Source organism: Musca vetustissima, unplaced genomic scaffold, assembly GCF_032173495.1.
Source record: "Musca vetustissima isolate MV318-11 ecotype Yass unplaced genomic scaffold, APGP_CSIRO_Mvet_v1 utg51661, whole genome shotgun sequence".
NCBI classification, from domain to species: Eukaryota; Metazoa; Arthropoda; class Insecta; order Diptera; family Muscidae; genus Musca; species Musca vetustissima.
The window spans coordinates 52,466-124,554 of NW_026872654.1; the positions used below are offsets into that span (position 1 = coordinate 52,466).

The following is a 72,089-nucleotide window of genomic DNA, read 5'->3' on the forward strand; positions in this document are numbered from 1 at the left end:
AGTATGATTGTGTGATAATGTATTTTTAATAAATATTGTAATAATTTGTATGAATGTGAAGAAAATAATTCCGAGTGAATGGAGAAATGGACAAATAGACATTGTGGCTTAGAGGAATTTGTGGAAACAATTTCGTTAAGAACTTTAAAAATCAATAAGACACAGATCTCTGGAATTTATTGCAGTCATAGAAGAAAGAAGAAGAAAAAATTGGGAAATTTGAATTAGCAATTTTGTTATGAATTGTGAATAGTCTCAATTTCAATTTATTTCATATACGAGAATCTAGCCCAAGAGCGATTCAAAAAACAACAATTTAAATTCCGGGTATAATTTCTAAGCCTTGTTGTCTATCCATAAGTGTGAATGTTGAATTTGAAATCTTTTCTCCCCCGGGTATGTATGTATGAATGGACTAATAAAATATAATTTGGTTCTAAAAAAATTATAAAGAAATTTGAATTAAAAAAAAAAAACAACTTTTTTTAACACCAACCCCCTATTTTTGATAATTTTTTTTATAATTCATGATTATTATTTTGTTGTCCCACTGTCTATCCGCCTTAATCTAACTACATACTTGTTTGAATCACTAATAAAATATAATTTGGTTCTAAAAATTTTATGAAAAGAATTTGAATTAAGAAAAAAAAACTTTTTTGAACACTCCCCTATTTTTGATAATTTTTTATAATTCATGATTTTTTTTTTTTGTCCCACTGTCTATCCGCTTTAATCTAACTACATACATGTCCGAATGACTAATAAAATATAATTTGGTTTTATAAAGAAATTTGAATTAAGAAAAAAACTTTTTTGAACACTCCCTACTTTTGTTAATTTTTATCATTCATGATTATTATTTTTTGTCCCACTGTGTCTATCCGTCTTAATCTAACTACATAGATGTCTGTTTATTCCTCCCCAATAATATTGAATAATATAACTTTTATCCGTTTATTTTATATATTTTTTTCAAGTGTGAATGTGTGTGCAAGCTAATTATTATTTTGTTATAAATAATAATTAATTTAATTTTTGGTTTGTTTGTGTCAAACAAATTGATTTCAAATACTTTATGATTGAAGACTTATTATTGCGCGCGTGCGTGCTTGTGTGATATTAATTGTAAGTTAAGTTTAAATGAGAATAAAAAAAAACACTTTAGATTTTAAGAATTTGCAACCAACAAGAAACATTAAACTAGCTCAAAGAACAAAATAAAACAAAAAACCCAAGAACAACAAATACAATAAAGGATTTTAAACGGATTTGAAATTCGCCAAACTAAAAAAAATGTAATGAATTTGAAACAAAAAACTTAAAAAAAAATAATTTTTCTATAAAAAAACAAATGTTGTAATGCAACTTAAAAACAAAACAAACATTTAACAAAACATACAATGAAACACAACATTTATGTATAAAAACAACATACAACTGTTTTGTTTTTTTAATTTTACACACATATACAAATATATTTTTTTATTATTTAAACAAAACAAAAAAAAAGGATGTAAAACCAAAAAACAAACATATTACTACGTACGACGTACTATTAGACTTTATACAAAAATACTTTTATACCACAGAACTAACGAAACAACGTTAAAAAATGGACTTAAAACAACAAACAAAAAACTGACGACTTAATGCCTCGTACAAATTTAGAATTTTAGATTAATTGTTAAAAAAGAAAAATGAAAACGAAGAAAGAATACACAACAAGGAGACTATAATAAACACATACATACAAAGAGAAATTAAACTATTTTTATAAATTGTAATTTTTTCCGATAAAACATCTATGTACCAAAACCTGCACGATTCGTTTCTATTTATCGAAAGAGTTTTCACTTTTTCATTTATAAATTTAATAAGCTTTACCGCAGAGAGTGAGAGAGAGAAAACATTCAAATGTTGACCCTGCTTTTCTTCACAGCAATTTAAATGTGGACCTTTTTCGTTGAATTTTCCGTCATATTTGACTTCCTGCTGCCTGGGCCTTTTGTCTTTTGGGATGATAATCCGATATAGAAGATATATAAAAGTTTTCTACTTTCAGAATAATTGTAAAAGTTTTCTATAAATGGTATATGCCTTAGAGGTCTTCAAAAAATATAATAATATGTGAGGGGAAAACACCACCTCACCCGCCTCCCTTTCTTGATGTCAAAAAATTTAATTTAGTTTTTTTTTTTTATTTTATTCGAATCTGCCCTAACTCAAGAATGCCCCTGCAAAATTTAAAGTAAACATTTCAAGAACTATTGAAGAAATTGCCGATTTATTGTGTCTGCAGGGCACGATAACTCAAATAACCTAATAATACAATCGGTTTCAAATTTTGACACGTATCTCTGGGAGTGTCATTGGGTGAAGAATTTTCATATTTTTTAACTGAGTTTGTGGCCAAAAATAGGCAAATTTTTGAGGGAATAATCCTAGTTCATACGAGAGCCAGACATGTACACTTTCTAACACCCTTGGATTTCCAGATTTCGATGTTCTAGTGTGGAGTTATCATGCCCACCATAAAAAAAGGACTTTTCTTTAATATTTTTCTTCTCTTTTAAATCTTCAATTATATATGTGTAAAGTTACAAACCTTAATATGCATTGGTATTCATTTACCAGCCCAATGAAAATCTTGAAAATTTAAAATCGAAAATGGGTGAGGTCCCCTTAAAAGTCTTCAGCATACAGGAGACCTTTGAAAGGTCTACTGTAAATGGGATATCGCATGAATACCTCCTTAAGGAAAAAAATTGAAATTTAAAATCGAAAATGGGTGAGGTCCCCTTAAAAGTCTTCAATATACAGGAGACCTTTGAAAGGTCTACTGTAAATGGGTAAATGGCATGAATACCTCTTTAAGGACGTCTATAGATACAAGACCTCTCCCATCTAGATATTTGAGACATCTTTAATTTCTCCTATAAATGTTATACCTCTTAGAGGTTTACTATATATATATAGACGATCTCTAAAATGCCTTCTATGGTCTATTTATACCCTCGTCGTACTCGAAATTCTTTGAATCATCAGGGGTACAAAATCTACATACCAAAAATTATCAACATTGGCCCATGCTTCGTTGCAGTCCCCGTATATCGTAGGGGTTTTTAAACCATTTGGCTAAGTTACAATTACTGTATTTTGGATCCTCACTGCATAGAAAATCTCCATACCAAAAATGATCAATATAGGCCTCAAAAGTGATCAATTAATTCGCTGTAGCCTCGTATAACGGTACCGCATTTTTAGTTTTCTTTTTTTCTTTAGAATTTTGTCATGTCTTTCACAACCATATTTACTCTAATATGAAATTTTTGGCTCTTGATGTCAAATCTTATCAAAAATTATCAATATTGGTTCACTTTTAGGGTAGCTCGGAATTTTGAAGGCGAGATTTTCAAGCAAATTGGCTGTAATATAATATTTTGAATTATAATTGGGTAGAAAATCTCCATACCAAAAATTATCAACATTGGTCCATGTTTCGTTGTAGTCCCCAGTAATTTCGGTATTTTGTGCACTATTTTCAGCCTATTTAAGTTCTAGTTGATAATTTGGGTTCTCAAATATAACATATAACAGTACCTATCAAATTTCGGTATTTTGGAGACGTTTTTAAAGAATTTTTGAATGTAATTTAATATTTAAGATTCTCATCGGGTGAAAAATTATCAACATTGACCCATGTTTCGTTGTTGCCTCCAGTATTTGGGGCCATTTTTCAAACAAATTGGATTTAGTTTTATAATTTTCTATTCTTATTGCATAGAAAATCTCCCTACCAAGAATTAGCAATATTGGCCTAAATTTCGGTACATGGTTCCGCACTTTTTTAGATTTTGTGTAAGTATTTTTTTAACAGTCCTCTGTTGATTTTCTTTTGATTTCGAATCTTCCAAGGAAGAATTATAAAATCTCCCTACCAAAAATTAGCAATATTGGCCCAAATTTCGGTACACGGTTCCTCCTCACTTTTTTAGATTTTTGGTACGTTTTTTAACATCCTCTGTTAATTTTCTTTGTATTTCAAATCTTTCAAGTAAAAATTATCAATAAGGGTCCATTGGTATCGCTCCAATTGGTGGCAATTTGAATTCTTGATTTCTTATTAGGTAGCAAATCATTCTATCAATAATTTGTCGTATTTTGATGGTTCTAGGTGTCACGATCGAGTGTAGTTGTGTTAAATGTAGGGTATAACAAATTAGGCAAGGCCGAACATAACGTAATTTTCGAAAATTCTGTCAATATTGCTCTCACCTTCCCTCTCTCTCTCTCTCTCTAGATTATTTTGGTTTAGGCCCTTTTTAATAAAGTTCATATTTTCATTTCCTAATTTCCAAAAGTGTTGCATATCTTGCAGAGATTTGAATACAGGTTTCAATATAACACTAATCCCATAACGTTTATGCAAACGAAAAAAAATCTAAATTGTCGGCCACAAATCACTCAATAATTATGATAAATTCTTATATAAAATTAACGTACATAATTTTGAATTGGCTAACATCTAAAAAAAAATATTTAATTTTTTCTCGTAAAAAAAACAAAAATTATTTAACATTCTATTAAATTGTACGAAGAGGAGAAGACACCTCTTACACACACACTACAGTAAACAACAACAACATGTACGAACTCACGCGACTTTAAACGACGACGAACTTACAAAAAATATATTGGAAGACATTTTGTGAATGAAAACGAAAGACATACATTATCCAAAAAACACTATTATAAAATAATAAAATAATAGAAATTATAAATTGAAAATTGTGCAAAAAAATTAAAATTAAATCAAATTATTAAAAAAAAAGAAAATTGCTAAATAAAAAAATGACCGTTTAAGATCTTTTACACATATAAAAAACATTTAAAAAAAGAGAATACAACATAACAACAACAACAAAAGAAAAATGCATACAACAATGTATTTTTGTTTTTACACCAACATCACTTTTTTAATCCAAAAAAAATAAATAAATAAAAAAATGAACTAAATTTTAAAATGAAAATTTAAATGATTTTTTGGAATTTAAATTATTTTCAAAATGTAACTTTTTATTTTCAATGCATATTCATAATAAAAAAAATTGAAATTTAATTTTGATGTCCCATATAATCTGAATTCAAATCGGTTAGTTTTTTATTAAAATAAATTTAAAAAAGAACTAAAATTCTAAATGAAGATTTAAATGAATTTTTTGGAATTTAAATAATTTCCAAAATTTATTCTTTTTATTTTCGATACATTTTTATAATAAAAAAATCTGAAATTCAATTTGATGTCCAAGTAATGATTTCTTTTAATATTTCAAAAATTCCCTAAACGGATTTAAAAAGTGATGAGAGCTCATTGTATCTTAAAGTAGTGAGTGAGAGTGTGTTTGTGTCTGTGTGTATGTATGTATGCTGCGTGTGTGTGCATGTGTGAAAGAACTCTTAATTTTGTTGCTTACATTTAATTTTGTGTGAGATTTGTTTTTGACTCTACTGATGATGATGTGTGACAATGATGATGATGCTACTGATATTTGATAATCGTGTACACTTGTGGTATGGTTGACTCAAAATTAAAATTTCTATTTACAGTTCTATTAGATAAGCTATGTAACTTTATAATATACACTCCTCTCTTAAGCATAAATCGTCGAAAGAAAAAAAACATTATTTGCTGCTGCTTTAATCCTCCTGATGATTTGTAGATTGACTGTGACCCGACATCTACTTTTTTGTGAGAGCAGTAAAAAGCGTGAATGTAAGTTTGTACAAAATATTTCATAAATTGTATATCCGACAGTTTGATTTTTACAAAATTCGAAATACTATGAAGTGTTTGTTTCGAATTTCGTAAAAAAAACTTGCTGCTAATTAATTGCTTAATACTAATAATTTATTTAATAACTCTTGTTTTCAATGGAAACTTTTGGGTTCATCTGAATGTACAGTTGCGAAAAATAAAATAGCACTAGCAAAATGAACCTATTCGTTTTGTTGAAAAAAAAACCTTTAAATATTGCAATTGACTCGCAAATTTATATCAGAAGCAAATCTTATACAGAAGTGGGTCGTTTATTTGAGTGTTTAAACCAATTGATAAGAAATGCCATAACATTTAATGAAAAACCTGAAACACGCGGTAATTCAAATTTCTGACCAAGCGTTTAGTCCGCCAAGCCAAGAAAGAACCTTTTAAGCCAGCAACGGATCTGAAAATGGAGTTAAATATACCTACAACAGTGCATTCGAATAAATGGTTTAAAAGCCTGCTTTTGCCCAAGAACACTCAAATTGGCCATTGGAAAAATGCAGGAACATTTTATGGACACACGAAAGTAAAATAATGCTGTGTGGGGTTCTCAAGCATATGTCAGACGACCATCGAATGCAGAATTGAACATGGCGGCTCAAGTGTAATGATATTATGGGGTAGGGCCTATACATAATCGCCCCTATTCCATATGTCGTCGTCGACACAAAACTACGACGTATTTTGCAAACTGCTATTCCCTATGTCGTTGTCGATATTTTTTATATAATTTTTGTCGACGACTGAAGTGTTTGAACATTTTTTTAAGAAATTAAAAAACCATTACCTTACAAGAACAGGATACATAATTAGGTATAAATAAACAAAGAAAATATATGGAATCTATATAAATCTGAACCGATTTTGGCCAATATGATTGATGATTTCATCCCGTTCGGATCATAAAGGGGACATGTAACTTCTTTAAAATAATACATGGATGGAGGGACATGCATAAATCGACACAAAAAGTAATTATATGTATATACTAAAAAGTAGCTAAGGGTCTATCTCGTCTCTTTTGGATGTTGCCCTTCCCTTTGGATGTTACAGTGCGGTGATAGATACAAACACATTTTTGCACAAGAATATCCCAGAAAATAAACAGCTGCAAGCAACGTGTCATTTTGGAATATTGTCAAAGAGGCCTGGACAAAAATTCCGCTGGAGAGATGCCAGGATTTGGTTAACTCGATGCCGAGACGTTGCGCATCCGTTATTGCCAATAAAGGACATGCTACTAAAAATTAATGTACTTTAAATACTTCAAATCATTGTGAGAAACACAAAACAATTGGTCTCATATCGTTTTCTTATTTTTAACTAGATATTTACGTTTTGGTGCTATTATTTCTTTTGCTTGAAATTTGAATTTTCTTTTATTTTCGTTTCACAAAAAAAGAGTGAATTAAAACGAGTATATATTTTTTATTTATATTGATTATATACATTTTTCCTTTTAAATATACATTCCAAAGTTCTTCAAACTTAGAAAAAAGTTTCTACACCTTTCTAAGTAATGTATGTAATAGTGTTTCTATTTTATTTTTCGCAGCTGTATATAGTTCAGCAAGAGTCAATGAACAGCTAGCCCAGAATTCCATGAGAAGAGTTATTAAATAAATTATTTTCATTTATCAAAATATATTTTTGAATATCCAGATTTTTAATAACAACCTTATTTGCCTTTTTCCAGGTGTGTGTTTCAATATGAAAACCAATTAAAACAATTTTCTAATATGTGTGACTGGTGATGATGATGATAAAAATTATATTGGTGAGATATATATGGCCTTTGATGATGATATTGTGTAAAATATTCCCAAAAAGCGTGAATGGTTGACGAACCCCCCTAAAAAGCTTTTTAATGATGAATGATGTTTATGATGGTGATTGGTTTCATTTACATTGATAACAAAAAAAGACAAAAACAAAAAATTTGATATACACTGAAGACCACAACACAAGACTATGGAAGGAAATATAAAATCACAAGCAAAACTTATGTCGTGCGGAAGTGTGTAATGGTGGAAGTCAATGAAGTCAATTTCAAATTATTTTTATACTTTACAGAATATTATCCTCCATTATCCTTTCCCCATACCCTCTACGTAGAGTGTAATTTAAATATATAGAATACCAAGAAACATAATAATACGTATGTATGTGTAAACGGATGCGTGCTCATCATTCCATTTTCTTTGTGTGGGTGTGTGTATTGTTCCATTTAAAAGCAATGTAAATGATAGTATTTAGTACATATATATATGATGATGATGAAGATGATTATAGTATAATGGTATTGTGTGTAATGAATAATTTATTATAATTAGTCGTATAATGTGAGTGTACGTCGTGTGTATCCAAAATCCTCTAGTTATAATATTTTGTATGCTATGAATCCTTAGATAATAATAATACTAATGTATGAATGAGTGATGTATGAATAATAATAATATTTAAGATGAAAAAACAATAACAGCAACAACAACAACTTAATAACATTCGAAACAATTAACTTATGACTTGTAACAATTGAACATTGAAAAAATACTTTTTACCCAAGCCGCTCGAAACCATTTGCTGCGTACGGACCAAGAAATAACTAAAACCAAAACAAATACAACAAAAAGTGCTTAATTACCAATAGGATAAAACAAAAAACAACAACTAACGTGACTTTTATACTCAGCAACAACACGACAATGGACTGAAACTTTTCAATACAGAACAAACCATAGCAACGAAAAAAAAACAAAAACAAGAAAAATAACAACAACAACAAAATCAATCATTTTAAGGACAGTTTTTTGAAATTAAAAAGTAATAAAAAAACAAAACAAAAAGCAATAGTAGAAAGCAAAAAAAAAAACAAACAAAATACCAAACACGATGCTATAATTTAATTAGAATTCATCTTTTATAATAGAATGTAAAAATTAAATTACATTTGAGAAAGTTTTCCATCAGACAGCCCTTTTGAGATGCCTTCTTTAGATAGAAGACTTTTAAAACTCTTTGAAACTTTTAAAGGTAACCTTTGAAAGGCCTTGCCATAATTAAGAGGTCTTCGAAAGGTAAAAAAAACTTTGTCATACCGATTGCAAACACCTGGAAATTGAAATCAATATCTACATTTAGAAGACCTTTGGGAATCCTTCTGTATATAACCTTTGAGATTTTCTACAGATTGATGAAGGCCTTAGATAGAAGAGCTTTGAGAGGCCTTCTATAAAAAGACGACGTTTGAGATGCCTTTCAAACGTAGAAGTCCTTTGAGGCATCCTGCATAAATATAAAAATCCTAAGAAGTCTTTTTAGCCAGAAAAAAACGTATATAATTAGAATAACTTTGGGAGGCCTTCTATACATAAAAGACCTTTGGGAGGCCTTTTATACATAGAAGACCTTTGGGAGGCCTTCTATACATAGAAGACCTTTGGGAGGCCTTCTATACATAGAAGACCTTTGGGAGGCCTTCTATACATAGAATACCTTTGGGAGGCCTTCTATACATAGAAGACCTTTGGGAGGCCTTTTATACACAGAAGACCTTTGGGAGGCCTTCAATACATAGATAGAAGGCCTTTGGGAGGCCTTCTATACATAGATAGAAGACCTATGGGAGTACTTCTATACATAGAATACCTTTGGCAGGCCTTCTATACACGGAAAACCTTTCGAAGGCCGTCTATACCCAGATAACCTCTCGGAGGCCTACTATACATACTATCTGTATAAGACCTTTATGAGACCTTCTGTAGATAGAAAACCTTTTATATACAGAAGATGCTTAACCCTTTCAGTGTTTTTGTCGAATATATTCGACATTTAAAAGTACTCTCTTTATTTGCGATTCTTCGGTTATCGTTACTATTGATGTTTTTGTTTTTGCTGAAAGACAAACGAAACTGACCGAGGGTTAAAATGATAATTGCTATTTTTTCTAAACTATGTGTTTTTATATGATCTTAAATATAAAATTTTAGATTTTTATTCCGGAAAGCTTTAAACGTTCTGTGAAAGGTCATAAAAAGATAGAGAACATTTCTGGTACCTTCTACAGATAATCTTAAAAAGTTAGGTCATAATATAAATAAACCTAAATATACGTTTTCCATTAATACTGCGAGTGTATGATATATATTTCTCACAAAGGTCTATAGAAGTTCATGGAAAAGTATTTTATATTATGAAGTTATAGGAAGCCATTGAAAAATCTATTAATTTTTATAGCATCGTGTTTCAGTATAATTTTTATTTTAAAACATATACAAAATTTTCAAAGAACCATTTTTTCGATACGATTATTATAGCGAAATAAGGATTAGACAACAAAAACCAATGATTCGAATGTTAAAAATAAAATAAAAAAATTTTTAAATTTGGTTCGTTTTCTTTTGTGATATCTCTATGTATGTAATGTAGAGTGTGTGTCTGTATGAGTGAGTGAGAGTGTGATGGATGCGTGTAAGTGCGTGTGTGTTTATTATCCTCCTTATTATCATAGATTACGTACAAAACTAAGTAAAATTGTTTGTATGTATGTTGACTGTGTGTGTGCGTTTATTGTGATTGTGTGCCTCTGTATCGTATCACTTTAAATTAATTGTTTTATTTAATAAAAAAATAGTATTGTTTTTTTCACAAGTAAAAAATTAATATTTTCATTTAAACAATTATACGTTTTCCTGCTTTATTGGTACTCCTTCTTAAATATATTAATAAATGCAACATAACAAAATCTTAAAATATTTGTTCCTATATTTTTTTTTCAAATCCACATACAAAGTAACACTTTTTTTTATCAGAGGAACTTAATTTAGTCTTTCTTTTCTTGTAATAATTTGAAATAAAATATAAGATTTATTCAAATGAAATAATAAAACATATTGTAATTTGTATGACTGATAGTATGTACGTTCAAAACAATTTTATGTGTGTGAAAACAAAAAAAAATAAAGAATCATTTTTTTCTTTCGACGCAAACAATGAAAAGTGTTTTATTTTTTTCCAATGTCTACATCTTAATGGTCTTTCATATAGATGAATCACTCTTGGACCTTGGGCCTGATACTCGTATATGAAATAAATTGAAATAAATAAAATAAGTATATAATTATAAAAGACTTGTCTATATACAATTTTGAAAATCATATGCGATAATCTGCTTTCATTCTTCGTCTTACAACAACTTACAAAATTGAGAAAGTATTTGAGATCAAAATTCTAAGGAACGCATTTTGGAATGCATCGGAGCTTCTTAGGGATTATGTTCTATCTATAATAGATTTACGTTGAAAACAGCTTGTGGCGTACCGGGCCCCTAGAAATATACCCCAAAACAATTCTAAATCTACAGTCACAGGATATTTAATAACTACATATCTCCTTTCCTTGTCTTCAAAGATTTCATCTTATTAATACTGGACAATTGGCCTGTTTGTTGTTGTAACAGCTTGTACTGCTGTGCATTTCTTCTTATTCTCCTTAATCTGGTTCTGCTTCTAACTCCAAGGTCAGGAAGGCTGCGACCTGTATCGGTTGAGTCCAAAGAGAAGATGGGGTTAGGTGAATTTGTTTGGCTGGGCAGTTGAATATGTGTGTATGTGTCATGTGGCCCATTATCACATTCCGGGCAGATATTATCGGCCTCTCCGTCAATTCATGCCCAATATGAACTGAGGCGGATCTGTCGAGTTGGCTGCTGTTCTTCTGCAGCTATCGAAGGCTGGCGATCTCCGAGGATTGTTTCCACACGATATTCTCGAATTGCTTACTCAACTGCATACGTCTGAATAGGATTCAATTCTACTTGATAAGCCTGTTGATCTAGAGGCTCCCTTTCGTGCCTTTGGACCTCTCTCTCTCCAGATAATGAAGATCCTTCCTGACATTCCCAGGTGGTGGGTGCTATCCATTAGGTAATGCATTGCTACTTCTATAACACCCAAGCAGGTATTGCATCGACAACATCTTGTTGTGTTGACGCACAGGAAGTATATTCGTCTCCTCAGTTTAGTGGTCTATTGGAGTCATGAGGAGACACCCTATTGCAGTCCTCAGTGCGGCATTCTGGCAGGATTGAAGACTTTTCCACTGCGTTGCGTTGACGTTAGCGGGCCACACTTGCGCCGCATAGTTTACCTTAGACCGGCCTGTTGCTGCGTATGTCGCTAACAAGGTTTCTCAAACAGCTCCCCAAGTGCTGCCGGCTAGCGACTTGAAAACCATGTTTCTGCTCCTGATCCTATCGCAAATAGCTGTGTCATGCGCGGACGAACCTTGAGGTAATTGGTGGTCGGAATTGTGGACCCATCGACTTGCACATTCAAATATAGCTGCATCTCCGCTGTCCATGTGGTGAACAGTGTGGGCGTTGACTTAGTGAACAATTGCAATATCCACCAGATGGTGGTTCAACCTCTCGCAAATATCATCAATTTTAGGTCCTGACGCCATAAATCACGCCAATCATCTGCATATGTTACGATCTTTATGACGTCCGGTGGGCGTGGAATTCCAGAGAGGTAGAGGTTAAACAGTTCCGGAGATATCACCCCTCCTAGGGGAAACTCCCTGTTTAACTCTATGGGCCTTCGACTTCCAGTCTCTGATTTCCACGTACGACTGGCGTCCACACATATAGTTCACGATCCAACGTTTCAAACTTGGCTGAAGGGTTGTTCTCTTGACGTGCTCAAACAGCTTGGCGTGACTGATGGTATCAAATGCCTTTGATAGGTCCAGCGCCACCATGACTGTCGGCCCGTTTTGGTTCAGTCCTTCCGCTATGTGCGTGAAAACGGCGTGCAATGCTGTTGTTGTACTAAGCTGCTTCCGGAACCAATGTTGATGATCAGCAACTGAGTAGCATTCACGAATGCTAGGGAGTAGTAAAGCCTCAAGTGTCTTAGCTACTGGCGACAGGCCTCTAACATGCATCCGATATCGGCGTAAACCCTAAATTTATACATCAATCTATACCATGGATTTTTAATATAAATTGGGTACATCTCTTTTTCGACTGAAGTTTTTAAATTACTGTTTTCGCAAAAGTTTAAAATCCGTATAAGGTCATTTATTTAAATGGTAAAATAGTAAAGCCTCAAGTGCAATTAAATCCGCGATTTCCGTTCTATTAGATTTTCACGAAGAAGATTGTATTGTATGCGAACATAAAAAATCTTATCAAATGACAGACATACAAATTTCGCCGAAAAATAAGTTTTTTAGAAAAAAAGTTCACTTTTGGATGGACCCAAAAAATACATCGAAAAAAAGTTCTACTTCGAGAAAGCTATATTGAGGAACCTGGATGCAGAACATCACCAGCTGAACGGTGAGCTATACACGCAAATGTAAATCATAAATTTCCCATGCGATGATGAAGAAGAAACGGATGCGATTGTATGTTTGCTATATACGATATTGAGACTCTTAATATATTTCTCCCATGGTCGATTTAACAAATCTAAGCTCAAACCCCTTCGGTTTTTCCTTTTTATTACTCTTCCGACTGTGCGATAAAAATTAAAAAATCTTGAAATTTTTGTGTAATGTAAACATGTTACAATTTCACACATGTTAGAACGTACATGTTTTTACATACGTTACGTTGCCAATAACTCCAAAAACAATATGGCAAAAAAAAACATTTAAATATTGACAATAATTCCAACCATGTGGCAACATGCTTTACACAATTGTTTACCGTTATATTTTTTGTTTTTGTAATAGTTCAGCTCGTTCGCTTCGTCCCGCACAGTCGTGTTTATCGTTTGTCCACCTGTCCATCCATTTTAATTTTTTGGGTTTCAATATGTCTACCCCGGCGCCAAAATATTCTATTGGATTTGAAGAATTACAATCGAAAGAACATCTCCTGTGGAAATCAATCCTAGCCGAATTCTTGGGAAATTTCATTTTGAATTTCTTTGCCATTGGTGCCTGTACCCAGCCGGAGGATGGAACATTCAAGGCATTCTCATTTGGCTTTAGTATTTACATGGGCATAACCATAGTGGGTTATCTCAGTGGTGGACATATAAATCCAGCTGTATCCGTTGCCATGGCCCTGGCTGGTCGTATAAGTCTTATTCGCATGCTTTTGTATATTGTGGCTCAATGTATGGGTTCGGCAGCTGGTACATGTGTACTTAAAAATCTGCTAGACGAGGCGTATCATAATGGTTTGGGTCACACAACATTGGCGGAAAATATTTCAGAGCTTCAGGGTCTAGGTATTGAATTTATACTTGGTCTGCTGCTGGTTCTAACCGTGTTTGGAGCATGCGATGCAGCTAAACCGGATAATAAATTTATTGCACCCTTTAGTATTGGTATGGCGGTAACACTTGGTCATCTGGGTACGATACGTTATACCGGAACTGGTATGAATCCTGCACGGGCATTTGGTACAGCTTTTGCCACAGATAATTGGCAGTCACATTGGGTATATTGGGCCGGACCCATATTGGGTGGCATTGTTGCATGCATGATTTATTCACAGATTTTGGAGAAGCCCACCGTCCCACCAAAACCCATTGAAGCTTCGGATAAGTATCGTATTCATGCCTATGAACGTGAAATGAAGAAATTGGAAATTTCTAGAGATTTTGCATAAATCGCCTAATTGTTTTTCTGTATATATTTTGTTGCATTCATTTATAATGAAAGATCGTTTGTTTATATTTATTTTGTTATTTTTTGATGCATGTATTAATATTTTTTTTTAAATTTTGTAAATAAAAAATGATATTGTTTATTAATATTTTATTATACTTGTAATTATTTGCTATTTATATATTAGCAGTGTTGAAATTATTAAGGAAATTAACAGATATATTCCATTAAGCCTATTTTTTAGAGCATGGGCCCGATTGAGGAGCATTTGAATATTTTTGCATGTAGCAAATGAAGAAACAATACAGGTCCATATTCTGGCTTCTTATATCATCTAAAAAATTGTATAGATTGTATGAAAATCCATACTGAATGAGCCATCGGGGTACAGACACTACCATCCTTATTCTGGATATTCTCCATACTGAATGAGCCATCGGGGTACAGACACTAACATCCTTATTCTGGATATTCTCTAGGGAGAGATCTCGCTTGTGTAAAATTTTTCGCTTTCACATCTCGCCTTACTCTGAATGAATAGGAAGAAGAAAATATGCGAGATGCGGATTCGAATTTTCGAAAATTGTGGTTGAAAAAAATATTCGTGTTGTCATATACAGCCTTATTCTGGATGTCAATTCCACGTGAATTTACTCACTCTTCCCCTTGAACTTATTCTGAACAACATTTTCCTGTGAATTTTATCGCATTATCGCTTTCGCCTTATTCTAAATGAAGTTCGAAAGCGAAAAAATCTGTTTTGGGGACAAATTAGGTATTCTGGATTACAGGAAGTAGGAGAATGAGATGAAATTTTGTGCGAAATTTTTCGCTAATAAATTCAAAGGGAGCTGACTACAAAAACATAAGTAATAAATATTTTTATGAAAAATATTTACACATTACTTATTTTATGACGATTTAGAATATTATAAATGATGGTAAGCTAATTTTTATCTGGAAAACAACAAATAAAATGTCATTGGAAATGACATTTTGAAAACGATGCATGCTGAATCAAATATTGCCAAGGAATGTATAAAGGTAATATGGAATATTTAAGTCGAGTTTGATGCATTTTGGAGGCGAAATACAGACATTTTGGGTGAGGACCTGTCTCTCTGTGTCTCAAGAAAAAAAACTTTAATAAAAACTATGAAAGAACAAAAATAAAGCTACAAAAAATATTTTTTTATTTTTCAAAATTATCGTGTGCATGATTTGAAGGAAGAAATAAAGGAGTAGGAGCAAATCATAACATAACTGTCCACTTTAAGAATTTGAGGAGATAAAATATCGAAATTAAATAAAAAGGCACACAATTATGTAGTGAACTAATAAACTGTTGTGTGTTTTTGTCATCATAAAAAATGTTCTTTTATTTGTAATTTATTGTAGTTGTTGCACCAAATTGCATCAAAACAATAAACAGCTTTTTCACACGCCATATTGTAGGTCGCCATATTTTCAAACTTTAATTTAGTTTCTTTTAATTAAAAGGATTTATACAACTGATTCTTGATATTTCACAGTTGTATTGTTATAAAGTTTAAACAGCAATAAAAAAGTAACAATTTTTTTTTTTTTTTGGGGAGGGGGCAAAACACATTACAACTTAAATTACAACATGGCAACACGAATCTATTTTAACTACCATTACGAAAACTCGAATCCGCATCTCGCATTTTTTTCGTCTCCCTATTCATTCAGAACAAGGCCAGAATGTGAAAGCGATTTGTTTACATGCGAAATATCTCCCTAGCGAATATCCAAAATAAGGCTGATTGAGTAAAAGAGAAATGATTGTCTCTATTATCACGTAATACCTAGTATTTATGCAAAATTCATACTTCCGGACTTAAAAATCGAATTAATGTAACAAGGAAGCTTGAGTTTATGAGCGTGAGACACCAGGGGTACGGGACACCAGATGAGATAATTCTGCTTAAACCACATGTAATAAACTCCGCCTGATTAGTCAAACATGTAGCAGTCCTACTGGTTTCACACAATGATGAAACTTCGTGTACCCCACGTAGTAAACAATTTTAGATTCTTGCATTACGGGAACAAACCATGTATGTATGCTCATTTGCTAGTCGGTTGAAACTCGTGAAAATTCAAAATTAATACAGTCATATGTTTCCAATTTTTTCATAATTTTGCCTTTGGTAACATTCAGTTTTCAAAATTTAAATGAAAATATCTTTCTTCGAAATGTACGCATGTCAAGTGTACAGTGGCAAAAATTGCCACATAATTTATATTTATAAATATTTGGATGTTCCCTGCCTCTAAAACTTATAAATATAAGATATAATAACTCTAGTTAAATCTTGAGAGCAATTTTCAGCTTTAGAAATTATATTTTGTTTAATTTATTGAAACTTATTTAAAGAGAATTCAATATTAGCTGTGTTCCCAAACCTGCAATATAGTACCTTACGCCGAAAAGTAGGAAAAATTGAAGTTAAATTTTGCAAGACCAATTTGGCCTAGCACGAAATAGTAAAGGTAGTAAATTATGAATTTGACATTTGATTGCCAGAGATATAGAGTCCGAAATAAAGCATATGAAAGTTAGGGCTTCAACAAAAGGGATACACGCACAGACGCACACACATAAAAAAAAAAAAAAAACAAATAAGAAATTTAAAAATGGACAGTTCAATATATACACTGCAACATTACACGGTGTCGAGGATAGCAGAACGCAGATTTTTCAATATGCTGATGATTTCCTAATCATGGTATTTGACAAGGACTTTGACGTCGCGCTTGCACATCTACAAAGGAAAGCGAGTGAATTTTATAGGAAATGCGGAGATATTAATCTATCTTTTAACCCAGATAAGTCTAATTCTATTTACTTTGCAAAAAACAGCACTAAACAAATTATGCTGAATATAAATGGTTGTGGAATTCAGTAAGTTAAGAAACTAAAATTTCTGGGAAGAATTATTTCAAATTCGATGGCTGTCAAAGATCACTATTTACATATAAATGAAGCGGCAAAAAGTAGAACCAGATTGTTAAAATGCTTAACAGCGATCAAAGGTGGGTTGCATCCAAAGGTATCGCTGAATGTGTACAAAGCGCTCGTTAGGTCAAAAATTGAATATGGAAGAACGACAATGGCGAACGCGCCGGCATATATAAACAAAGGCTTTGAGCGGCTACAGAATGAAATGATAAGAAGATCCCTGGGTGTGGCAAAATCGTCTCCCACTCATGTGATTTATGCTCTGGCTGGTGAACTGCCTCCTAAATATAGGGCTAAGCTCCTCACTGCCAAAGAAATTGTCAAAATCATTTGGAGCAACAGTAAGCTATATGATATTGTAGCGAACAACCCTCTAGTAAAATCTAGCTACAGCGCTGTTTATCACGAATTTTCGGACATTTTTCAAAAAATTAAAAGATGCTCATTCTCCCGTCAGCAGTCTTTGACGGTAAGATATAATCTCCTGCCATCTAACAAAAACAACATCTCTGATGAAATTATATGGTCTATTTTCAATCGTGAACTCTCTTACTACAAGAGTAATAAGTTTTTTATTTTTGCAACAGATGCCTCGGTAAATGAATCAACCACAGGCTGTGGTGTGTTCAATGTTTCGCTGGATCATAAATACCTATTTAAACTGGATTTCAAGTCCTCTTCCACGTTTGGTGAGCTTTTCGCGGTTAAAAAAGCTCTTGAAATTGCGGCTGAGGATGGATGTGAGAAATGTGTGATCTTCACAGATAGTCTAGCTACGTGTAAGTCACTAGAATCGGAAGATACGTATAATTATCTGGTGGCTGAGTGCCACAACATTTTAAAGGCATCATTTATTGAGAAATGTCATGTGGTATGGATTCCAGGTCACAGAGGCATAAAAATAAACGAAGAGGTTGATTGGCTGGCGAAGCAGGCGGCGGATGTAGGTGCTCCCCTAGAATGGAGCCTAACGCCTAAGGAAGCTCTTGCGAGAATTGAAAACAGAATCAAGGCTGACTGGAATGATGAATTTAACTCCTGTTCGCAGTCAAAAGGCCGTTATTTTTATCAGTTTACCAACTCTATCTTTGAACAACCATGGTATAAAAATATGAACTTTGGCCCGGGTGACACAAAACTTTTAAACAGGTTACTCGTGGGTCATGCTTATGATAAAGTATATTTGCACCGGATAGGAGCTGTTGAATCAAGCCTTTGTCTGGTATGTCATGCACCTGAAAGTGCTCAGCACTGTATATTCGAATGTATGAAATTTGATAATGTGAGATTGAAATATCCCCTCCTCTTCTCCCAACATCATGGACTGATTCCTATCCTACAATCTAAGGATCCTGTCCTCTATAACCTCCTCCTAAAATTTATTAAAGAAACAAAAATTCAACTGTGATTCCATAAATCCTTCACAATGTGATATATACTGTGATATTAATATTAAGTCTGTTTTTTTATTTCTTTTTCTATTCCTTTTTTCTTTCTTTTTCCATTTTATAAATAAACACTGCTCTTGAATCCCACTCCACTTTTTTGTCCCATCATCCCCTCGCACCTAACACTCCTTTTAGGCACTACTGGATCTCAACATAGAACATTCGGATTGATACTCATAGCCAATTTTGGGTTAGTGCCCTATCGATTTGAACACCACTTTTATGTAATCAGCGATAAACTTTGCTCCTACAAAGAAGCTACCGCTCAACCAGGTTATCGTGAGTTAATGTTTATTTTGTATATCAACTACTTTATTTTTCGTACTAAAGTACCAAAAGTACTATCGTTTTATCTATTTTTTATTTTCCTTACGGGCGATCAAGCAGTAATTTTGGAGTCCTATTTTGGAAAGATCGAAGCAAATTGAAGTGATTGAGGAACAGCTGTGAATACAACCTGGCGCCGCTTACATTTTGAATCCAGAGGATCGCCAACCACTCCCTCTCTCTCGATGAGGGAAGCTTAGCGGAAAAGTTCAAAAAAAAAAAAAAAATGGACAAACAGTTTTTTTATTCTCTTTTCAATGAAGATGAATGTCTGGCAGAAGATTCAGATGAAGATACTATAGAATGAAGACTTCGGTTGGTCAATCGTACCAAAATATCTTGGGCTTAAGACAAGTTTAGGGGCTCCACTTGGATCGCTTTGACATTTTTACAGTAAGTAGTCCTCGGTGAACTATTTACAGTGATACTTCCCGAGATATGGGCCTTGAAAGTTCGGAGAGTATGTTGTTTTAATTAGCCGTATCATTTTAAAGGTTATAGTTTGTGTTATATAACTAGAAGAAGAATATATTGCGTAGCCATGTATAAGCCTGTCCATATGTGAATGTCTTATTCTTAAGTTCTCTAAAAAATACGCGGTATAACCTTTTAATGATACCCATATTGCCTTGGTGGCAATAGAAAAAGGGTTCTTTAAACAAAATATGTTCCGAAATATCAAGACCAATATCTCGGGAAGTATACATTTTCCCATATGAAATGTATATCACTGTAATCCGTGCAAGGAGGGCTACTTACGGTAATCATTTCAAAATGATCCGAATCGAGCCCCTAAACTTGACTTGTTCCATATCTTGTTGTTCTAGTTCGCATAATATATACCAATTTCAATAGCATTAACATTATGGGAGCGTCCAGCCATGTAAGCCTTTCCGGGCTCGGAAACTCCACTTCCAAATATTCGATAAGGCTTTCCTCTAAATTATACAAATAAAATACATAAACAATATTTATATTATCAAAATCACGCAATGGACGCCGTTTAACTTTTTGTGTGCATTAGGTTTCTGTAGTCTTTTTTTCGTCCTTAACAAATGAAATTTTTGATTTTGACATTTCTTCATGTTTTAACTATTTTTCGTTCCTTTACTTTTTGCGCAAATCTTGTATGTGAGAGTAATTTTTGATAGTTCGCTCTTTTACTAGCTTTACTATCAAAAGGTACGGGAACGAACCTATTTTATTTGGTGTAAATAATAATAATAATTAAAATAACGAACATATTTTTATTTACATAAAACACTTTCAATGTAAACATAGCATAAACCCATCTCGGCATTCGATTTATTCATCGTGCATGTCTGATAAAAGTCATGCAGTTGTCGGCCATCCCTCTACACGACACGAACAATCTGGCAACATTATGCCACGGTGACGTTTCTGAAATATAGAAAAAATAAGAAGTTAGGAAAAAAGGTAATTTTTTTTAACGACGACGAATAAAGAAACGGATATTTCGCTAAATTGCTATATATTTTAATAAAATTTCCTTTGCAAGTAATGACAAAAATCGTTGAATTTTGCAATTAATATTTTATGCTGCTTTGTGTGTGTGTGTGGTGGTTGGTGTTTTTTTTGTTGAAGATTGTCGTAGAATATAATTATTGCTTTACAAAACAGAAATATTTCATTCCCTTAACATTACACACATGTTTTGTCTACGTAGGCCCCAAATTGTAGCTGAAAAGGAATACAAAAACAGAACAACATAAAAAGCGTATTTGTTTAAATACAACAAATTGACTGATTCTCGTTTGTCGGTGTCCACTCATCACCGTCACTCAAGAAGACGAACAACAACAACATCGTCTTCATAATTATCTACTTTGGAATACAGAGAAGAAAACACTTGAGTTAAGGTGCGGAAGGCATAAACGTAAACGTCATTTCCTCGGTGGTGTTTGGGGTGGAAAGGAGATATTCGTTAGTAGTGGCAAAATTTATATCTAAATAACTTCGACTAGATCTAAGAACAGACAAAATGTTGACCAGCCAGCAAAATAGCTGGCAAAAACATCGCCATCATCGCACAGCCAAATATACCCTGTGCTTGGTATTGTTGTTGCAGTTTGTCACAGTCAGTCATCAATTTTATTTGCCGGGTCTAGCACCCGTAAACTATTGCATGAAGTCTGATGCATCCAGTAATTGCAAGGTAAGTTAATAGAAATGACTCAGTGATGTGGATTTTGTGTTTGCCGATTTGATTTCAAAAACAAAAAGCGTCTACTACCACTTCTAATGATAAGAAATTTCCGCATTTTTTTCGTTCTCTTTAATTTATGAATTCTTCTTATCTTGACACCAACAAACTACTCAATTAGTTTGCGACATAGTTTTTTAATTTAATTTTTTTTCAGTATTTTATCATAGATAAGTTTCATTTGTTGTTATGGGATTTTGTTCTTGGTTTATAAAGAGAACAAAAAGAAAAAACAAAAAAAAAAAAGAGATAAAATTTTAGGTTCTTTGGAATAACGTTAAGAAACAATATTTATTGAATTGTTTTTTTTAATCCTTTCTAATCTTATAGTGTGATAACTCATTTGTAATTGGTCATATATTGGAAAAAGTTTAGTTTATAGCCCGATTGCAGATTGTTTTGAAATATTTCAAACATTTATTCCTGTGTGCAGAAATCCTTATTTTCTGAGATATGGGTCTCCAAAGTTTCGTTGATACCCCTGACTTTCCCACGGCTTTTTAATATCAAATCATTAAATATCAATTTAATGCTTTCTTAGATATCGGCTTCCAAAATTCTTAAGGCTGTTATATAGATTTTTTCCTGTGGACAAAATCTCCCACACCTGCCCGATCTATACGATAATATATGTACACTATTAACTGAATGGAACATATAATTAGATGAAACTTAAATTTTAGAAAAAAAAACGACAGAAGCGGAGTACAAAAACTGTATTTTTTTTTTCTTTACTGTTTTTGAAACTCCATATCACTACTCTTTACAATAGTTAATAGTAGAGGGGTTTGTTTATTCAGCCTTTCAATAATAGTCAAATTATTAAGAACACTGGGGAATAACAAAAATAATCATATTTTATAACTCTATTCGAAGACCTATGACCCATTGTGATAACCCTAAAGACGTTGTAAGGAGAGAAAATAAAAGAAGATAGTTCGGCAAGTCGACAGCTCATCCGCCGTGGAGTTATACTACAGTGAATGGGTATGGAAAGTGTGACTTAAATCAAAAAACTGGCGGGATCTTTTTTTAGGGGACACTAGCTTACACCCACTACTTTGTTAGCGAACGTGTTAATTATTTAAACATATTATTTTCTTTTCACAGATAGCAGCATAGTCAGAAGAGCTAGTCAAACTACACTCCAATATTGACCATAATTACCTAATTTTAATACAAATTAGTTTCTTTGTTCCTAATTACGTACATACTTAGCTGGGTTGTGATAGATCTTTCGTTCCATAAGCCGAATTAGAAAATATTTCCTGGCGCGTTGGTCTTTTGCGCAGTTTTTCCAATTTGAAAGACCATTTTCGGCAATGTTGTCTTCGACTTGATCTTTCCGTCGCATTCTTGGCCTTCCCCTTCTGCGTGAATCATCAGCTTTTATATGCCCTCTGGGCTGGGACATCTTCATCCATTCTCACAACATGACCTAGCCAACGTAATCGCTGCAGTTCAATACGTCTAACAATGTCGATGTCCGAGAATAGCTGTTACAACTCATGGTTCATTCGACGGCGATATTCACCGTCAACGCAGATCGCAGATCTTTCGGAGAATTTTTCTCTCAAACACTCCAAGAGCTGCCTCACCTGCTTGCGCAAGTACCCATGCTTCAGATCCATATATCAGCAAGGCCACCTCTGCCGGGATGTGGCCTTGCTTTTGAGTTGTTTGCTCAAACCATAGTAGCATCTGTTGGCCATCACTATCCTTCTCCGAATTTCAAAACTGAGGTTATTAGTTTTATTTATGGCGCTATCGAGGTATATAAAATTTGACTACCTCGAAGATGTAGTTCTCAAGTTCCACAGTTGGTTCGAGTCAACTGAACGTCTCGCGCATCTTGAGCGTGGTCTTCTCGCCATTTACTGCCAGACCCACTTTGGCAGACTCCTTCTCAATTTGTTCAAAGGTGGCTGTTACCGCTTGCAATGTTCGACCCAATATGTCGATGTCATCGGCGTAGGCGAGTAGCATGTGTTGTTTGGTGTACAGAATGCCATTTCTGTTCACCTTTGCGTGTCGTATCACATTTTTCCAGCAGTATGTTAAAAATATCACATGACAAACTGTCACCATGTCTGAATCCTCGTTCGTTTTTTAAAGGGCTCAGATAGGTTATTTCCGACTTTGACTGCTGATCTTGTGCTATTTATAGTTATCCTGTATAGCCGTATTAATTTTACAGGAATGCCAAACGCAGACATGGCTTTAAAAGCCTCTGAGCGGATTGGGCTGTCGAATGCACCATTTACATTAAATTGGACGAAAATATATATGCGAGCTATATTTAAATTTGATCCGATTTTCTCGAAACTTAACACAAGCCATTCTAGACATAATTCAGTACACTATGCAAAATTTCGTAAAAATCGAACGATATATAATGACGTTGGTGTACCATTTACAAAAAATCGAAGGAAAATATATACATATTTAAGCTATATCGAAATCTGAATAGCTTTTCACCAATTTCAATAGGGTTCGTTCTTGGGCCAAATAAGTGACCTATACCAAATTTCATCCAAATCGGATTTTAAATGCGACCTGTACTTTGTTTACAATTTAACATCAACAGACTGACGGATATAAACCGACTATGTATATACTCATATGCATACGCATCTCTATCTCGATTCCTTTTGCCTGTTACAAACATATGCACAAAGACATAATACCCTGTACCACAGTGTGGTGAAGGGTATAAAAACAGACAACAATTACGATTTTGGTTCATTTCAAAATTTTCTGAGATATGCCCGTAAAGAAAAATGTTTTCCAAACAAAATAAAAAATGGGTATTTTTATGTATGAAAGGATGGTAGGGGAGAGAGGGGGGCACCTTTGAACACCTTTTTCATTCAAGGCTTATAACATTTTTTATTTTGTAATTTTTGGTTTCTTATAAATTTTAACTAATAGGTACATATGTAACCTTTAAAATAATATACATATGACATACTTTAAGCTTGATAAATATATTTTATTACTGTTTTAATGGACGAAGTCAAAGCATGAAGTCAGGCATTTTGGAACGACATGGTTTTTTACAGTGTTTATGTTCAAATATGTATGTATTTTATCCATACATATCAGAAATGCATTTATTTATTAAAAAATATATACAAAAAGTTTCGAAAATTAAAAAATTCAAATCAAAATCTTTTAAAATATAAAATGACTTAAAAACAAAAATTAATATGGTGAAAAATACAGTCAATTTCGTAATCTTATTAGCCCATTTGAAATTTTGAGAAATCGAAACCAAAAGTTAAAAACTCCGTTTTTTACTGGAGTTTATCGCGCATATTCAAAGGTGTCCCACCTGTGGCATTTTACGGAAATTTATAATAATTGTTTTGTAGAAAATATATATGAAAGAAAATACATTAGTTATGTTTGAAATGATTGCTGGAATGCAAAACAAATTGTTTATCGAAAGAAAACGATCAACGAATTCTTCCTGCGCCCTTACAACCAAGAGATTAAAAGTTTACAATTGCACTGCGAAAACATGGTCACCCATGCACAATTTGTCGACAACTGAAAAAGCTAGCAGATAGAGAACAAGATTGCCATATACAAAAATGTGGTTGCGGGTCGGAAAAATTTTAAACCGAGATTTTAAGAGCGCTGTTCAAAGGTGCCCCCCTCCCCCTATATAAAATCATTTAACTAATTATTCTAGCTAATAATTACTAACTAATCACGTAATCTCCCTTTAATTACATCTGTCCTTACTGATCAAAGGCGAGAAAGTATTTTACCAATACAAATGCGTTGTAGACCCCATTAAGTAAATATCTTTGATTAAGAAAAAATTCTCAAACAATTTACAAAAGTCCGCCCATCTGTCCTTCAAAAACTAATGTGCTTTCATTTTAAACACTAGTCGAATTTGTACTTCTCAATTTATGTTCTCACATATTCATATTACTGATTATATTCTCGTTTCTAAAGCATTTAACAATTTTTTGAATGCACAATAAACTTGTTGACAATGAACATATTTGTTATAAAATTTAAGTTTCTGACCCTTTTAATCTTCTGAGTTACCTACCTACCTTGGTTTTGGAATATGCTTTTGATAGTAAAGTTGACCCGCCGCTTTATGTCTTCGCAAGGCAAATGTTATGGCGTTGTTAGCATTTAATAAAATTACAATTTGTATTATAATTTTTGTTTATTAAGTGGACGCACTTTTGTTTCTGGGCAAAGAAATAATAATATCACTATTGCCATGTTGTGGGAGACTTAAACAAAATTGTGGAGAACTTTCCTATAGAAATTAAAAAATCATCAATTGTCATTCTTTTTCGCAGATATAGTGTAATATATATATATACTTCTTCAATCTTCTATAAAATATAGATAATTTTTTCCCTTTGTTTATTTTAATATAGATTGATCTTGTTTCTTTATTTGAAATATTTATAAACAAATTTTAATTGTATTGTTTTTGTATTTTCCTTCTTCTTTTTTTTGTTGCAGTCTAATGTTACCCTCTATGTTAATCGCTTGAACACCGAAGAATCTGTTATCCCCTATGAATATCATCATTTTGATTTTTGTATTGGCAATGAAAACAATTCGCCAGTCGAGAATTTGGGCCAAGTTGTATTTGGTGAACGTATACGTCCCGGCCCATATAAAATCAATTTCCTTGAAGACATCAAATGTAAGGCGGTAAGTACATTTCAACATTTTATATCTATTTTGATTGTTTGATGATAACCATCTAATCAATGTTGTATTTTTTTATGGAAACGTGTTATAACACGTGAACATATATTTGATATAGAATATTGAAGTTGTTGGAGCACTAAAATTGGTGATACATTAATTTTCCTTTACTTTTAAAATTACTGAGGGATTTCGAAGGAGGGGGAGGAGAGTAGTTTCATGTATATAATTATATTGTGTATAGCACTTGTGTAAACATACAATGTTTTCTTAGCAGTTTTTTTGTATATGTGTTTTACAAAGAAAACGACAATTATTTTTTTTAATGTAATTAAATATAGTAGAGGTTGGGTATATAGGTATATCAAAGGAATATTATATAGAGTAATATAATATATTCGTATAGAATTCAATGAATTTCCTCGAATTAATAATTGACACCATGGCGTAGGGTATGATAGATACCAATAAACGGCTCCGATTGGCTTCAACATTGCAAAATCTTGGTCCCACATTCATCTCAAATGTGGACACTGACCACACCGCGGTGTCACCTGATTCACCCATAAGAACTATAAAAAAATGGGTTGAGGCGTCGGGTTAGTTTCCCATACTCGGAAAACCCCTCCTACTAGAAAAAGGCAACCAAACCCCCTGATGTTGACGACCAACGCAAACCTATAAAGGAGCACGATCTGCACTTTGAATGTGCGCACGTTGTACAAAACAGTTTTCGCTTTGGAGGATGTACTCAAGAAGTACAAAACTGATATAATTGCCTTACAGGAAATGCGATGGAAAGGAATTGGCGTAAGTAAATCATATGATTACGCCACGTATTATAGCTGCCATAAAACGAGATATGAATTCGGCTGTGGATTTAGGTAAATAGAAGAATAAAATACCTTGTGTCCAGATTCACTCCAGTAGATTAGCGAATTGCTATAATCCGTATAAAAGCGAAATTCTTCTACATCAGTCTCATTTGCGCCCATGCTCTGACCGAAGACAAATATGAACTGACCAAAGACATTTTTTACGAGCGAAACTGCATATGACCCTGCTGCCCTGGCAATGGCATTAAAATTCTGCTAGGAAAAAATCGGAAAAAATTAAAAAATTACTTTCAAATGATCACTGACCTTACAAGGCAAAATTCAAATAACAAAAATTAATTCAGTTGAGCACAGCTATGGCTCGAACTTCGGTCCTCGGAGCAGCACAAATGTTGCCAGATCACTTAACATACTGAGCCATCAACATACTTCCAAAACGGTTGCGTAAAAACATATTTATACCATGGAAGCAATTGTAGGTGTGTGGATTAATTATCTAGTTAATTATCTATTCCTAGAATGAAGACAAATGTCGAACTTTGACAAAGTTGAATTTAATTCCCATATGAAAGTTTCGCATCAGGGCGGAATAAATACAAGTTATCAACATACGTACTTTGTAAAGCCACATAGCCCAATATGACTGATTATCCGCTTAACAATTGGCGAAACGCGTCGCATAATGGTGGGTACGTAGGTTCTTCATTGCAAAACTTAGATCATTAAGCTCGACTCGAAAGATTACAAATAGTCACTTAAAAAAAGGAACGGAAAATACTTTTGGTCCCACCGTCGGAAAATTCAGCCTCCTTGAAGAAACATCCGACAACGGTATGAGGTTGATTGACTTCGCAGCTGCAAAAAACATGGTGGTTAGCAGCACCAGATTCAAGCATCTCGATATATACAAGGACACCTGGATTTCTCCCGATCAAACAATGAGAAATCAAATCGATCATGTTGTGATAGACGGAAGGCATTCCGTCCAGTGTTTTAGACGATCGTTCGATATGAGAAGCGAATATAAATTCGGACCATTACCTTGTTGCAGCCAAGGTTCACACTCGTCTTAATGTAGCAACAAAGGTGCGATCTAATGTAACACGGAAACTCGACGTCGAAAGGCTGCAAACACAACAGATAGCAGAAGCCTACTCCACTTAACTTACCCACCTACTTGACGAAAGCACTCCTTGTCCCGATAATAATATTGAAGCACAATGGTAAAGAATTTCCCACTCCCTACAAACTACAGCAAAATAAACACTTGGTTACCAAAAACCACCATCAAGAAACCCATCGTTTCCACGACAGAGGGGTCTGCGATCCGAAACGACCCGAGTCTTACTCGGCCAACGTCTGTCACCTCAGCCCATTGTGTAAAAGCAATAGGGCTGCTACAACAACAACAACATCAAAAACCCATGGTACGATCCGGAGTGTCTTAATGCTACAGAGTTGAAAAACGCATCGGATAGGGCAACCCTGCAGACAGCAACAACACGTAATGTGGAATTATCTGGAGAAAAGGAAAGAATAGAAACGTATTTTCAAAAAAAAAAAAAAAAAAAAGAAGAAGAAAGAAAAATGTGAGCGTGAGCAAATCGAGATGTACTGGAGTCAGCAGGAAGTACGAAAATTGTACCAACGAGTAAAACACCAAACCCAAGGCTATGGCGCAGGTACATCTCCCTTAGAGACGAAGAAGAAAACCTGGTGACAGATGTGTTGAGGATCTGGAAGGAGCATTTTGAACACGAGATTGCCGAATGCGGTCATTTTGACCATTTTTCAATTTCAAGTACAAAAACAACTGTGTATAAATTGACAAAGTTTTTTTTTTTAATTTGGTGACTTTTTTATAATAAACGTAATTCTATGTTGTAAAAAGTCACCAAATTTAAAAAAGCGTCATTATATGCACAGTTTTTTTTGTACTTGAATTGAAAAACTGTCAAAATGACCGCCTTCGACAATCTAGTGTTAAAAGCTTCTGGTATCAAATAGTCGCGGTGAAGGAGGTACCCCAGAACCAAAAAAGATGACGGTATAGATTGTATACCACCTAGCCAAGAAGAGGATGAGGCCAGAGTAGGAAGTAATCGGCTGAAGAACAATAAAGCAGCAGGTGCCGATGGATTACCGATGCCAAACTATTCAAGACCGGTGGTCATATGCTGGTGAGGAGCATGCAGCAGCTAATTAGTACAATACAAAAAAGGAGGTCAGACGATATGTGCCAATTTTAGAGGAATTAGTCTCATTCCCATCGCATTCTCATTCTCATCGTGCTGTGTGAACGGATGAAGCCAACGGTCAATGACATTATTGGACAATACCAATGCGGCTTAAGGCCTGGCAATTCCAATTTCACACTGCGCTAAATCCTGGAAAAGACCCACAAGAAACATATCGACACATTTCACCTATTCGTCGACTATAAATCCACATTCGACAGTCCTATCTGTTCAGAGGTTTTTAAAGTCATATCAGCGTTTGGCATTCCTGCAAAATTAATACGGCAATGCAGGATAAATTTATCTGACACAAGGAGGCATTTAATACCGAACGAGGATTCAGACAAGGTGACAGTCTGTCGTGTGTCGTTTTTAACCTTCTGCTCGAAAAGGTGATACATAAAAAAATGCTATTCTGTACACCAAACATCATATGTTACTCGCCTACGCCGATGACATTAAATGGCGAGAAGAACAAGCTGATGCTATCAACGCACAAGACGTCAAGTAGACTCGGGCCAACAGTGGAACTTTTATATATACCTCTCACATCAGCTTTGAAATCACTAGAAGAATAGTGTTGGCCAACAGATGCTACTATGGCCTGAGTAAGAAATTGAGGAACAAGGCCACCTCTCGTCAGACCAAACTCACACTCTACAAGACGCTGATACTACCCGTGCTGTTGTATGGAACTGAAGCAGTGTAAAGTGTGTTGAGAGAAAAATTCTCCGAAAGATCTACGCGCCGATTTACGTCGACGGTGAATATCGCCGTCGAATGAGCCATGAGCTGTACCATCTATTCTCAGACATAGACAAAGTCAGACTTATCGAGCTGCAGCGACTATGTTGGCTAGGGCATGTTGTGAGAATGGATGAGGAGGCACCAGCTCAAAATGCATATAAACGTTAACCATCTGATTCTGGTTCACGCGGAAGGGAAAGGTACGAATTAGATGGACAGATCAAGTGGAAGACAACATCTCGGAACAAGACCGACGCGCCTGGAAATCTTTTTTAAGCTCGGCTTATGGAACAAACATTCTGTCTGCTAAGTAGTAAGTAGCATCCTAGCTAACGAGAAAATGATAATGTATAGTTCTTTCTTACACGAATAGTATGCTTATTCAATCGCCAAGTTGTCTATTTACCCTCCAAAATCAGACAATGAGAGGTAAAACGATAACAGATTTCTTGATATTATTTGAAGAATTGTCTTAATAAATTCATCTGAATTTTTTGATTACAACATTGGGACAGGTTGTAGAGTCCTCTCTTTAGTATATTCATCAAGCTAGGAGAATATCGAATGACTTGACATTCCTAAGGTTGCTAAGGTTTTCTGTGATTATATAGACTTCTATAAAGGTCTTGCCTTTGGAACAGGTCTACAACGTTTGTGTATTTATTATTGTGTACCCATTCTGATCCATGTTTACCGGACTAAATTCGTGCATATATTGGTCCCCCATTTCTTTATTCTAATATTTTAATGTCAAACTCCTCATTTTCTTTACAGGTCTGTACAAAAACCTATGTTGGTGGTGATTCGGATAGCGATCGACGTATGATGGTCCTTAAGAAGGGCATAAGCTTGAATTATCAACATCATTGGATTGTTGATAATATGCCAGTGACATGGTGTTATCCATTGGAGAATAATAAACAATATTGCAGTACCGGTTTCCCAATGGGTTGTTTGGTGCGCGGTGAAAGTGATGCTGGCTGTTTGATAAATCCCAACTACAATAGACGTGGCTATTATTATCCCTTCAATCATGTCGATTTGAAGATAACCTATCACAGTGGCCAAACCGAAGAATGGGGTGTTGGTTTCCGTGCTAATGGTGGTCGTATTATTTCCGTTAAAGTAACACCACGTTCCATTAATCATGTTGATCTGAAGAATTTGAATTGTGACAATACAGATCCATTGGCCATTAAGGGTAGTCCATTGGCTGCTGGTGAAAAATTGTCCATAATCTATACTTACAGTGTTGAGTTTACCCGCAACGATAATGTCAAATGGTCATCAAGATGGGATTATATTTTGGAATCAATGCCTCACACAAATATTCAATGGTTTTCGATTTTGAATTCGTTGGTTATTGTGTTATTCTTATCGGGTATGGTGGCCATGATTATGTTGCGCACCTTGCACAAAGATATTGCCCGTTACAATCAAATGGAAAGTGGTGAAGATGCTCAGGAAGAATTTGGTTGGAAATTGGTACATGGTGATGTATTTCGTCCACCGAGAAAGGGTATGCTGTTGTCGGTGTTTTTGGGTTCGGGTATTCAGGTTTTCTGTATGACATTGATTACATTGGCATTTGCCTGTTTGGGTTTCTTGTCGCCCGCCAATCGTGGTGCATTGATGACTTGTTCGATGGTATTGTTTGTGGCATTGGGCACCCCGGCTGGTTATGTTTCGGCACGTATATATAAGAGTTTCGGTGGCATCAAGTGGAAGAGTAATGTCATATTGACATCAATGTTGTGTCCAGGGTAAGTGGGGTGGAATGGGAATTGATTTTTTGTTTATTAATTGTTGTTTCCTTTTGCAGCATTGTTTTTGGCCTTTTCTTTGTAATGAATCTCGTTTTGTGGGGAGAAGGCTCTTCAGGAGCTGTACCATTTAGTACATTGATTGCCTTGTTGGCCTTGTGGTTTGGTGTCTCCGTGCCCCTCACATTTGTGGGTGCCTACTTTGGATTCCGTAAGAGGGTGAGTTGGAAATTATTGAATTGTTTATTTTTATTGAGAAATCATTTTTGTTTATCTCTCTCTCTCTATCTCTCTTTCAGTCTCTGGAACATCCCGTACGCACAAATCAAATACCTCGTCAAATACCCGATCAATCGATTTATACTCAACCGATTCCCGGCATCATTATGGGCGGTGTCTTACCCTTTGGCTGTATTTTCATTCAACTCTTCTTCATACTCTCTTCGATTTGGTCTAACCAAATGTACTATATGTTCGGTTTCCTATTTTTGGTCTTTGTCATTTTGGTCATCACCTGTTCGGAGACCACAATTCTATTGTGCTATTTCCATTTGTGTGCAGAAGATTATCACTGGTGGTGGCGTTCCTTCTTAACGTCTGGCTTCACGGCAGTGTATCTCTTCATTTATTGCTGTCATTATTTCGTGACAAAGCTGTCGATTAAGGACGCCCCCTCAACATTCTTATACTTTGGCTATACGGCAATTATGGTATTCCTATTTTTCCTGCTGACCGGTTCAATTGGGTTCTTTGCCTGTTTCTGGTTCATACGCAAAATTTACAGTGTTGTAAAAGTCGATTAAAACCGGATACGTAGACATTTAAAATGGCTTTATTTTTATTACGATTTATATAGCTTTTTAAGCTATTATTATAACTTTTTTTATTATTATTATAAAGTGTGTTGTGACTCCTCGTAAGTGTCGTACTGTTGTTTGGCCCGAGAGGATTCTTGACATCATAAAAAATGATAACAAAAGAAAGAAAAAAGAATTATATTTAAGTTGTGATTTATTTCAATATATAGAATTAACGTAAAGATATGTGTCTCTGTGTATTCTGTTCGTTTATTTTCGTATTCGATCGGTAAATGAATGATGAAAAGTGGAAGGCACTACAGTACAGTGCCGGTAGCATACTTATGAAATATGTGGCCAGTTTTTTTTTTTTTTTTTGATTTGTGTCTTTTGAAATCAGTGTGTAGCCGTCACTATTTACACATATCTTTTGATTGAAACGCGCAATAAATTTATCCGTAAAAACAAACCAACAAATAAAATGTATTAAAACATTTCCTCTTCATACAAATTCCCATAAAAATAATGTGCATAATAAAAATACATAGAGGTCTAATTGACTTTACAAAGGAGACTAGATATTCCTTTCAGACATTCTACTTCTTTTTTTATTTCCGAATTTATATATTTTCCTTCGTAGCGTTTTCCCGATTATGCTTTTCTTGCACAAAGTATTTCTTCGTTCATGTTTGATTTTGTTTTTCGTTTAATTAATTTTGTACTATTTTGTCCATATTCTAAATTCCTCATATTTAATAATAACAATTAATAATACAAATAATAATGTAGAGAAGACAATGATAATATAATGTTATTGCCATTTCTTTTTGTAATAAAAAACAAAACGAGAAAATAAACAAAAAATAATAGTAATAAAGAATAATTTCATATAAAATTAATAAAAATTAGTTTAAAATATTTAAACTATATTTAATAAATAAAACACAAAAAAAAAAAAAACAAATGTATAGACTATAAAGCCAATTTTAATTTAAGATATGGAGAAAATGTAGCAGTATGTTTCTGTGGTGCTGATATAACAACGGATGACAAGAGGCGAGCGCTTAAAATCAGCAAATAATTCGTCGAGCTGGCTTGTGACCTTCCTTCGCTTTCCCCTTCTGCGTGAACCATTTTTATACCCTTCAACACACTTTGGTACAGGCTATTATGTCTTTGTGCATATGTTTGTAACAGGCAAAAATAATAGAGATAGACCCTTGGCTCCTTTTGAGAATATGCATAGAATCACTTTCTGAGTCGATTTATGCATGTCCGTCCGTCTGTAAATGTTAAATTGTAAACAAAGTACAAGTCGAATTTATGATCCGATTTGGATGACATTTGGCACAGCTCACTTCTTTGGCCCAAGGACGAACCCTATTGAAATTCAAGAAAATCGGTTCAGATTTGGATATAGCTCCCATATATATTTTCATCCGAATTAATGTAAGTGGTGCACCAAAGTCCTTATATACCTTTCGATTTGCACGAAATTTGGTATAGCGCACTGAATTAAGTTTAAGTTTTGTGAATATCGGTTCAGATTTAGATATAGCTCCCATATATATTTTCGTCTGATTTAAGTTAAATATATTTCGATATGCCCGAAATTTGGCATAGCGTAGTGAATTGCGTGCATAATGATGTGTTCTAAGTTTCGTGAAAATCGGTTCAGATTTAGATATAGCTCCCATATATAGTTTCGCCCGATTTTAGGTATTTGGTGCACCAAAATCTCTGGGAATCTTTTAATTTGCACGAATTTTGGCATAGCGTACTGAATTATGCCCAAAAAATGTGTGCTAAGTTCCGTGAAAATCGGTTCAGATTTAGTTTTAGCACCCATATATATTTTCGTCCGATTTTAGGTAATTGGTGCACCAAAGTCTCTGAAAATTATTCGATTTGCACGAAATTTGTCATTGCGTACTGAATTAAAGCTAGAATGACGTGTTCTAAGTTTCGTGAAAATCGATATAGATAAATAACAAAAATGCGTCGTCTGTTAGGATACATATGTAGAATATACCCCAAAGTGGTGAAGGGTGTCATATAGTCGGCCCAGTCCGACTTTACAACTTTCCTTACTGGTTTTCATTTCAAAATTGCCATTTATTTACAAAATTAAGTCAGGTTACAGTTCTACAAAAAAACATTCTCCTATGCCATATGGCTTACAATAAGGAGACTACGAAACTTAAAGCTATTCTAGTGCTTGAGATTGAGACTTCATTTATTGAAATAGTTATGAAGGTTTTCCATGTTCACGTTCAGTCTTTTTTCCACGGTGATACCAAAGCGTCCTTGCAACGCCAATAGCACATCATCAGCATACGTTAACAGCATTCCTCCTTCAGGTGGTCCTGGTATGTCACAGATGAACAAGTTGTACAGAACTGGTGCAAACAGAGATACTTGTGGTATCCCTGCCTTGACGCTACTAAGAGAGCTTGTCCTCGACTCGTACTCTTAAGACTCGATCATTAAGGAAACTTGTCACCATACGGCAAGTTTGTAGATCGATGCCAAACGATTGCATTTTATATAACATGCCATGTTGCTATACTGTATCGAAGGCTTTGGCAAAGTCTTAGCCAACAGCTATGGTTCTTTTTTTAGCTTGAGTCCTTCTGTGACATATGTTGAGAATGCGGTTGAGTGCTTTGGCCGAAATCCAAACTGACAGTCTCTATGAATCCTCCTTTCATCAATAACCCGTTTGATGCGTCGTAGCAGGAAGTGCTCAAACAATTTCCCAAAGGGCGATAACAGGGAAATTGGTCTGTAGCTTCCACGCAGGCTGGCATCTGCTCCAGGTTTTGGTATTGACACAACTAGTGCTTCCTTCCAGGCTGTTGGGAAATAGCCGATGTTGAGGCATGCGTGAACCATGCCATCGTTTTTATATGCCTTTTTGTGCTGGGGCATCCTCATTCATTCTCACAACATAACCTAGCCAACATAGTCTCTGCAGCTCGATCATCTGACAATATAGATGATACAATTCATGGTTCATTCGACAATTCATCTTATTCTTATAACAGCACGGGTAGTATCAGCGTCTTGTAGAGTGTGAGTTAGGTCTGGCGGGTGGCCTTGTTTTTAAACTGACCGTACTTAGACCGTAATTGCATCTGTTAGCCAAGACTATTCTTCTTCGAATTCCAAAACTGAAGTCACTAGTTTTATTTATGGCGGAGTGCCATCTCTATTCACATTTGCATCTCGTATGACCTTTTCCAGCAGGTTGTTAAAAATGTCACACGACAAACTGTCATCTTGTCCGATTACTCGACCGGTTTTGAAGGGCTCCGAGAGGTCATTTCCTCTAACTGCTGACCTTGTGCCAGTAAAATGTATCCTGTATAACCGTATTAATTTCGCAGGAATGCCGAACGCAGACATTGCTTTAAACACCTCTGAGCGGATTTGGCTGTCGAATGCAGCTTTATAGTCGACGAATAGGTGGAATATGTCGATGTGTTTTCATTTTTTTCAGGAATTGACGATTGATTAATTTGAAAATCTGGTCAAAGGCAATGACCAAGGAGTCATTGAGTACTGCCCAATCCTTCAGATGTTCGAGTTGCAGAAATAAAATTCCGAGATATCATCACAGTTGCAACCGATTGCTAAACATGCGAGTCGAATACCAAACTGACCAGCAAACGTTGTGAGGTTGTGTCGTACCATAAGAGTAGTTGGAGGAATGGTCAGGGGTCATCGTCGCTTTAGAGAATTGCCCAATCCTTTAGATGTGCGAGTAACAGAAATGCATTTCCTGGAAATCATCACAGTTGCAACCGCTTTCTAAACATCCGCATCGAATAACAAACCGCCTAGCAGACGTAGTGGAAGGAAGGCAAAAGAATAGTTGGCGAGTATAAGCGGAAGAAGTGGTTAGAACATCTGAAGTGCTACAACATCGGCACCGGGTGGAGTGAATTCTGGGCAAAGGTTAACTCCCTCTCGAATCCTGGAACGAAGGATGATTGGACTTCTCTCTAAATGACACTATATGTACAAACGCCGGTATTGCGTGGAAATCAGAAACTATAAGTCAAAGACCTTAGAGTCAAACAAGGATATGCTCTAGGTAGAGTGATATATCCGGAACTGCTTCACATCTACTTTTCGTTATTACACATCCTCGGATGGCATTGAGATAATTCAGTTCGAGGCGTATGGACCAACAATGATAAGTTGATTTCATATTTCGTTGACAAATTATCCTCCTCGAATGTGCAGGTCGAGGGATCCATAATTCAGAACACTAATTGCTCTAGGAACCACATTCGATATTCTCTATAAGCCATTTACGCCAAGCCACTGCTATCTGTGATAAGTTCAGGGGCAATAATAAGATTCTGAAGTCACTAGCCGACAGTACTTGGGTAGCTGATAAAGAAACTTAGTTGACAACCTAAAAAACAATAGACCGGATTGTGGTGAGCTATGCGGCTTCAGTGTGTATGTGCTACTCAATGGAAAAACATTCAATTCTGCCAAAATGCTGCACTAAGGTCTGTAGCAGGATCCCTCCTCATAACTCCGATCTACCACATACCTGAGATGACGAATATCCGTCTAGTCCGCCAACCCAACAATATTTGAATTTTCGTTGCTACATTGCATTCAGAATTGGGGCCACTAGGTTCGGATGCTTTAAATTCAATTTAAACCCAACATATAAATTTGAGGTAACTGGTTATAGACGAAGTATCAATCGTAGGAGCTGAATTGTTTTCCTATTTAGATGCAATTTAGAACAATTTTTATTCTTTAGCTTCATTTCATTTTTTTCATTTTTGCACAATTTTCAGTTTTTACATTTATTAGCAAATCAACACGGAACTATGTGAGCAAAGGAACTATAAAAAGCGAAGGAACTATATGGAGCAAAGGAACTATATGGATCGAAGGAAGGATCTATATATGGAAAAAACGAAAAAAGAACGATTAAAGGGAGAGATTCAAAAGAACTATATGGAGCAAAGGAACTATATGAAAAAAAACGAAAAGAACAATGAAAGCGAGAGATTCAGAGGAACTATGTAGGAGTCGGAACTATATTTAGCAAAAGAACTGTATGGAGTAAAGGAACTATATGGAGCAAAGGAACTACTTCCTTTTTAAAAAAGAACGAGAAATATCGATCCGCTGAGTGAACTTGACTGCCCAACTCTAATCCAGATCTTTCAGATTGGAACAGCAACGCAACGAACCATCTAAACCAAAAATTCATCGTCCCATAGACCTATGGCGAAAATCAATATTTTTCTTCAAAGAGCCTTCTCTAGGCCTAATTTCGTCGAAATTTTGACTATATTCTTAAATAAATAATTCCAGCCTCATTTGTCTACATTTATGATCGATTAACATTTTTATTTGGCCAACAAATTGATGCCACCCAAAGGCAGGCTGACTTAAAACTACACAACTTTACATTTAACATGAAATTGAGGAATACAATACTGATATTTTATATTTATACGCATCTGATGTATTCGTTGAACTTGCAATTGCCTTTCCATCGACTCATATCCAATGAGTTAATTGCATAGTTCCATCTTGTGCCCGTTGCGTATCCATAACACTCATTTGACGTACTAGACGTCGCATAGAGGGTCGCGTCGGGCGATTAACATCTAGGGGTGTACGTTCATCGATTATTGATTTGGGTCGAGAACGAACTGAATGTCGCTTCGATGAAGAACCTGATGAGGTTTTCATTTCCAGTTCCACATCGGAACCGGCATTTGATGCCAGGACATCCAGATTTTCATAGGATGCCTGTTGTGATGACAGGACTTGACTGAAATAAGTGAAAATCACAAATATGTTAATGGAAAAAATAATTTAGGGTTTTAGGACTATTTCATACCTCTCTGGCTTACAGCTGCAACAGTTTTTAATAGTCCAGTCCTTGCCAAATTCTTCGCCCTCTTCGATGGTTTGCGGCAAACGATGATGCAAGGTTTCGGGCAAACGTAATCCAGTAATGCCACCCAACATTGACATGAAACCCATTATTACCAAGGGGAGTTTGAGATTCTCCTTGCCCTGAAAAATAGCAAATAGCTTTAAAAATTCGAGGCAGACTGCTTGAAATATTCTTTAAAAAATCCACGCCTTGGATAGTCGTTGAAAAAATATTCTTGAAAAATATTCCGATCTAAATCTTACCAGATATGTAACGAAAGGTATAACAATTAGCCCCAGACCACCAACATAACTGGATACCCCAATGCCAATACCTCGAACTTGTGTGGGATATAGTTCGCCAGCAAATGGATAAATAATCAAAAAGGAGGCTGATAGTAATGCCTTCGATATTAAATACAAATAGAGGGTCTCATCCACGGCATCATCTGGTAGCATTACCGTGATGACACAAGCTACACCTCTGGAAAGAGATCCCACAAAATTAAAAATTTTATACAATTTCCCGACATATAACCCTACCCCAATATCATGGATAGCGACAAAGGCCAACGACGTCCCCATGTATCCATCAGATACCAACATACCAAATAGCTTGGTATCTCAACAGCGGCCGATAAAAAGAAGCTGACATACTGATTGCTACCCAACGAGGGGCCATAATAGCTCAGGCCCAAATATACCGTTTCATTGGCAAACCAACTGAGGGTAATTAAAAGGGTCTTCAGACGCATATTAGGAGTTCTGCAAAATAGAAAAAAAATGTTAAAAATATGTATCACTTTTCTCCAAACATTTCCCACACACCTGCACAAATCGGAAACTCCAGCATTGACATGTTTTTTCTTCTCCTTCAGTTTGTCACGTGAGATTTGAGCTTCTAGTTTTGTTTTAATGACGGGAGGAAATTCGTGACCATTAACACGTGCCATATTTTCCAAAATCTTTAAAGCTTCCTCAAGACGTCCTCTCATTAGAAGCCAGCGTGGTGATTCTGGCATAATGAATAAATACAGGAAGTAGGCATAGAACGGGACGGATGTGTAATAAGAAAGTTTGACCCAATCCCTTTCCAGATATGTTACAACCGATAATATCATAATGGCCGAGGTATAAAACGTACAGGTCATGACGGTAACGAAGGAGCGATAACTTTCTCCGACCAGTTCCAGGGCTGCAATGAAAAGACGGAAAACATTTTTTAATTAATAATTAATAGGCATGGATTTTTTAAAGGGTTACAAAAACCACCATCAAGAAACTCATGGTACTATCAGGAGTGTCGTAATGCTGCAGATGTGAAAAACGCAGCGTATAGGGGAACCCTGCAGAGAGTAACAACATGTAATGTGATGGAGAATTATCGGGAGAAAAGGAGAGAGGAGAAACGTATTTTCAGAAAAAAGAAGTAAGAACAAGAAAAACGTGAACGTGAGCAAATCAAGATGTACAGGATTCAGAATGAAGTCCGAAATTTCTACCAACGGGTAAAACACCAAACCGAAGCTTTGGAGCAGGCACATCCTCCTGTAGAGATGAAGAAGGAAACCTGGTGACATATACAGACATCGTGCTGAGGATCTGGAAGGAGCATTTTGAATCGCATATAAAGTGCTATCCAGCGTGCTGTGTGAACGACTGAAGCCAATGGTGAATGACATTATTGGACCATACCAATGCGGTTTCAGACCTGGCATATCCACCATTGGCCAGATTTTCACTCTGCTACAAATCCTGGAAAAGACTCACGAAAAACAAATCGATACATTCCACCTATTCCTCGACTATAAAGCCGCATTCGACAGCCCTATCCAGAGGTTTTGAAAGCCATGTCTGCGTTTGGCATTCCTTCAAAATTAATTCGGCTATGCAAGATAACTTTAACTGGCACAAGATCAGCAGTTAAAGTCGGAAAGAACTTCCCGGAACCCTTTAAAACCGAACGAGGATTCAGACAAGGTATCAGTTTGTCGTGTGACCTTTTTAACATCCTGCTGGAAAAGGTCATACGAGAGGCAAAAGTAAACAGAAATGGCACTCTGTACACCAAACAACACATGTTACTCGTTTACGCCGATGACATCAACATAATGGGTCGAACACTGAGAGCGGTAACAGCCACATTTGAATAAATTGAGAAGGAGTCTGCCAAAGTGAGTCTGGCAAAGTGAGTCCGCCATAACTAAAACTAATGACATCTGTTAAGAAATTCGGAGAAGGATAGTGTTGGCTAACAGATGTTACTATGGTCTGAGTAAGCAACTCAAAAGAAGGCCACCTCCCGCTAGGCCAAACTCATACTCTACAATACGGTGATATTACCCGTGCAGTTATATGAATTTGAAGCGTGGGTACTTACGCAAGCAGATGAGGCAGCTCTAGAAGTGTTTGAGAGAAAAATTCTCCGAAAGATCTATGGGCCGATCTGCGTTGACGGTGAATATCGCCGTCGAATGAACCATGAGTTGTACCAACTATTCTCGGATATCGGCATTGTTAGACGTATTGAGCTGCAGCGATTACGTTGGCTAGGTCATGTTGTGAGAATGGATGATGATGCCCCAGCCCAAAATGCATATAGAAGCGCACCAGCTGATGGTTCACGCAGCAGGGGGAGGCCATGAATAAGATGGAAAATTATTGCCCAATATGATCTTTCAAATTGGAGAAACTGCACAAAAGACCGACGCGCCTGAAAATCTTTTTATACCCTTCACCACACTGTGGTACAGGGTATTATGTATTTGTGCATATGTTTGTAACAGGCAAAAGGAAACGAGATAGACACATGGTTTCTTTTGAGAATATGCATAGAATCACTTTCTAAGTCGATTTGTGCATGTCCGCCCGTCTGTCCGTGTGTCTGTCTGTGCATGTTAAATTGTAAACAAAGTACAGGTCGCATTTATGATCCGAATTGGATGAAAATTGACATAGCTCACTTATTTGGCCCAAGGATGAACCCTATTGAAAATGGGGAAAATCGGTTCAGATTTAGATATACCTCCCATATATATTTTCGTCCGATTTAAGGTAAATGGTGTACCAAAGTCCCTATATATCTTTCGATTAGCATGAAATTTGGCATATCGTACTGGATGGAGTCTAGAATGATGTGTGTAAAGTTTAGTGAAAATCGGTTCAGATTTAGATATAGCTCCCATATATATTTTCGTCCGATTTAAGGTACATGGTGTACCAAAGTCCCTATATATCTTTCGATTTTCCCGGAATTTTGCATGGGGTACTGAATTATGTCTAGAATGATGTCCGTTAAGTTTAGTGAAAATCGGTTCAGATTAAGATATAGCTCCCATATATATTTGCACAAGGTACATGGTGTAGCAAAGTCCCTAAATATCTTTCGATTAGCACGAAATTTGGCACAGCGTACTGAATTAAGTCTACAACAATATGTGTCAAATTTCGAGGAAATCGGTTCAGATTTCGATATAGCTCCTATATATATATTTTCGTCCGATTTTAAGTAAATGATGCACCAAACTCCTAATGCTTATGAGTTATTTATCCAAATAATCAACGGGTGTCCGATTGATATTTGCTTTAAATAGATTTACATAATTTTGATTGATTATATGAAGCAACTCTATATCTGGCCAAATGAAAAATTTAGTATAGGTTGCAGAATGGATCCAATATGAATTCGTCTGATAGAATTAATCAGTTGAATATATCCAAAGTGGTGAAGGTTTTCATATAGTCGGCCCCGTCCGACTTTACTACTTTCCTTACTGGTTTTTAAGATCGGCTTATTGAACGAATGTTCTGTCACAAGCTAGCTAAGTAAGTAATCAAGGCTTGGATTTTTTAAAGAATGTTTTTTAAGGACTATCTAAGGCGTGGGTTTTTTAAAGAATATGTTTTCAAGGACTATTCCAGGCATTGATTAAAAAAAATATATTTTTTCAAGGACTACCAGCGTGTGAATTATATAGTTAAATTATTATATACTTTCAAATATATACTCACATATAATAAATGGAATTTGATATACTGCCGGTATGGTGAGTCCGACAATGACACGACTACCAGCCCAGGTCCAAAAATCCTTGCTTATCGATGTAATGAGGCTACCAACGAGCAATGTGGCCAAACAAACAAAATACGATGTACGACGACCGGCACGATCATTTAGCAAACCAAACAAATACACACCAATGGGACCACCAACATTGAGGGCAGCCAAACCAATTGTCGGATAAATATCCTTATCGCATACGAGATCATACTACGGAGGATATAATTATAAACATTATTATCAAATTACCTTATGATTTCGATCGAATACAAATATACAATCATTATGGACCATGAAATGATTAGTATTTCGAAAACTAGCATTACCTACGATACACTCAAATATTATATGTGATGAAATAGTAAAAAGTCTTAGTTTAGGATGACTTTATCAAAATTTCGTAGTGGACCCATCCATACGTCAATTACAATTGAGGACCACACTTCAGTGGTATTGTACTCCCAACCCTCTGGACATTTTTCAATTGGCCATGTTAGATCAGGCTTCAAATCGTTGATGGTGGCATTTTCAAGTAGTTGTAACCAATTAACGGCATATCGATAACATTTGCTGTGTTCTCCGGTATGGTGATCCTGTAAAGTCAAGAGAATGGGTTAATGGGATTTGTTTAGAACAGAAGATCTCTTAGAGATATTCTACATACTGAAGACCTCCTTTATAGGCAGAATATTTTCTAAAGGTGAATTTCTAAGAGTTGTATGAAAGTTAAAGAAACTGTGGAATTGATGAATCATCCGTTAACAGCCCTTTGTTATTTTTTAGTAGAAATATTTGCAGCTTAATGATAACCCAAAATACCAAACTGCAACCAATTCAGTTACAACTCTTGCCCAAACTACCGAATATTGGGGGGGTGTTATGTCCCTACATTAAATATGTTAATGTGACAACCGTAAATATTGACAGTTGCAAATGTCATTTCTCTACTTATGTTTTATAATCCTAGTAGTTAAGAATTCTTGAAATAGACATCATTGTCTTCCCCAAAGAACGGAGACGGATAAGAATCACGACCATCCCCGAAAGGGGAAAAGACCCGGCATTGGTACAAAATTATAGACCTATTGCACTCATGTCCACCTCTCAAAAAATCATTGAGAGTGCCATCAAAGATAAAATACTACAGTTCATTGAAACGAACAAAATCTTACCACATCGGTCTTATGCTTTCAGACCCGGAAGAATTACGACGACCTGCATCAACGATGTAATAAACTCCATACAAATCTTGAAAAAATTCGGAAACCATGTGGTAGATGCATGTGTCGACGTTGAAAAAGCGTTCGACAACAACGACATTTCCAAGTTGGGCAGAATTCTGTTCGAAAATGGTTTAAACACTCATATAATAAAATGGATAGTGGATGGAATGAAATATAGAAAACTGGAACTAGGAAAAAAACTCAATAATTGTTAAAAATGGATAGCCACATGGCAGTGGACTCAGTCCAATTCTTTTCAATTTGTACACGGCTCAATTGCACAAAACATCTTCGGATGGTGCTATAGTGTATCAATTTGCAGACGATTTTTTTATATTATGCTATGACAAAACATATCTCCAAGCAAGGAACTTATTAGTAATGGAACTAAACCATTTCAGTTCCAACTGCGCAAATCTGAGTTTAAGTTTCAACATGGAAAAAGTAAGTACAATGCATTTTTGCAGAAGACCAAGGAAACTAGACATCACCATCAATTGAATCACTCTCAGCCAAACAACCAGCATCAAGTATTTAGGTGTACATCGCATCCAGTGGATCACCTAAAATACATGTAGACAATGCCGTCAAAAATGTCGATAAAGCCTCCGTATTATAGGTGGTTCTAAATTCGGAGTATCTCCTTCAAAAGTACTACACTTCAACAAAGCGTGCGCACGTGCAAAACTAGAATACGGCGCAGCTGTCATATCCAATCTTACAAAAACATCGGAAAAAAGGATCAAAACATGTGTAAATGGTTTACTTCGAAAGGCTCTAGGATTAATTTAATCCATTAATTTAATTTTATCCATTTATATATATATATATATTCACGAAGCTTAGCAACATCCTTCTAGACTTAATTCAGTACCCTATACCAAAATTCGTGCAAATCGAAAGATATATAGGGACTTTGGTGCACCAATTACATAAAATCGGACGAAAATATATATGGGAGCTATATCTAAACCTGAACCGATTTTCACCAAACTTAACACACATCATTCTAGCCTTAATTCAGTATACTATGACAAATTTTGTGCAAATCGAAAGATATATAGGGACTTTGGTGCACCAATTACTTAAAATCGGATGATACATATGTATCTAAATCTGAACAGATTGTCACGAAACTTTGCACACATCATTGTAGACTTAATTCAGTACGTTATGCAAAAATCCGTGCGAATCAAAAGATTCAGGGACTTCATTGGACTATTTACCTAAAATCAGGGGAAGCTACATATGGGAGCTATATCTAAGTCTGAACCGATTTTCACGAAACTTTGCACACATCATTTTAGACTCAATTTAGTACGCTGTGGCAAATTTCGTGCAAATTCCAAGATATATAGGTATTTTGGTACACCATTTACCTTAAATCGGATGAAAATATATATGGGAGCTATATCTAAATCTGAACAGATTGTCACGAAACTTTGCACACATCATATTAGACTTTATTTAGTACGCTGTTCCAAATTTCGTGCAAATCGAAAGATATATAGAGACTTTGGTGCATCATTTACCTTAAATTGGACGAAAATATATATGGGAGCTATATCTAAATCTGAACCGATTTTCTCCAATTTTAATAGGGTTCATCCTTGGTTTCTTTTGAGAATATGCATAGAATAACTCTCTAAGTCGATTTATGCATGTCCGTCCGTCTGTCAGAATCGGATACTAGGTCAATGAGAAAATAAACAAACTACGACTTCAATGGTACAACATTTTTTTCACCGATGGTTCAGTATTGGATCCCACATCTGGAGCAGCATTCCTCCATGTAAACTCAAACTCCATTGAATCTTTTTACACAAACAAAAAACTGCCCTCAATGACAGCCGAAATTTTAGGTTTTCTTCAAGCACTAATGTATGCAAAAGAGAAAGCGTTTACTAAAATCGCCATCGTATCAGACAGTTTCAGCGGTATTAAAGCAACGAATACATATAAATTGGCCAATAAATGACGCTATTTCAAAAATTCAAGATTCACTTTGGGACGAATGGACTAATGAATACTCCAACATTTCCCTTCAAAACAACTTTCATTTTTACAAAATTTTCCCGAAATAGAACAACATGGTTCAAAAACTCAAAACTCACTGCCGGTGACCAGAAACCCATAATTTTCAATACTTTACAACCTAGAATTTATATGCAAAATATCAAAGCTCTATCTGTAATATATAAATCGACATAGAATTGTAGTCCGATCAAGAATATATGGGGGCCTCCGTGGTGTTTTAAACCGAACAATGAATTTTATGAACACTTTATCTTTAAGCACGTGCTCTCATAATTTCCTTCTCTTTCTCTCCCTGTCTCTCTATCTCATGTAAACAATGAGAATGTAAACAAACACTACACATTTGTTTGTTTATTTAGAGTTTGAAAAAGGTAAACAAATCACCTATCGTTGTCTCTTTCTTACAAAGCATCGATAGTCTTTCACTCTGACAATGTCAATGTCAAATACAATATGGCTTCCAAAATTTTCAGATGTAAAAAAAATTCGGAAATCTTCATGAATCATTCCCACAACTTACCATATCTGGTGGTAATGCCAAATGTTTTCTCTGTTCCACAGATGATATGTTAAGTAATTCGGGTACCCTGCACCAATAATCCGTTGGAGTATCGGCCATAAATAGTTGATTAAAAGCACAAAAGCCACACGGTATACAAGCGGGCAGGCATATACCAAAAACCAATAATTTTTGATATTTACCAAATTCCCCAATGGAGGGCAGTAAATCATCCAAATCGAATTGTTCCTAAAAAGGCAAGAATTTCATTCGCATTTACTTGCAAGGTTATAGCCTAATTTTCTTTCCAAGTATTAAACTTACATCTTGTTCGGTTTCTGTGGTCGCCTTTGCAATTTGTGTAATGCTGGGTCTATCAACTTCTGATCCATCTTCAAAATCACTGTCGTCTTCAATGGGCATTTTTTGCCTTAGATTTTATTATTATTTTGTTTGGCTTGATTAACTTAAATATTTGTACGAATGAAAATTCTTGCAGATGAAAATTACGACCACCACGACCACGGCTAGCTGTCAGTTGTATGTTGTCAATGAAGAAAAAATGTCTAACCATGGAAGACCGATAACTGCAATGCATTCGTACCCCTTTCTTGCCAATTGTTTAGTGGAATGGTAGGTAGTGCCATACTGGCTACAAGACATTAATTTAGAGAATATAAGACCGTTATTTTAAATTTTAAAATTATAAGTAAACACTGACTTATGAGCAAGCAGTAAAGAATTAATATGGATGTATGAGTTTAATACTGTAAAAATCTATTATTCGGAGATTATTAGAAAGAAATGTCCCAAGGAAAAATGGATTGCGCTATCCTACAACAAAATCCCCTGACGCACAGTTTCGCTGAATTGGGCTTTGTTTCTAAAAATTGTCCACTTGTAGCTCCTTTATTTCTCAGCTACATATATAGATTTTCACCTCTCAGATGTAGAGTTCGGCAAATTCGTTCAAGAAAGGGTTCGATCGTTTTGAGTTCGCTTCGCAATAAAACTATGTCGCTTATTTCGTTCCATATTTCATTTGAGTTCAATAGTACATTGGTCCACGTTAATTAATTATTAAAATTAAATTAGGGATTCAGCTCTACTTAAAAATGGCGCCCAAATGATATCATTATTACTAATCGTTGACTTTGTAATAGTAATTTTGGTTTATGCTGGTAAAATCACGTTATGTTATTAACATATTAAAACTCCTAAAACGGATCATCAAAACGTCATTGATGATCGGCCGCAGAAATCAGAATCAGTTCCCAACTACCCTGCAAACCTTAATTAGTATCAGCAAATTTCTTATAGAAAACTAAACCCATCAAAAGGTCGTAATATGCTTTCAGCCTCTTGAGGGTATGGCGCCCAACCATAGTCTTCTCAGTTTAACGAATTCAGCATTTCAAAAATATTATTCTTATACTTTCGTATGAGTACGAAACATGCCAAAAATCTGAGCAAGCATTTTTTGTGGAACATGAATATTATCTAAACAAAATCTTGTTATTTTGCAACCCAGACAACATCTATGACGCCTCAGAAAAATGATCTATTGAAGTCTGAACGGTGTTCTGGTAGTATTGAATATTTGACTTTGTGTTTCACTTACGTATGTATGCTCAAATTTGGCTGCAGAGCTTACCATAGATCGGCCTCATTGTTTGCTGAAATTATCTTGACAAACGCATGATATAGAAAACAACTTATTTAGAAAGAATTTCATTATGTATAACATATAGTACAGGGTTATCCATTTCACATGGGATTTCAACTGTTTTTATACCCTTCACCTTGCACCACATTGTGGTACAGGGTATTATGTTTGTAACAGGCAAAAGGAAACGAGATAGAATATGCATAGAATCCTTTTGAGAATTTACATAGAATCACTTTTTCGATTTATGCATGTTCTCCGTTTTCCCATGTTATATTGTAAAGGACAGGTCGCATTTATTATCCGAATTGGAGGAAATTTGGCACAGATCATTTATTTGGCCTAATAACGAACCCTACTGAAATTAGGAAAAATCGGTTCAGATTTAGATGTAGCTCCCATATACATTTTCATCCGATTTTAGGTAAACAGTTAACCAAAGTCCCTATATGTCCTTCGATTTGCACGAAATTTGGCAAAGCGTACTTAATTAAGTCTAGAACGATGTGTGTTAAATTTCGTGAAAATCGGTTCAGATTTAGATATAGCTCCCATATATCGACGCCTCCGAACCATAGTACGCTAAGTCGACTTATCATGTTTTAAAATTCTTTACGTTTTTAGATACTACGGTCCTTAATTTATATTCTCTGAAATTTTTTCGGATTTCGATATAGCTCCAATATATATTTTCGACCGATTTTATGTAAATGGTGCATCAAAGTCTTTATATATATATATATCCTTGGATTTGCACGAAATTTTGCATTGCGTTTTTTTGAAATTGGTGCAGATACAGCCATAGCTTCCGTATGTATTTCGAACAGGTGTCTGATTGAGATTAAATTTTTAACAGTGTGGCGTACAGAATAGCGTGTATCAATTTTGCTATAAATCGTTTTCCATAAATTTGTCCCATGGTACGCAGACGACTCTAGATCGGCCTGACTGAAATAAAATTTATCATAGGTTGGAGAAAGGCATGAGTATGTTCCTTCGAGGGAACATTCAACTATATATCTGACCAAAATTTGCAGAATGACATGTTTAATTTCATGTTAATGGAAAAAAATGAGACGTCTGTTAAAATTCATCTGTTTAATATACCCATAGTGGTGAAGGGTATCATATAGTCGGACCCTTCCCACTTTACTACTTTCCTTACTGGTTTTTCTAATCAGTTAGAAGACTAACATTGACGGAAATGGATCGATAAACTATCACACAACGCATGGAAATCCACATATCGTGCTTAAGGCGGAGATTATGGATTTCATAATCGTAAAACTGAAGAAAATTGTCGTGTTTGGGGTTCTGAGAATCTTCAATATACTTGATGATTCTCAGAACCCAAAATCAGTCCGTTACATCCGGAAACGATGCTTGGTCCGAATGTGTGATGGAAATACAACGGATACATGTTACATACCACACAATATGCCTTCATTGCAAGATATATTTCCTAGCCGCGAAATACCTCGAATGGTTGCATCAAGTGAGCACGGAGATCGATTTGACACGATTAGACTTTTTTGTGGCTACCCGAAAGACCGACAAATTCGGTCTTCTAATATTGCGCATAATGACTTTGGGTTTAGAAACACCTACAATGGGTATCAGAAGCCAAAGCACAAAAATTCATATTTTTCACATACGTCATTAATAGACAGTCTATATGTGGTGCATGCGAAAGCAAAAAAAGTAAATCCTTACTCATTCTACGTCTTCCTCCTAAAGTCGTTTGTGGAGACAATATTACATCCTGGACGAAATGTGAACATTTAAATTTCTATTTCGATATCCGAAAACAAAAAAGCGAAATTGGTGTTACTAATCTAATTAAATATTTTTGTTTAAGTTCAGATAGACCAATTTAATTCGGTTTTTGTGCGCAGTTGAACTTGACATTATGCGCAGTGGGCTTGAGTTGATTCAATTCCAGTGCGCAGTGACCCTGTTTAGTTGCAATATCATAATTTTCAAGGCTGCATTCGATAGACAGTCCATGTGTGGTGCACAGAAATTAGCGTAGGTAATATCATATATAAAATTTGGAAAATGTACAAATTAACTATGTATTTAGAATGCGGCGCCCAATCGTAATATTATCCGTACAAAAGTGAAATAAACCCTATACTCTTGATCAAAATTTTCGAGGTGTTTTCAGGACAACGTTCTCGTAGGATTAAATATATTCGTTGCGTTTGGAAAATAAATTTTCACTCTTCGAATATTTGACCGGCTTATTTTTTCCCCAGAATTTCACACCAAAGTTCAATCGACAGTGGTCTGCACTCTTTCACATGGTAATGGCGTCTGTATTTTGGAATGAGCATAGAATAATTTTCATTGATTATTAAATAGCGCTATTGAAAGGGAACTAATTTTCGCGTCCAGCTCATTTTTCAGACTATGGGAGATAAAAAAAATTTTTACATTTTTTTAATTTTATTGAATGAAAGCAAAAATTATCGGAAATAGCATCAAATTTTAGAATAAGTTTAGATTTGTTCGAATTGGTCACCTTTGGCACGAATTATGGCCTTCAAACGGCCAATGAAACCGTCACACGCTGCCCGAATGTGGTTCTGCGGTAATTTGGCCCATTCCCGGCGAAGTGCTTGCTTGAGGTGATCGACACTTTGGTATTTTTTAGTGCCAACCTTGTTTTCCAAAATACTCCAGACACAATAGTCCAACGGATTGGTATCCGAAGATTTTGGTGGCCATTGTGCACTGAAAATGAAGCGAGGAACCTCATTTTGTAACCATTCTTGGTTGGCGCGTGCTGACTGCGATGGTGCTGAGTCCTGTTGGAATGTCCCTGGTCTGCGGCCAAAATGTTTGCGTGCCCAAGGCTTTAAGACACCCTCCAGAATATTTTTGCAATAGTATTCGGTATTTATTCTGCCACGGTTGATTAATACGAGGGGAGAGCGACCATCGGCTGTTATGGCGGCCCACACCATCACCATGGCCGGCGCTTGAGTTCTGGTGGCCAACCGAAGGTGCAAATTTTCAGCTGACTTCTTTGGCAAGTAAACACGATCATTTTGTTTGATTGCAAACTGCTGGATAACGATGTTTTCTCATCGGAGAAAACCAAATTCGGCCAAGCGAAGCAACTCTTTAGGTCTATTGAGTCTATTTATACCCTTCACCACACTGTGGTACAGGGTATTATGTATTTGTGCATATGTTCCTTTTGAGAATATCCATATCCACATGGTTCCTTTTGAGAATATCCATGGAATCACTTTCTAAGTCGATTTATGCACCGTCCGTCCGTCTGTCTGCCCATGTTAAATTGTAAACAAAGTAAGAATAGTTTCGTCCGATTTTGAGTAAATAGGGCACGAAAACTCCAAAATAAGGCCTATTGACACACAATTTTGGACAACGTACTGTAGTTAGTATAACCTACTGTAGTTAGTATAATCCGTCCAGATTTAGATATATAGTTTCGTCCGATTTTCAGTAAATGGGGCACCAAAACTCCAAAATATGGCCAATTGACACAAAATTTTGCAGAACGTTCTGAAGTTAGTATAACCAACTTTATGGAAAGTTTTTGATGGTCCAACACAGCTCCAAAATATGGCCGATTGGCACAAAATTGTGCACAACGTACTAAAGTTAGTGTAACCTACGGAGTGGAAAGTTTCGCTGAAATCGTTTCAGATTTAGATATAGCTCCCATATATAGTTTCGTCCGATCTTCAGTAAATGGAGCACCAAAGCTCCAAAATATGGCCGATTGGCACACAATTTTGCAGAACGTTCTGAAGTTAGTGTAACCTACGGTGCGGAAAGTTTTGCTGAAATCGGTTCAGATTTAGATATAGCTTCAATATATAGTTTCGTCCGATTTTCAGTTAATGGTCCACCACAGCTCCAAAATATGGCCGATTGGCACAAAATTTCGCACAACCGATTTTAGGTCAATAATGAACCAAAGACCCACAATATGGCCTGTGGGCATAAAATGTCCTGAAGTTAGTTTAGCTCTCATATATATTTTTGTCCGATTTGGAGTAAATAATGCACCAAGAACCCAAAATATGGCCGATATACTCAAAACGTACTGAAGTTAGTATAACCTTGAACGTTGAAATCGGTTCGGATTTGGATATAGCTTTCATATATATTTTTCCCCGATTTAAAGCAAATGGTGCACCAAACCCCTCATTTTTGTCAGGTTGATACGAAATTTTGCACAAAGTACAAAAATGAGCAAAGAATGACGTATCTGCGTTTTGTAGAAATGCAAACATAGCCCGACTTCATGTTAATTGAGCTCCAAGTAATCAAGAGATGTCCGATTGAGATTTGCTTTAAGGGAACCCCACCCATTCTCGATTTTACTTTTTCAAGATTTTCAATGGGCTGGTAAATCAATACCAATGCTTGTTAAGGTTTGAACCTTTGCACATATATATTTGAAGATTTAAAAGAGAAGAAAAATAATTTACAAAAAAATTTTGTTATTGTTTTGTTGTTGTTTTTTGTAATTAAAAAAAAGTCCTTATTTTTGATGGCGGGCATCATAACTCCTCACTGGAACATCGGATTTTCCGAAAATTCCAACGGTGTTAGAAAGAGTACATGTATGGTTCTGTGGGAACTAGGATTATTGACTTCGCTCTAAAATTAACAAAATGGTGGACCTTGAATATATATTTTTGAAAATAACCGATTTTTTACCAAGAACCAAGTTAAAAAATAAGGAACCCAAAATATCACCGATTGGCTTTAAAACGTACTGAGTTAGCTATAACCAGAGAAACGTTGCAAAATTTGGAACCGATTGGATATATTAGTTTTTGAGTTAAAGCAAATGGTGCCAAACGCCATTTTTGTCAAAAAAAATTTTTGAGAAAAACGCGTTTAAAAATGAGAAGGCCTTCAGCCGTCACCTGATGCTGACACAATAAATCGGCTATATCTTCAAGAGTTCTTGAGATTTTCACTTGAAATTTTGTAGAGACTTCATGTTAATTAAGCTCCAATTAATCAAGAGTTGTCCGAATGAGTTTTGCTTTAAATTGATTTATATAATTTGATTTAAATTGATTTATATAAACAAACGTCTCTATAATGACATGTTTATGAATTGATCTAAATCGGTTCACATTTAGATAAATATAAAATATTTTAGTTCATCCAATTTCATGTTAATGGTCCTGTTGAATGTGGTGAAGGGTATCATAAAGACGACTTTACTATTTTCCTTACGGGATTATACTTGTGAAAGGTACAACAATATAACATGAATATTCTTGATGTAGCCAATTCAGATCCTTCTTACAAAATGGTAAATTTTCTAGAACGGATTTGATAAACAATTGACTGCAACACCATTGCATACAATCAAGTGATTTTATGTGGCAGCGCCACTTTATCAATAATTCACACACTCACTCTGTTCGCACACAATGCCAATATGAAAATCGATACAATAAAAACAACACAAAAAATAGCATTTGACTTTGAACCAGCACTAGAAAACAAGCCTCCAAAATTTAACAAAAATTTACGCTTTTTTGGCCATTGATTCGATCGACGCGTCGTTGGTGTTGCAAGAAAAAAACACGAAGTAAATGTTGCAGAGACACTGGCAGTGGTGGCTAGTTCCTCTCTCTCTATGGCTGTCTGTCCGTCTCTGTGTGTTTAACACCAGCAGCCAGCCATTGATTAATTTATGATGCGGCGCACAAAGTGCCATGGATGGACTTTATGGCTTTCAGGGCCAAAAAGTGTTACACAAAAAATAGAAAAAACGAACAGAATGTCTGATCGCATGGCATTGGCAGGCTGGATGGCTGACTGGACACCACTAGACGATCATTGACGATAGCCAATAGACCAAGCGAAGAGACAAGAGCAAATTGGGGTGAACATAAAGTTTATCTATCGGCAACTAAGTCAACGTCTTATTTGGACATTTTTGCATAAGTTGTTGTAGTTCGTTGTAGAATGGAGCGGATACGAAGCCTGCTTCTAGTATTACTCCAGCGTTGAGTGTGGCTACGTAGAGTGTGTGGTGTCATTGTGAATATTTTTGTGGCTTAAAGGCTTTGATGTTAGTTAACTATCCTAAAGTGTCATGTTCATGTCCAAGATTTTTGTTGTTATCGTTAGCTGTTGTTCTTGTTGTTGTTGTTACAGTTACTATTTTGTTATTTTAATAGCCAATTACTCACTCAGTCACTTTTCGATTGCGGGGTTTTTTTTGTTCTCTTTTGGCCTATCTTACACTTGGGCCACCATGGTCGCCAATTGTTTAGTTGTTGTTGTTGCTGTTGTATTACAATAATCGATCAAACAAACATTCTATTGCTGATAAATTAATGGGTTCTAGCAGATCATTGTGACACTTGATCATTAAAAGGCCATAAAATAATAAATGTTCTATATGTATACTATTTTTTGGAAGTTAGTGGAAGCCAGAACGCCGGCTTGTTGGTGGGTGAGCTGGTGAGTCGCAAGATTTAGTTGATGTTGGTTTTGGTTCTTTTGAAGTTCACAAAATTCTTGTACAACAACAATGACACCAATCTTTATTTTTCAGAGTTAATTTAAAATTATAAATAAGACAATCCTTTACAGAAATCAAAATACGAACAGGGTGTTCCAAATGGGGATGATGCGTAATGACAAAATTTTGTTGTTGATCTACAAATAACCCTGTCAATTTCCAACTGTCTATGAAAATTCACACCACCTTCATCTAGTCTGTAAAAAATGTATTCGGCTTCAGCTATTTTATAAGGTATACATACTTCAGAATCTATAGACTAATATAATGTCTGACTTTTACTATTTATTAAGACTCCCCTAGATCTTCTTATTTTATTATTAAAGAATTACTTATTTCTTGGCCTACAACGATAATACACAGTAAACTATAATAAAAACCAGTAAGGAAAGTAGTAAAGTCGGACGGGGCCGACTATATGATACCCTTCACCAACAGATGAATCCTAACAGACGTCGCATTTTTAAAGGACCAGTAAAATGAAATTGGATACATAAATATGTCATTCTGCAGCCGATACTACATTTTTCATTTGGATATAGAAGCTATATCTAAATCTGAACCGATTTCAGGAAACTTAACACACATCATTCTAGACCTAATTCATCACGCTGTGCCAAATTTCGTGCAAATCGAAAGATATATAGGGACTGTGGTGCACCATTTACCTTAAATCGGACGAAACTATATATGGGAGCTATATCTAAATCTGATCCGATTTTCTCGAAAGTTTGCTCACATCATTCTGGACCTAATTAAGTACTCTGTGCCAAATTTCGTGCAAATCGAATGATATATAGGGACTGTGGTGCACCATTTACCTTAAATCGGACGAAACTATATATGGGAGCTATATCTACATCTGATCCGATTTTCTCGAAAGTTTGCTCACATCATTCTGGACCTAATTCAATACTCTATGCCAAATTTCGTACAAATCGAAAGATATAGGGGAGACTGGGGCACCTTCGGCATCGGGGCACCTTCGGCAATCGCGTTTTCGATATGAAGCTCTCACCGTACATCACTAGTTTCGATATATAGGTATAGAGTATCGAAATAAATAAATGACACAAAGTTTGAAATTTCTAGCTAATAAGCTTATTTAGATACATGGGTTTTTGTATTTTTATAGATGTTTCTGTAATATTTCAATTCCATTTCGTAACTATTTCGTGTATAAAACTTTTGAAATTTTTAAGACAATATTATTAAAAAGAGGTTAACTACGATGTGTATTATTATAGAAATATTTAAAAATATAATGTTTTTACAAAATTGATCAAAAAAATTAAAAAAAACTATAAAAAGTATATTCGGGGTACATTCGGCATTTTAAAGTGGGGCACATTCGGCCATATACAGATTTGCAATATTATTTCCTTAAAATGTTTTTGAGTTTGTCTTTAAAACTAATCCTTTAATATGGTTCGAAATTGCATACATATATGAGATCAAACGTGCTTGTATTGACGAAAATGCGATAGAAAACCCCTATTTCTGATGGTGTGTGTGACCTTGAGATGTAAACGTCCGCTGCTAGAAAATAAAGCCCTATAATTCAAACATTGTGTGGCGTATTAAAACCAAATCGAGCCTTAAGAGGATCAGAATTTCCACCAGACTGATAGCGATGACAATTACCCGGCTATGACTATGGTGCCGAATGTGCCCCATCAAATGCCGAAGCTACCCCGGGTTGGGGCACATCGGCGAATTTGACTTTTTTTACAAAACTGTAAAATTTTTTAACTAATACTATTTTTTATATCTTTTTGGTACTATTTTTTATAATTTAGTGTCAGAGGACAGTAATCAGCCATAAAGTTGTTATATATGTTGAATAAGTACTGAGATATAGAGATCTAAAAAAAAGTGCCGAAGGTGCCCCAGTCTCCCCTATAGGGTCTTTGGTACACCATTTACCTTAAATCGGACGAAAATATATATCGAAGCTATATCTAAATCTGAACCGATTTTTCCCAATTTCAATAGGGTTCGTCCTTGGGCGGACGGACGGACACACGGACATGCATAAATCGACTCAGGAAGTGATTTTATGCATATTCTCAAAAGGAACCATGGGTCTATCTCGATTATTTTTGCCTGTTACAAACATATGTACAAAGACATAATACCCTGTACCACACGGTATTGAAGGGTATAAAAACCGGGAATTCCCAGGTAACATTCCAGCCCATCAATACCCCCATTTTATACAGGATAAAAATCCATTGTTAATTATTAGAAGCAACACAAAGGCATCGGTTTAGTCGGAAAAGAAGGAAGGCCCATGGACAATAATGTTCAAGACTATTTTATTATTGGTCTTGGCCACTGTCGTGTGTGCCGCACCCCAAGCCCGTATTGTTGGTGGCCGTGACGTGGATATTGTAAAACATCACTATTTGGTATCGATACGCTATAAGTCCACATCCAATGATGTGTATATACACAAATATGCCGGCACCATCTATTTCAAACGTGCTGTCATTACTGGCGCCCAATGTGTGGTGGGCATTAAAGCCGGAGAAAAAGTGACGACTGTGACGACTGTGCCTTATACTGCCCCAAAGTGCGTACATCATGCCACCTACTCCGATTGGACTGTGTATTATGATATTGCTGTGATCATTATTAATGATGTATTCGACTTCTATTATCCTCTGTTTAAACCAATTAAAATATGTCATTTACGTCCGGCCAATGGACGTTTGGTAACCCTTACCGGTTGGGATTATCAGCAGATAATGGTCCTTCGACAAGGGCACTTTCTGAAGCGCGAGTAGATGTACCTGTGTACATCTAGGGACCCTGTCTTCGTCACATCCAAGAAGTCGATATGCTTTAACATTTTTATAAAGACGCTCTGCTTCCATTCCAAAACGACCTAGTATTATAAAATACCACGGATCTGGTCCAGATCAAGACAATATAATAAGAAAGTCACCCTGCTTCAATACTTTAACTTCAAGTCCGTCAGTTCTACTCCCCTAACTCGCCTATAAAGACAATCATAATTTCATATCTTTGCCGAAGTATTAAGGTCTCTTACTGTAGAATCCTGTAGTATTCTTATTAGAAAACTTTGTAACGTGACAGTTTCACGCATTATAATATCTAGCTCCCCCGCTCATAGCTTGCTCCTCGCTCATAGCCAGCTCCCCGCTCTTTGACAGCTCCTCGCTTTTTGCCAGCTCCCCCCTTCATAGTTAGCTCCATACTAATAACCACTAAATTTAAACCAAACCCGAACCAGCAGACCAATAAGTAGCCGACATCAGGTAGCAGAGCAGCATCGAGCCGACTGTAGCCAGCCGAGTATTTTCGAGCCGATTGTAGCTATCCTATCTCCAACGAACCGACAGCAGCTAGCCGATCTCCAACGAACTGACAGCAGCTATTCGAGTATCTTCGTGTAACCAGCCGATCAGCAACGAACCAACATCAGCTAACCGAGCACCTTCGATCCGACTGTTACCAGATCCGACTGCAACCTCGTGTTTTTACTTAAGGTTTGTGGGTCCTTAGGTTGACCCTGGCAGCGACTGAGCTTACTTCAGCCTTAGTTAAAGCCACTCGTTATAACTTATAAACTCAGTTTATATATTTGCTTGAGAATTTTCGAAAGACTTTTTACCTACAATTCTTCAGTATCCTTGATTGAGCACTCATAAAAGTTCTTTCAGATACCTTCCCTACCAAAAGTACTTCTCTCGATCTCGACTCAGAAGGACAGCTAAGCTTAGCATAAAGACTCAATTCAGTTCGTCTATAGAAACACCTCGTCTATAAAGCCTTACTTCTGGTCGTCTATAACAGCTGACACCAGGTCATCTATAAAGGCTACCTTAAGGTCGACTGCTGGTCTATAAAGACTTCATTTAGTTCGTCTGTAAAGACTTCCCTCAGCTCGTCTGTAAAGACTCCCTTCAGCCCATTTATAAAGACTCCAATCAGTTCGTGTATAAAGACACCCTTCAGTCGTCTATAAAGACTCCCTTCAGTCGTCTATAAAGACTTCCTTCTGGTCGTCTATAAAGACTTCCTTCTGGTCGTCTATAAAGACTTCCTTCTGGTCGTCTATAAAGACTTCCTTCTGCTTGTCTATAAAAACTCGCTTCCCTGTGTGTAAAGATTCCCTTTAGCTCGTATATAAAGACTCCCTTCAGCTCGTCTATAGGCACACAAATCTCCGGACTGGTAACTTAACCTATCACCCCAATCCCAAAGTTTTTCTTTATATTCTTAATAATGGTTCGATCCACTTTGTAGCTATTGTTTTATTGTTCTGCTTCTGTTTCTGTTCTACTTTATTCTTCTTGATTTTTATTGGATTAGGATTACAATGTACATGGAGGTATGCTACGTTATGTTTGCCACTTTAATTGTTTCAGTAGCACCAGTTGAGCGGGGAACCCACAGTGTACATCCCATTTAAGGAAGGTGCAAGGTTAAATGATTTTATTTAGTCATTTAGTTCTGTATTGTATACACTTTATTATTTTCGTTTGTTATCTTCGTTATTATCCGTTGTTTTTGATACACAATTGGTTGGCTAAACAACAGTTAGCGCTGATTCAATTATAATGACAATTGAATGACTAACCCTATAATAAAGTGCGACCCCCATTTTTATGTACTTCGTAGAGGGTTAGATAGTAAATATGCATAGTAGAGTGGGTCGAAAAAAAAACAAGTTACTATAATCAAATAAGACACCCATCAGCCATAAAGACTCCCTACAACTCGTCCATAAAGACCCACTTAAGCTCGTCTATGAAGATTTCCTCCAGCTCGCCTTTAAAGACTCCATTCAGCCCCTTTATTAAGACTCCTTTCAGCTTCTAAATGAGCACCACCTTAAGCTTGTCTATAAAGACTCCCTTCAGCTCGTCTATTAAGAATCCTTTCTGCTCGCCTATAAAGTCTCCCTTCAATTCGTATATAAGGACTACCTTCAACTCGCCTATAAAGACTCCCTTCATATCGTCTCTAAAGACTCCCTTCATATCGTCTCTAAAGACTCCCTTCATATCGTCTCTAAAGACTCAATTCAGCTCGCCTATGCATACTCTCTTCAGCTCGTTTATAAGAACTACCTTCAGCTCGCCTAAAAAACTCCTTAGAGCTCGTCTCGTCTACCAACAGTTCGTCGATGAAGACACCTAAACATCGGCTACAAAGACTCCCTTAAGATCGGGTATTAATACACCCAATACCTTGTCAGTAAACACTCCATCCAGCTCGTCTGTAAATATATCATCTAGCTTGGGAGGAAGACTCCCTCTATTTCGGGTATAAAAGCTCCCTTCAGATCGTCAATAAATACTCTCAGCAGCACGTCTATAATGGACTCATTCAGCTCCTCCAAAAAAACCTCCCCCTCGCCTAAAAAATTCCCGACGTAGGCTCGTCTACAAAGAAAATTGTTTAAATACCCGCAAGCTATATCGTAATGCTCATTTTTATTTGTTGATTGTTTACAATCAATACCTAAATGTTCAAACAAACATATTAAACAAAAAACGAACCAAACAAAAGACTGCTAGAATGCTTCCTGCTGCTGTTGCTGTTTTGTTAATACAGATATCAAAAGTCAAGCCAGTCGGATTTCTAACGTCCAACAACAGCAGCAACATCGAATACCAAAACAATCACAGCCATTATAATTTGTTTGAAAGATATTCCATTTGCAGTGGGCCTGATGTGATAGCTGGTTCGCCAGAAGCTGTAGCAGCCTCACAGGCAGCCACCGAAGTAACAACAATAACGGGAGCAGCATCAACAATAATAATAACAGCAACAACAACAACAATAGCAGCGACATTACAATTGAATTGTTCATCTGTTCGATATGGTTTCGACCATAATCCGCATGTACAGCGAATAGACAAATACGGACTTTTAATGGTTAAACAAACAAACAAAATGTAATTGTACATTTGTGGGTATGTGTGTGTGAGTGTATCTAGAAGCAAGTTAATACTTATTAATAACAATAATCCTAGTAACGGTTTTGTTTTCCTTTGTTGTTGTTGGAATTTACGATTGTTCACTGATTTGATTATGGATGTATTTTTGTATCATTTAAGGTGCGCTTCTAGAAAAGGTGCACAGTGATTTCAAAGATGCACAGAAGTGATCAGGAGGGGTCTTTAGCAGAATGGAGTCTTTCATAGACGAGCTGAAGCAGGGAGTCTTTATAGGCGAGCTGAAGCAAGGAGTCTTTCATAGTCGAGCTGAAGCAAGGAGTCTTTCATAGATGAGCTGAAGCAAGGAGTCTTTCATAGACGTGCTGAAGCAAGGAGTCTTTCATAGACGAGCTGAAGCAAGGAGTCTTTCATAGACGAGCTGAAGCAAGGAGTCTTTCATAGACGAGCTGAAGCAAGGAGTCTTTCATAGACGAGCTGAAGCAAGGAGTCTTTCATAGACGAGCTGAAGCAAGGAGTCTTTCATAGACGAGCTGAAGCAAGGAGTCTTTCATAGACGAGCTGAAGCAGGGAGTCTTTCATAGACGAGCTGAAGCAGGGAGTCTTTCATAGACGAGCTGAAGCAGGGAGTCTTTCATAGACGAGCTGAAGCAGGGAGTCTTTCATAGACGAGCTGAAGCAGGGAGTCTTTCATAGACGAGCTGAAGCAGGGAGTCTTTCATAGACGAGCTGAAGCAGGGAGTCTTTCATAGACGAGCTGAAGCAGGGAGTCTTTCATAGACGAGCTGAAGCAGGGAGTCTTTCATAGACGAGCTGAAGCAGGGAGTCTTTCATAGACGAGCTGAAGCAGGGAGTCTTTCATAGACGAGCTCAAGCAGGGAGTCTTTCATAGACGAGCTGAAGCAGGGAGTCTTTCATAGACGAGCTGAAGGGAGTCTTTCATAGACGAGCTGAAGCAGGGAGTCTTTCATAGACGAGCTGAAGGGAGTCTTTCATAGACGAGCTGAAGGGAGTCTTTCATAGACGAGCTGAAGGGAGTCTTTCATAGACGAGCTGAAGGGAGTCTTTCATAGACGAGCTGAAGGGAGTCTTTCATAGACGAGCTGAAGGGAGTCTTTCACAGACGAGCTGAAGGAAGTCCTTCACAGACGAGCTGAAGGGAGTCTTTATAGAATTGAAGGGAGTTTTTATAGAATTGAAGGGAGTCTTTATAGAGCTGAAGAGAGTCTTTATAAACGAGCTGAAGGAAGTTTTTGTAGGCGAGTTGGAGGGAATCTTTTTCCGATTTATATACATTCCTTATCAACCAAATCTTGCTCGTCTACATCTGATTACATTTGCAACTGCTGTGGTGTGCACCTATGTAATACCACTGTTGTTATTGCTATTTTTATTTTAGCCTTTTCTGAATTTGAAAATTTATAGCTTCACTTTGCTATGTGATGCTATTTTAATTAAAATAATTTATTATTTTATTCCAATCCGCAAACTCAATACGCGGCGACAATTCTATTCGATTGTTAGATGGAGCTCCAAGCATGGCCCTGATATTGGAGGCATCTTTTGTGCTGTTGCTGAAGCTAAATTTGGAATTTAACAATAAATGTCATTTTCGCACCTGATTTGGTGTGACCAAAACAAAGGTCAATATGGGTTAGGTAGGTGCATTTGATTTAGGCATGGTTATATGAACAGTTCGACAAACTATTATCTTAAATCAATGGAGGGGTCAAATATCAGCTCAGGCATGCAAGTGATATTGAACAATACATTTCCGATTTGTAATGAAATTCTAAGATTGCTAATAATTCTGTAGATAAAATCCCCCTTTCCCCTACTTGTGTGTGTGTGTGCGACAACTGATCGCATTTTAATTTGTTGTCATTACAAGTGTATTAATTAATTCCGATTAGAAGCCAGAACAACAGAAGTTTACAACTGTTGCATTTAATGCAACCATTGATCATTTATGCTAAGCTAATCAATTGTTTGTTTTAATTAATTTATAAAAAATTGCAATATTTACAGCAACAACAATGAGAATAACAGCAGCAGCACCAGCACTAATTACAAGAAATGAATACAAAACTGACAGCGTTGGCAAACCATTCCGTTGGTGTAAGTACACAGAAAGAAATTAAAGTAAGGGGGGACAAATTATTTCGAATATGTAGCATAGCGGAATAAGTTGGGTGAGGAAAGTCCTCACATAGACGAGCTGACGGGAGTCTTTATAGACGAGCTGACGGGAGTCTTTAAAGACTGGTGGGATGGGAGTTTATATCGGATGAGTGTTTATAGACGAACAGTTAGGATACTTTGTAGACGAGCCGAGAGAAGTCTTTTTGTGGATGAGCTGAATGAAGTATTTGGAGACGAGTGGAAGGGAGTCTCTATAGACGAGCTGAAGTGAGTCTGTTTATACGAGTTGAAGTGAGTCTGGTTAGACAAGCTGAAGAAAGTCTTTAGAGACGAGCTGAAGGGAGTCTTTTTAGACGAGCTGAATGTTGTCTGAAGGAGAATAAGCCTTTATAGGCTATCTGAAGGGAGTCTATATAGATGAGCGGAGGGAAGTCTTTGTAGACGAGCTGAGGGGAGTCTTTATAGACAAGCTGAGGGGAGTCTTTATAGACGAGTTGAAGGGAGTCTTTATAGACGAGCTGAGGGGAGTCTTTATAGACGAGCTGAGGGGAGTCTTCATAGACGAGCTGAGGGGAGTCTTTATAAACGAGCTTAGGGGAGTCTTTATAGCTGGGTAGATTCTTTATAGACGAGCTAAGGGGAGTCTTTATAGACGAGCTGGATGGAGTCTTTATAGAACAGTTGAAGTCTGTTTTTATTGACCAGCTGAAGGAAATCTTTGTAGACGAGCTGTAAGGAGTCTTTATAGACGAGCTGAAGGGAGTCTTTATAGAACTGTAGGGTGTCTTCATAAACGAGCTGGAGGGAATATTTATAGACGAGCTGAAACGTGTCTTTATAGATCTGATGAAGGGAGTCTTTATAGAGAATCTGAAGGAAGTTTATCTAGGCGAGCTAAATGAATCTAGAGACGAGGTTAATTCAGCTAGAGGCGAAGTAAAGGGCGTGCAGAAGAGAGTCTTTATATATGGGGAATTGAAGGAAGTCTTTATAGACGAGTGAATGTCTTCATAGAGGGGTGTCTTCACAAATCAGTATTCATATACGAGATAGGAGGGTTTATAATAATGGGGATTTTTTTAATAATATATAGGGTTTTGTAAGGTTCGGCCCCGACGAAATTAACGACATTTTCAGTTTTTATTTTACAGTGTATATCACATATTAATTAAGAGCATACATACAAACTATAACTGTTCGGTTGTTGTAACTGATTTTGTTGTTTTTTTAATGTACAGATTCTCAATCTGTAGAGTATGAAGTTTAACGAAGAATATGTGTTCGCCATCGAAGTGTGTGTTGGTATGCAATGGCATTGATATCGCATCACCTGTCGCAAATTATTGAGATATCGTTACAACAAATGCTGCCATGTCTTCAAACGTGTATGATTTTAGTAGCAAATGTTTGACATCATTATGTGGTAGCTGTGTTAGAGATTATAAATACTATATAATTAAATATATTAATAGATTCTTAAATATCCGAGTAGAAGGGGGATAATTAAATGTCGATTATTTCCGGATAATAGTATTTTCTTTTTCGTGCATTTTAGGTAGAATGTGGGAGCTATAGCGGGAGTCTCTATAAACAAATGGAACATCGATTTTTGAAGAATAAAATTGATTAGGCCGGGAGTCTTCGTATAACTTCAACGTCTTATCGGCTAATAGACCCAACTTCTTTTTTTTAATTAGAAGGCTCTGGATAAAGTGTAGGCTAGTCGACATAACTACCGGGTATAAAATAGGGCAGGGGGATACCACTGTTAGGAGATTCCGCCACCAGTCCTGTGGGATGCGACGGTCAAACAGACAAGGTTATAACACCTCGAAGGAGAAATCAAAAATTAATATTCAAGTAGGCTGCAACAGCCTACTTGAATAGTAATAGCCTTTTATTGGGAGAATCCGAGAGCTTTCTATAATCCGAACCAAACAGAGAAAGTCAAAAATAGGTCATTATGAATAACCAATCTTCCAAAATAGTTGATCAATTGATCATTAACAGAAAAATTAATGGTAAGACCAAATACAGAAACGAATCGACAATATCCGTAGATTCTGGGCTTTCTGCAGGATAACATAACTATAACATACGCCTCAGACACTGTTGGCGAATGATACCTAAGGCAATGGTTGGCAATTTTACACTTCCTCCCGAGAAGTGACCAACAGTTAAACGAGGTGATGACAAACTTTCACTATTGTAAGACTGCAGCTAATGAAGTGCTCCTAACCCTCACGTCCTCCTAGTATCGACATCTCACTAATACAGGATACATATTTGTATAAGAATGTGACAGCTGTTAAACATATGTCATTGAAATATAAATATTTAAAATAGTTCTGTTCCAGAACCTAAGAGGTACTACTAATTTTAAAAGTTTCCAAACTTTTTACACGAAACCCGTTCCTGAACCCACAAAACTAGTAAAATGTTCAACAAAATTTAAGAGAACACAAATCAAAATGGCTTTTCACTTTGTACAATTTTTTTTCGAAAAATTTGGCCGAGTAAAAATGGTAGAAAGGAATGTCTACTTGTATTTTGAAGTATTGCCATCTAATTTTGACATTTTTACTAGTTTTCCGTTATGAGAGATATTTTGACATTTTTTCATTTTACTAGTTTTATTATGTGCTGGAACAGAACAAATGTTTACTGTTAAAGATATTAGGATATAAGAAAATAGAATGAATAGATTATACCGATACTTTTGTTTATAAGTAGCAGAATTTTGTAAATAAAGTCAATTAAGTTTTTACTGCCGATTTGTTGGCACCAATTAAAAATATATTTTTTATTTGCAATAAAAAGTGCAGTTTAAAGGCTATAGCAGAAGGCTCTTTTAAGTGCCTATTACCTCTCAACTTAATATTGCTAGTGGCGTTTTGAAAGCGCCAAACCCTAAAACACTGCAAATGTTCCTTCTCGGAATATGGAATCCTTATAAATATCTTCGGATATGAACTCATGCCAGTTCAACACCGTAGATTAAAGTGTTCGAAATAACGATAATTCTTCTGAGATGCTATTAGTCTTCCCCTCCAGTCACCTATCCAGGGGAAAATCTCAGCCGAGATGGTGGTCAAAGTAACTTGCAGCCCTGAGAAAATCTGCGCGTAAATTCTACAATACAGACAGCATGACTAATAGTGCGTTTACATTGTACTGGATTTCGTAAACCCAGTGGATTTAAATTGTCAGTTCAATAGTAGATGAACTCGGCAAAAAGTTATAATGTAAATGTCGTTTAAGGGAACCCCCCTCCCATTCTCGATTTTTTATTTTTAAGATTTTAAATGGGCTGGTAAATGAATACCAATGCTTGTTAAGGTTTGTAACTTGGCACATATATATTTGAAGATTTAAAAAGGAAGAAAAATAATTTACCAAAATTTTTTGTTGTAGTTTTTTGGGTTCAAAGAAAAGTCCTTATTTTCGATGGCGGGCATGATAACTCCTCACTGGAACATCGGAATCCGAAAATTCCAACTGTGTTAGAAAGAGGACATGTCTGGCTCTCGTATGAACTAGGATTATTGACTTCGCACAACAATTAACAAAATGGCGGAACTTTGAAAATTTTTTTATGGAAAATCGCCTATTTTTTACCACAAACTAAGTTAAAAAATAAGGAAGATCTTCACCGATTGGCTTTATCCTAGTTCATACGAGAGCTACACACTCCCAGAGAAACGTGTCAAAATTTGAAACCGATTGGATTACTAGTTTTTGAGTTATCGTGCCCGCCATTCGTTTTGAGAAAAACGCGTTTAAAGTTTGAGAAGCCCTTTAGACGTCACTTGATGCTGACACAATAAATAGGCTATATCTTCAAGAGTTCTTGAGATTTTTACTTGAAATTTTGTAGGAACATTCTAGAATTAGAGTAGATTCGAATTAAATCAAAAAAAAAAAAAAAAATTGACACCGAGAATGGGGGGGGGGTCCCCTTAAGGGAACCCCCCTTTCTCGATTTTTTATTTTTAAGGTTTTAAATGGGCTGTTAAATGAACACCAATGTATGTTAAGGTTTGTAACTTTGCACATATATATTTGAAGATTTAAAAAGGAAGAAAAATAATTTACAAAAATTTTTTGTTGTTGTTTTTTGTTATCAAAGAAATGTCCTTATTTTTGATGGCGGGCATGATAACTCCCCACTGGAACATCGGAATCCGAAAATTCCAACGGTGTTAGAAAGAGTACATGTCTGGCTCTCGTATGAACTAGGATTATTGACTTCGCTCTAAAATTAACTAAATAGCGGACCTTTGAAAAAATATTTTTGGAAAATCGCCGATTTTTGACCAAAAACCAAGTTAAGAAATAAGGAAGATCTTCACCGATTGGCTTTATCCTAGTTCATACGATAGCTTTACACTCACAGAGAAACGTGTAAAAATTTGGAATCGATTGGGTTATTAGTTTTTGAGTTATCGTGTCCGCCATTCACAAAAGAGAAAAACGCGTTTAAAGTTTGAAAGGCCCTTTAGCCGTAACTTGATGTTGACACAATAAATCGGCTATATCTTCAAGAGTTCTTGAGATTTTCACTTGAAATTTTGTAAATTAGTGAAGATTCGAATTAAATCAAAAAAATTTTTGACCCCGAGAATGGGGCGGTCCCCTTAAGCTAGGTACTAATAGGGATGTTTGTAATAAGTACAAAAGTGAGATCAAGAAGGTTAAACGTCTGGGATACGTTATGTCTTGGATATGTTGAAGGAGATAATGAAGCGGTCGGAATCCACAGGTAGTGTTAGGTGAGAAAATGCTACTCAAACCCAGTTTCAACCCCTTGTACCCATCCTAAGATAGCTCTGTAACTCATTTAAAAATTGGACTATCGTGGACTATCAAAATTATATATACATTAAAATAATATATACATAAATCCATGCTTAAATGATAATCTATCTAAAACAATCATAGTAAATTCGATATAGCTCTCGAATGGGTTAAGCTTTTTTAGTTATTTTTTATTGGGATCTTACAAATGTACAAATGTACCCGGTTATTGACCGTAGGGTTAAATGTCCAGGTCGTAATAACAGCCATGCTGCAACGAGTATTGATCACACTGAACGAGGGAGTTGGAGCTTGTCTGTGTTTATTACAAATACCATGTCTGTGGAAGGAGGTTAATGCAATCTTGATTCTAAGAACCGGGAAACCAAGCCATTTTTTATCAATGGACAACAACTTCATCCATTCTACTTAAAACACTAAAAAGGCTGCTGGACCTCGAAATTAGAAACTCTTCTGATGTGGACAATATCAGTTACATGAGGTGGCCGGACACATTGAAAATAATATGGAATATCTATGCATACTGCACTTGCATGTTAGGTGTCTCCTCATCTTAAATTGGTGGAATGATGTGAAGCAGAATAAAAAATTCGTACATTGGAAACCTGTCAACAGAGGGGAACAACACGATGAGGGGTACTCTTTAATCTGTTGTGATTCCTAGTGATAAATGAGATTCTAGTAACGATCGATCATCTAAAGATAAAATTTGTAGCCTATGCCTTAATAAGTGGTAAATTTCTGTCAATCATATAGGGCATAATGCAGGGTGCTTTGGCAACCCTGTCAAACTGGGCCCAAGCGAATAGACTTTGGGTCAACCCCACGACGACACAAATGGCACTCTTCCCGGGGAAAACTTCCGTCTGCTTACCTTGGAACTCTCATTACTCCTTGGTACAACCCTTGGCTACACCTCTGGAGGGGTGTAATGTGATTATATCCTTCACTACACTGTGGTACAGGGTAATATGTCTTTGTGCATATGTTTGTATCAGGCTAAAGGAAACGACATAGACACACGGTTCCTTTTGAGAATACAGGTCGCATTTATGATCCGAATTGGATGAAATTTGGATGAATTTTATTTTATTTGGCTCAAGGACGAACCCTATTGAAATTCGGAAATATCGGTTGAGATATATAGTTTCGTCCGATTTTTAGTAAATTGTGCACCAAAGACCCAAAGTTTGGCCGATTGCCGCAAAATTTTGAAGTTACTATAACATAACGCGTTCAAAACTTGGTTCAAATTTAGATATAGCTCCCATATATTTTTCGTCTGATTTAATGTAAGTTGTGCGCCAAATTCCCTAATTATGCAATATTTTCGACCTATTTTATGCAAATTGTACACCAAATCTCAAAAGTTAGGCCGGTGACGTGCATTGCTTACCGATGACGAGATTTTGCAAAGGGTACCCAATTGAGGTTAGTGTTTTATGTTTTGTCGATATCGGTTCAAATTTTGATATAAATCGTACGGATTCAGGTAAATATTGCACCAAATACCTATAAAGTCGTTGTATCATATAGTTGAACTCGTTCTACGTTCGTCTTTTCCTTACTAGTCATTTGTTGTTTTCATTAATATAAACGGATCTCTTTGGCAACATTTCCCATTGCAATGTGACCCTCGAAGTTTCAATTCGATTTCACAGTTTCATCAATTAATTACACACTGACTACTTAACTAGACTACTAACTACAAAAAACCTAACTACAAAAACCTATCCTCATTTAGTCTAAATATAACCATCCGACAATAAATTTTCCAATCACAAATCCATCACCCGGTGACTAAAAAACGAATAAAAATTAGAACGCCACTCCAGTGACGCCACTCAAAACAAAAAAGATGACTAAAATTAGAGATGCATTGAAAAGTTTGTAAAAAACAAGAGCTGTCACCTGACATCACATTGGCGACAATTGAAGGTCACCACCATCCGAATGGTTAGTAGTGGTGGTGCCATCATCATTGTAATTTGCCTTCTTCATTGTCTTGTTGTTGTTGTAGAGAATGTCGATCATTGGTTGTGCACAAGCAGAGCATCAGTTAGTGGATTGATTCTGATCGATAGACAATTGGTTTCACATCTTTGCCATTTTTTTATTGGATGAACCACTTTTATTGATCGGATCGAATGTTAGGACTGATGGTGGTCAGCTGCAATGAAATGCCGTTTAAACTATTGTTATGGATTATTTTTTTTTATTCTTGCAAATGATTGTGGCGACAATGTAAGAGGCCACATGGGGGTTCAGTGAAGCTCTGCTAACATCGATAGATTATTTTGAATATACAGAATGATGATCACGAGTACCCTGCAAGAGATCATACAGAACAATAAGATCACAATGAAGAAATTGTTTCGATAAAACACCTCAGACCACAGAGGATTTTTTTCTATTGAAAAAGTAGACCTCGGAACCACTGAGGATGTTTTTCTATAAAAAGGAGAGACCTCAGACCGCTGAGGATTTTTTTCTATAGAAAAAAGAGACCTCGGAACACTGAGCATTTTTTCTATAGAAAAAGGAGATTTCAGACCATTGAGGATTTTTTTTGAGAGACATCAGACCATTGAAGAATTTTATGCTATAAAAAAAGAGACCTCAGATTTTTTGTCTACAAAAAAAATGACCATAGATCACGATAGAAAAAAGAGTTCAGAACCCTGAGGATTTTTTTCTATAGAAATAAGAGACATCAGACCACTGCTAGTTTTTTAGATAAATAGAGATCTCTGACGATTTTTTTCCATAGAAAAATAGAGGCTTCAGACCACTGAGAATTTTTTTCCTATAAAAAAGGAGACCTCAGGCCACTAAGGAATTCTTTCTATTGAAAAAAGTGACCTCAGGCCATTGGAAAGAGGGACACCAGACCACTGGGAAATTTTATTCTATAGGAAAAAAGAGCCCTCAGGCCATTGAACATCCTCAGACTACAGAGGATTTTTTTTATAGAATAAAGAGAATTCAGACTTACTTACATAGCTGGCTTGTGACAGAACTTTCGTTCCATAAGCCGTTGGACAACACTATCCTTCTCCGAATTTTAAAACTGATGTCACTAGTTTTATTTATGGAGGTACCAAGGTATATAAAATCTTTGACTACCTCGAAGCTGTAGTTCTCAAGTTCCACACTTGGTTCGAGTCTACTGGATGTCTTGCGCGTTGATTCCATCAGCTTGATCTTCTCGCCATATATTGCCAGAACCACTTTGGTAGACTCCTTCCCAATTTGTTCAAAGGTGGATGTTACCACTCGCAATGTTCGACCCATTATGTCGATGTCATCGGCATACGCAAGTAACATGTGTCGTTTGGTGTACAGAGTGTAATTTCTGTTCACCTTTGCCTCTCGTATCACCTTATCCAGCAAGATGTTAAAAAGGTCACACGACAAACTGTTACCACACGGAAAGGGCTCCGAGAGGTCCTTTCCGACTTTAACTGCAGATCTTGTGCCAGTTAAAATTATCCTGCATAGCCGAATTAATTTTGCAGGAATGCCAAACGCAGACATGGCTTTAAAAACCACTGAACGGATAGGGCTGTCCAGGATTTGGCGAAGAGTGAAAATCTGGTCAATAGTGGATTTGTCAGGTCTGAAGCCGCATTGGTATGACCCAATAATGTCATTGACCATTGGCTTTATTCGTTCACACATCACGCTGGATAGCACTTTATATGCGATGGGAAGGAGACTTATTTCTCTATAGTTGGCACATATCGTCTTGTCTCCTTTTTTGTGCACGTGACACAGGTTACTGAGGTTCCAATCATTGAACATGCATTCCTCTAGCTAAATTGCACTAATCAGCTGGTGCATGCTATTTACCAGAATCTGACCACCAGTATTGAGGCTCAACACGCTGTCTGTATCTGCATTCCTGTATTCCATCTTCATATCTACAGGGAGATGTGCCTGCACTAAAGACTTCGGTTTGGTGTTTTACTTGTTGGTAAAATTTTTGGACTTCATTCTGACTCCTGTACATATCGATTTGCTCACGCACACGTTTTTCTTGTTCTTTTTTTTTTCAGGAAATACGTTTCTCCTCTCTCCTTTTCTCCCGATAATTCTCAATCGCATTACGTGTTGCTACTGTCTGCAGGGTTGCCCTATACGCTGCGTTTTTAACATCACTACCATTACGACACTCCTGGTCGTACCATGGGTTTATTGATGGTACCCAAGTGTTCATTTTGCTGCAGTTTGTAGAAAGTGGGCAATTCTTTGCCATTGTGCTTCTATACTATCATCGGGACAAGAAGTGATTTCGTCCAGCAGGTGGGTCAGTTGAGCGGAGTATGCCTCTGCTACCTGTTGTGTTTATAGCTTTTCGACGTCGAGTTTCCGTGTTACATTAGATAACACCTTTGCTGCTACATTAAGGCGGGTGCGAACCTTGGCTGCCACAAGCCACTCCTTGTATCGATCGAAAGTCTAAAACACTGGACGAATGCCTTCCGTCTATCACAACATGGTCAATTTAATTTCTCGTTGCTTGTCAGGAAAAATCCAGGTGTCCTTCTGTATATCGATATGCTTGACTACGTTTTTTGCTGCCGCGAAGTCAATCAACCTCATGCCGTTGTCGGATGTTTCTTCATGGAGGCGGTGGGATCAACAATTTTTATAGTTCTTATGAGTGAACTCGCGGCACATATTAGCTCACTGTTTCAGCGGGTGATGAAAATAGCAACGCCAGGTGACACCACGCCTTT

General features: G+C 36.1%; 4 protein-coding genes across 4 annotated transcripts; 3 read left to right on the top strand and 1 right to left on the bottom strand.

The window, feature by feature from the left end:
* Positions 1-13,648: 13,648 nt before the first annotated feature.
* LOC133337376 (aquaporin AQPAn.G-like) lies at positions 13,649-14,453 on the top strand. Its single transcript, XM_061545609.1, has one exon. The coding sequence runs from the start codon at positions 13,650-13,652 to the stop codon at positions 14,451-14,453; it is 804 nt and encodes a 267-aa protein (XP_061401593.1). The 5' UTR covers position 13,649.
* A 6,759-nt stretch (positions 14,454-21,212) lies between these two features.
* LOC133337037 (transmembrane 9 superfamily member 2) lies at positions 21,213-32,542 on the top strand. The gene is made up of 5 exons (XM_061545337.1): positions 21,213-21,386; positions 25,935-26,129; positions 30,721-31,709; positions 31,769-31,928; positions 32,009-32,542. The coding sequence occupies exons 1-5, from the start codon at positions 21,213-21,215 to the stop codon at positions 32,510-32,512; spliced, it is 2,022 nt and encodes a 673-aa protein (XP_061401321.1). The 3' UTR covers positions 32,513-32,542.
* Positions 32,543-38,047: 5,505 nt separating this feature from the next.
* On the bottom strand, positions 38,048-46,496 carry LOC133337255 (carcinine transporter). The gene is made up of 8 exons (XM_061545530.1): positions 46,272-46,496; positions 42,911-43,084; positions 42,443-42,701; positions 39,260-39,626; positions 38,975-39,196; positions 38,696-38,915; positions 38,394-38,572; positions 38,048-38,324 (listed from the first exon to the last, which is right to left on the bottom strand). Exons 1-8 carry the CDS (start codon positions 46,368-46,370, stop codon positions 38,048-38,050), a joined length of 1,797 nt encoding a protein of 598 aa, XP_061401514.1. The 5' UTR covers positions 46,371-46,496.
* A 10,261-nt stretch (positions 46,497-56,757) lies between these two features.
* On the top strand, positions 56,758-57,243 carry LOC133337144 (trypsin zeta-like). The gene has a single exon (XM_061545434.1). The coding sequence runs from the start codon at positions 56,758-56,760 to the stop codon at positions 57,241-57,243; it is 486 nt and encodes a 161-aa protein (XP_061401418.1).
* Positions 57,244-72,089: the final 14,846 nt, after the last annotated feature.

Bases quoted from the DNA above. Each gene is read 5' to 3' on its own strand.
- LOC133337144 (XM_061545434.1), top strand. From the start codon at position 56,758: ATGTTCAAGACTATTTTATTATTGGTCTTGGCCACTGTCGTGTGTGCC.
- LOC133337376 (XM_061545609.1), top strand. From the start codon at position 13,650: ATGTCTACCCCGGCGCCAAAATATTCTATTGGATTTGAAGAATTACAA.
- LOC133337037 (XM_061545337.1), top strand. From the start codon at position 21,213: ATGTTGACCAGCCAGCAAAATAGCTGGCAAAAACATCGCCATCATCGC. The intron at 26,130-30,720 runs GTAAGTACATTT...TTTTCTTTACAG, and splicing joins AAGACATCAAATGTAAGGCG to GTCTGTACAAAAACCTATGT. The intron at 31,710-31,768 runs GTAAGTGGGGTG...TTCCTTTTGCAG, and splicing joins ACATCAATGTTGTGTCCAGG to CATTGTTTTTGGCCTTTTCT.
- LOC133337255 (XM_061545530.1), bottom strand. From the start codon at position 46,370: ATGGCCGATACTCCAACGGATTATTGGTGCAGGGTACCCGAATTACTT. The intron at 43,085-46,271 runs GTAAGTTGTGGG...TTGACTTTACAG, and splicing joins TGGCATTACCACCAGATATG to GATCACCATACCGGAGAACA. The intron at 39,627-42,442 runs GTGAGTATATAT...TTTTCATTGCAG, and splicing joins TCAAATTCCATTTATTATAT to CCCTGGAACTGGTCGGAGAA.